Here is a 72,089-nt window from a genome sequence, read left to right as displayed (position 1 = left end):
AGTAATTCTTTTAGAAATAATAATTTAACTTACTGACAATCACAATGTTTGCCATAAAAATAATTTCATGGAGAACTATGTCTCAGTGATGCAGAAACATTCCTAGGTTCTGGAGTGACAATTGGCATATCTTTTTGTACAGTGGTGAATAAACTGACCAGTCAATTCTGCTAAACTACCAATCTAAATCCATTTTACACTTTAGTGAAGTGATGGATAAGGAAATTGACATCGACCAGTTACCCCACTGGAAGCTATTAGTCGGGAGCAGAGGCTGAGCCCAGATCTTGGGTCCTGGTCTTGAAGCCCTTGTTCATTTCATTGCCTCTGCCATGCTGATCACAGACTCTGCAGGTTGGACAAGTCAAAAGTGTGAGGTCCTGAGCCCTCAGTGCTGTGGCTTCCAGGCAGTGCATCACTAAGGCAGATGTTTAGCAGAATGTGTTACTACATATGTATATACGTTTAGCAGAATGTACTAATATATTCATATATATGTATACTGGGTATATGTATGAATGTAAATAGTATACATATGTAAATATATGTATTAGGATGATCTTACCAGGAAAAAATATTTACAGACCAGATCTTTTTAAAAGTCCATGATGAAATAGCTTTATTGAGTGTCAGGGGAAATGTCTCTTTATAATTCCTTTTTAAATAGAAAATATCAAGATGCACGAGTTGATTAGTAATACAGTGAAGCTCCCATGTACTTACTCCTCACCCACCTTCCACATTTCCCAACTCCTGCCCAGTTTTTTCTGCAGCCCAGCACGACTCTTGCCCTCCCAGGTCATGTGAAGCAGTGTCAGACATCATAACATTTCATTTAGAAATATTTAGTGGGAAGGGTTTTCAGGAACATGTATAAAGGACATATGTGGACAAAACCAAAGGCGGGTAGAACCAAGGGTGGGAAGTGGGGGTGGCTGGGGTGGGGTGGGAAGCAGTGGGGAGAAAACGCAGCAACTGTACTTGGACAACAATGAAAAATGTGACAAAAAACTGTGACAAAATAAAAATAATTTTACAACGAAAAATGAAAATATTTCAGCATGTACCTTTGAGGAAATGGACTCATTACAAAAACCCTATGAAACCATGATCACGCTTGTAAAAATTCACAAACATCTTTTCACGTGACCTAAGTCTCAGCTAGTGGTCACATTTCTTTTTACTGAGACCCAAATATGGCTCACACATTGTACTCATGTGATTTATCCCTTTTAATTTTCCATCTTTACTTTTTTCTTCTGAAGTAGTTTTTGTTGTTGTTGAAGAAGAAATGGGATCTTGCCCATACACTTTTCTACAGTTTGGATATTGCTAGTGTCACTTAAGGGGATTTCCTGTAAACTGGGAACTAGGTCTGAGACCTGAGCAGACCCAAGGTTGACTTTGCGGGCAATGCTGCTCTGTGGGTGGCATTAGGTACCTCCACTGGGAAGAAGAGAGTGTCCGGTTGTCTCTCTTTGTGATAAATGTGACCTGTTGTAGCATTCACTCCTTCTTCATTTAGTCAATACAAGACTTCTATAATAAGGAACTTCTCCTCACCAACTCCTGGGGTATGCTGAAGTGCAGCTCATACTCACAAGGCAGAATTCATGCTCCATTCTTTCTTTTTATTCCCCAGTTTTCCAAACACAGGTCCATTCCCCTGGTGTCCTCCTGTGGTGACCAATGAGGTTTTTCTAATTATCATTATGTAATCATGGATTTAAACCTATCTGATGGGTTTCTATCCATTTTCTTATTATCCTTTACTGCTGATTAAGTTGTCCCACCTTTGGTCACCGACCTCCTCTTCCAATGGGCTCCTGAGTGCCCTCAGCACATTCCTGTTGTCTTCGATAGTTGTGTCTGATAATTCCAATATCATATTATGCATCTTCTGCCCAGACTCAAGAGCAACCATTTCTCCTAAAAGTCCTCTTAGGGTTATAATGTTTTTAGAGAGTGAGATTTTAGGCATTAGAGAATTCTCTTTGCTCCTGGGTTCATAATTTTTGCTTTCTGTTCTTTCAGTGAACAGAGTTGGGTATATATTGTTTTCTATATTTCATATATTCTGTTATGAAATATATATATATACCTTCTATAACAGGAAATATAATAGAAAATTCAAAACACATAAGCAGAGAGAATCAAATAATGAATGTCTCATGTTTTCTTTCCCCCAGCTTCAATAAATATCAATATACACACAATTCATAGACATATATGTACATACACAAGTACATATAGATAAAAAACATGTATAAATCACATTAATTCAAATTAATACAACAATTCAATGTTGGTTTTTACTTCACCTGAAAATCACAATGGTCAATGATTCTTAAATACGTGCTTAATCCCAAGTCTCAGAATAATAAAAACAACATTATCACTAATAGTGTTTTTTCTTTTTTTTTTTTGGCATTTCTTTTGTCTTTTGGGTATACCTTAATAAAGATGTACAACAAAATGTTTTAACAATACCTGGATCCTTCTCTAGGCTTATGCCACCAACTGTATATAAATTTAGGTTCATTTGTTTCATTTTTTTTTTCACTTTTTAGGATTAATTTCTTTCACATTTAACTTTGTTGCATAAAATATTTCCATGATTTCCAAAATGAAGTCTACATGATATATTCAGAGCTCTACCATCCAGAGCCCTCCACGCCATTCAGTCCCTCTTCATAGATAGTTTATTTTATAATTTATATAACTAGTTTATTTTATAATTTATGTTTATATTGTTTGTTTTAAAGAGGAAATATACAATACTTTTCTATACACACATAGACATGCATTCATATCTCCCTTTCTTAGAGAGAAGGTGGTAAACTATACTTCTCTTTATCTTGTGTTTTTCACTCAACATTATACCGGGGAGGTAATTTGATCATTGGAAGTGGATGTATTTCCATTCATTTTTACAACTGCATGATACTTCATTGTGTCAAGGTCCCCTAGTTTATTCAACTAGTCCCTTATTAATTGCATTTGAGATTCTTTCAGTTGTTGCTCTTACTGATAATACTGCAATTATTATCTTTGTGACTGTGTCTTAGTGTTTCACCAATGTACTTCTAAGATAGATTCCTGGAAGTAGTACTTCTGAGTCAAAGGGCAACTGCATGTGAAATTTTGCTAGATATTTCCAAATTCCCCTCCACAGAGGCTGTACCACTTTCATTCCTTCCAGCAACGTGTGAGCACGCTCATTTCCCACAGTGTCGCCCACAGCGTTGGTCATCTAACTGTTGCGTTTTCACCTAACAGAGGAGGAACAGCATGTTGGAGTAGTTTTATTTTGTGTTTAGTTTGTCATTAGGAACATCGAGTACATTTCCTGATGTCGAAGAGCCCCTTGCATTTCTTTTTCCATGTGGTATTTGTTCCTATCTCTAGACCACTTCACAGTTGCTGCCTTTTTGTGCTCTGTTTTTAGAAGCTCTTTGTATAGTAGAGATATTGGTAGAAATAATATTTTACTGGTAAATAAGTGCAAAATGCTTTTTTAATGTCCTTTGCCTTCCCCCCCCCAAAAAAAATGTGTGCATGGACCTGTGAGTAAGTGTTTTCTTTTATTTTATATAACCCATATACTATTTTTTGCCTTATTGATTCTGGGCTACAAGTCTTAGGAAGGCTTTCTTTACTCCCTAGTATTCAAGGAGTTCACTTGTTTTTCTTTTCATGCTCTGTGATTTGATTGCATGGCATTTAAATCTCTATTCATTTGGAAGGTATTCTGGCATATGTTGTAAGAAATGGATCTAATTTAATCTTTCTTATAGGGCTATCTAGTTATCCCATTATTGTTTCTTAAATAGTCTATCTTTCCCCCTATGATTTGAAATGCTACATTAATGTACTATATTATATATACTTACTATATTTATTTACTATAAATTTTACACCTGGGTGGATTTGCATCCAGATTTTTTCATCCTGTCCCATTGCCATTACTGATATCAAAATGTTTTCATTATGAAGGCCTTATTTTATAGTAATATCTGGTATGCCCAGTCTCCTCCTCATTACTCTTCTTTTTCATGGTATTCCTGGTTACTCTTGCTTATTTGTTGTTCTTCCAAATGGTCTCTGGAAGCAACTTGTCTGTACTCAAGGAAAAACACTGACAATATTCTTGTTGTTAGTGACTTAAATTTATTTATGAGAGAAAACTGACAACTTTATTATGTTGAATTTTTATATTCAAGTACATGGTATACCTTTTCACTTATTCAAGTTTGTCCCTTTTAGAAATGTCATGTAATTTTTATGATATAGATCTTGGACCGTTATTGATAATTTTACACATAGGTTTTTAATTTTAATTTTTGCCATTGTGAGTGGGGTCTTGTCTTTTATTCTGTTTTTTTTTGTATTACATGCAGGCTATTGATTTTTATGTTAATTTTATAATCTGCTGAGTCTATTATTTTATAACCTAAGTCCTCTTATTGCTTGTAGCAGTGTTTAATTGATCCTTTTCATTTTTTTGTTATAATATATAGTCTTATTATTTATAACTAAGGTAACTTTTTAAATTCTAATGGCTTTCTCTTGCTTAATTGCATTGGCTAATACCTCCAACACAATGTTATATAGCGGAGCACATTGTCGTCTCTCTCTGTCTCTCTCTCTCCATTTCCATCTCCATCTCCATATCTGTCCCTATCTACACATCTTCCATTGTTTTGTAATTCAGTTATTTATATTTAAATATCTAATCTATTTGGAATTTATCCTGGCATATGATGTTTATCTTTTTTTAAAAAGCTATCCAATTTTACCAATATGGCAGGTTTTTAAATCTTTTTGCCACCTTAATGAAGTGAGAAAGGCATACTTACTCTAAGATCAAGGTGTGTCTGTGTTAGCACAGGGAGCCAGGGAGAGGAAGTTGGAGCATCCCCTCCGCCCCTCTTCCCATCTGCTCCAGCGTTCCAGCTCTTAGTGTCCTGGTTGCGACCTACACACTGGGGACTTACCTTTTCTGTGTCCATCATAAGTTCTCATTCTCTTTTATGTGTTGTTGCTGTCCTCAGGGCAGAAACACTGTCTCCTTTTGACCTCAAATGAGACATTGCTGGTGCTGCCACTGTCACCCCTTATTGATTAAGTGCTTATATCACTAATGTCTTGCTCAGTCCCTTGCTCCCACATTCTTCCTCTCTTCACATTTATAATTATTCTATTCCCTCCTGCAGGCTCAGTAGCTTTATAACTTGCCTTAATCCTTTTTTCAGAAAGATGTGGTTTATAAATTATAAACGGAAAAAAATGTAAATATAAAATGAATATCTTCTTCATTTTTAATTATGGGGAGATACAGTTTTATAATGAATGAATTTCTAGGCCAAAGGAAAAATATTTATTTTTTTTGTACTTGAATACCAAAAAACTTTCTGGTAATATTTCAAGTATATTAATATTTAAACAAATTACCCAAAGCTTCTTGTTAAAGTATATAGTACTGTTGTTGTGTCATTCACAACTTTCTAATTTGCTGAATTTCTATAATAGGTTATGAGCTATAGGAGAATTTAAGTTGCATTCTAAGGCTAAGAAATGTTTTTCAGTTTAATATAATGACTCTGTTACTTCTGAAACTGGACATGAGGCCAACAAGGGCACTCCTGAAGGCAGCTGGGGCACCCAAATTCTCCTGCTCATCTTTGCAGAGGGTCCTTGTGCTCACTGGCTCTCCTTAGCCCAGGGAGACATGACTCCTCAGGCTTTTTCCCAGGAGCTCTGTGGGGTTGTTTTGTGATGCTTACTGCTATGATCAGGGCAAAGGCCTGAGAGCTGAAGACCCCAGATTAGAATCCTGGATTAATTTTGTGTGTAGAAATCATTGTATTTATTTCCTGCAACTGTTGGAGGGGTGCATGGTTTCTTGTTGAAAAGCTTTGAATATCATGACTGACTCACAGTGGGGATTTAGTTAAGTGTTAACTCTACTGTCCATTTGGTTCCCAACTTCCCAATCTTCCCTATTCTCTAGCTTTTCTGTAAATTCAACAGGAGACACTGCCAACTCCATACCCCACCCCCAGCCCCCAAATGGAAAATCAGAAAACCTAACTCCTTGAGAGGCTTTCGACAGTTATCAATCAAGTGCCTCTCACTTGACCTTGCTCACGTGGATCTGCAAACCAGTTGATGGAGTAATTTCGTGCTGTACCATCTGAGAGGCTGAGCAACAGAGAGCTGGAAAGACCTTGGAGATCATAGAGTGTAACCCTCTCATTTTTTACATGAGGCCCAGAGAGGCCATATGGATGGCCCAAGGTCACAGAGTTAATTATGGCAGAACAGGGGCTGCTTTCCAGGTTTCTGCCTTCCTGGTGCAGTGCTACTCCACTACACAACACCGTCGTTTTCTCCTGATTTAGCAGTTCTCCCTCTGGGTAATAGAAGCCTGGAAGCAAATGTCTAAATGTGGTACATTATCTAAAATTAAATTTGCACAATCACAGTCCATTCAATTTGAGAGGCTCTGAACTTTAATTCATTGGAGTCATATGTTTGCAGACAGAATTTTAGCCAAAGTTAATTCTAAATTCAAAGGACAAGCTAGACATCTGGATGTGGCTTAGGATGTCCCTTTCTAAAAAGAATCCAGTGAACCAACACCACTCAGATGGTGTGGTGTCACCACTCTGATGACCAGCCAGTCAGACCTGGTGTGGTGTATCTGTTTCTTCCATGGAAGGTCTGGTGTCATTAGCATTATCATTAGCCTGATAAACCTAGGCCACCCCATGGGTGGTGGGGCTTTGTCATTCTTTGATGATAGACTTTAAGTACATATTAGCCATTCACAAAATTTTCGAATGAGGCATATGTCCTCCCAACTTTATACTGCCTTTTCCAGGAGCAAAGATTGTTAGCTTCCAGTATTTGAGAATACTTTGAAGGGTGGTGAACACACAATACAATGTACTGATGATGTATTATAAAACTGTGCACCTGAAACCTATACAGTTTTATTAACCAATGTCACTCCAATAAATTCAATTAAAAATTCTAATAAAAAGTATAATATGGAAAGTTGACTGGATACAAGGTAAATATAACAAACATAAACTTCTCTTTTTCCACTCTAGCGATTAGCATCTCAAATTGAAAACTGGAAAAATATTTAATTTACAGTTACAGAATTGTAAAGTCCTAGGATAATAATGATTGTAGTCACTGTAATGCTGTACACTATTGTAAGTGTTTGTTTGTATTAATTCTATAAATCCTCACAACACCTTCTTGAGACAGATTTTTTTAAAAGAAAAAAAGAAAATACTTTGATGCTTTTCTATGGCATTTACAAAGAAGTCAGTAGGTAATGTTTATTTTATATCTTGACATATATTTTTGTGTACTTTAACAGATTTTAATTTTGAAATATTTCTTTTCATAATTTCATATTAGGATCTTTTGAGGGAGTTCTCCAAAGCACTATAATATTATACATAGTGTTTTAATTTGGGGATAAATAATTTAAATTATTTTAATAAACCAAGAAGTCCCTTGTGATATTTTTAATCCAGATGAAATAGGAAAAAGTATGTGCTTCTAACAATTACCTTAAAAAGTGAGTTGAATCTCACAACCCCAATTCCCTATAAATTTTTATTAAAATCTGTGGGCTACATTTTCTAAGTGTGTGGATTATACTTTGAAAAAAAATTAAACAACATTTTATTACATTTTTAAGATTAAAAATGGTAGGAAGAAATAAGAAAACTTAGTAAGGAAAAGTACATTTTTTTGAAGATTAGCTTCAATACGCATCCAGAGAACAGTGTTGGTAGATTTAACATAAAAGGAACTGTTCATTGCAGAACACGAGTTTTTACACACATGTAAGTATCTTGCATCACACATAGTAAGCACTAAAAAGGTAGCCCAGACCTGGATTGAACTTCAATTTTGTTTGATTAGTAAAGCAGGAATATTGACCAATTTTAATAAAATGAACCACATGCAGATTTAAGTCTCTATAACTGGTAACTTCACACTGGTGTAACTGAAGGATAATTCATTTTAAAGAGTATGGTCACAGTCTGTGACAACTGCATAGAACAATGCTCAGAGCAGGGTTTTCAAGTGTTTAAAAAATGATTGAACCAAATTCCCCTTCCCTGTTTTTCTAACGTTATGGGAACTCCTGTGAGTGAACCTGAACTCTGTCTAGGGAAGCAAGACCATGGTCACAAAGAAAGCAGGAATCAGAATTGACATAACATGCAGACACTTATTTTGTAGAATTCCCAATTATCTCCAGCATATAGTTCAAATATCTCATTTATCTCTCTGGCACTGTCCTATGCAGAATTGATAATTCACTTGATTTAATCAGCATCCACTCAATGGCATTGACAAGGTATTCACAGGCAGATGTGAAGGTGTGAGGAAGGCTGAGAAATTTAAGAGAGTAAAAACCTGTGGGTGAAGACAGAGTTTGAGTAAGGTACTTACCTGGAGAGATGTAGAAAATTAGAAAGTGTGTTCTTGGCACAAAGAAAAGGCACCCTGGTGCGTGGGAAAAATCACAGAAAGAAAGAGAATGGATCTCTAAAGCAAGTAAAGGTAGAGCTGCTGTGCCCATTCTCTCAGAGGTTGATTGGGGCCAGTTGTGGATTGCAACCCTAAATGAGATAGACGGTGGGTGGAATATGAGCCTGGGAGAAGAGTGGCATTGGTTCCATGCAGTTTTTAGAAATTGCTCATCTCCTATTTTTGTCACTCTTGCTTTCAATGTAGCAACTGGTGGCTCACAGCAGTGCTGCTGAAAGGACGGTTTGTGAATCAGCAGCGTCAGAAACACCTGAAGCAGCTGTCAAACGGGAACATGCCCGGGTCCCACTCCAGATCCGACTCAGAATCTCAGATGGGCCATAGAATCTGCATTTTAATCAGATCTTCCCAAATAGACATAATGACTTTTCTTCTTTGCAGTACCTCCTAAGACTTATAAAGCAATTCTACTTTAGAAAGCATGTTTGCACATGTCATCTCATTTTATCCTTACAATAATCCTGTGGGAAATTTTATCTCGATTTTACAAATAAGTAAATTAAGACTAAAAAAATGTTAAGTAATTTCTCCAACAGCCCACATACAAGTTGTGGCTCTGGGGCTTGAAACTGGGTCTGTGAATTCCAAATTTAAAGTTATTTCTATCAGAGTGTGGTCACTTCCTCTATCTGCTTATCGTGAGATTAGGTTACATGTTAGCGGGTGATTGTGTGCGTCTTTGTCCCGGCCTTGGGGTTGGAGTTTACCATAATGCAGATAGAAGATACAGGAGGAAATAAACAGCCTTGGGAGCACAGGTCTTGGAAGTTCAAACCTATAAACCTTAAAGTGATGGGAAATATTACTCCTGTGAGGCTTATGGTGGTTCTTTGTTCCATCGAAGCAAATTACCCAGTGATATCAGGAACTGATGCAAATTCAGGCCGGTCATCCGTCAGCCTTCCAGAGACCACTACTCAATAACGTGAACTATCCGTTACCTTTATTCATCTTCTTTCTTGTTTCTGCTGCCCTCCTTTGGGCCATTTTGTGGTTTAGTTATACATTCCCCCCTCTCAGTGCTAAGAGAGGGGTGAGAAAGGAAATGATACTCAATGCATCTTGGTGCCTATTAGCAGCCTGGTGAAAGAAGCATTTGCAGTTATCACTCTGTATCAGGTTTGAGAATTATTTGTGTGTTTCAATTATCCACGTTGTCCACATCTCCTATTATCCCAACAGCATGGCATTGACATAGCCTCTCAGCGAGCATATTGCTACCTGTTCAGTGCAATTGGCTGTGGCAATTCATGGCTGTGTTAGACAAACACAGCATGAATGACCGCTAACTAACTCTTGGTTACTCAAGGGTTAATGATCCAATGTGTTTGACAAGAGCTTTCTTTCTTCCCCATCTCCCTCCTGTTCTCTAGCTTTAGGTCATTTGGTTGCTTAGTAGCATCTCCACCAAAGAGTATTTAAGTTAAAATAAATGCAAACTAATTTTTTTTTTACTATGGGAGTGGCTTTTGATGTCAGCTATAACTAGAGAAGAAAGCCAAATAATTTTTTTCTGTTTTTTTTTAATTTAAATTTCCAACCTCACCCCTTCCTCCATTAACACAGAAATATTAGAGTTAGCTATAGCTCTCATGAAAATATAGTATTCAAGTATTGTCATCTTCAAACAAATCTTTCACTGAGCTGCTAGGTAAATTGGACAAAAATGCTTCAATTCTTAGAAAAGGAGTACAATATAAATTTTGCTGATAGGCTAAAGGCTTTAGAAAAACAACTATAAATTGTCCAATAACTGTCCAAGCAATTTAGCATGGTGTGAAAGTCCGGAATTAGCACCTCACATGGATAAATTCGAATTTCATCTTTTCTTCTTTTCTCAGCCCACCCTCTGTTGGAGGGGCTAATGAACAGTGAAATGGCCCAAAGGTAGGCAGTAGCAGGGAAGAGAGAAAAGAGTGGTGATACCCTCCACACAAATGAGAATAGCCAAACATACGTTTCCTTCAGTGTCTCCAGACTCCAGAGAAACTTCTCTTTGTGTCAGTCTAGCCAGGGTTGAGAAGTTTACTAAAGACTCTGCCTGACTCACTCTATTGCCAATAGACTGGCTTCACCTCAGAGCAAGCACAACATATGACTGTCCCCTACATGTTTTTGGAGGCTAAAGTCAAGTGCCCAACCCCTTCTGAGGGACACCTCTGGGCTGGAACATTGGCCTCTATATCATGATGTAGAAACATAAATTACCATGGATTTAGCTGACAGGCAGAAGGAACCCACTTCCTAGAGGGTGGAGGGTGTCCCTCCATCTCTTTCTGAACATGGTCCCCTCTTTCTATGAACTGATCTGGAGACAGTCATAGGAATTGTGCTGGCTCTAAAAATCTGGGGAAGTGCTGAGAAAAATGGCAGAAACCAGATCTGGCTAATTTTCAAAGATGTGTATGGAATAAGAAAAAGGGCCAGCTGGAATGGAGTACTTGCTACATGGTAGAGTATTTTATTCAGGTCTAAAGGTCAGAAAGTGTTGCCGACTTAGCGATATTTTAGACTATGTCTCAGTCAACTAGAATTGCAGAACACTTTGAATTTTTGTACATTTAAAATTACTTGATTGGGTCATACTCTATACCTATTCAAGAATTCCCACTGTATTGTAAGTAGGAAACTATCATTACTTTCCAAAGGATAAAATTAATGATACATTAGAAAAATAAAACTCTATCACTGCATGACTTAGAATTAATTTCAGATTTGTTTGAGTACACACCTGTCTGAGAGAAAAAATATTTTTGTAAGATGATAAACTTAATTTTTTTAAGACTTTGAAGATAAGGCCATAGAAACATGTGTGTGTGTGTAAAATGAGTTCTATTTTCATCAATAATATATCTGTTTGCCCTCATTTTATTAATCTATAAAATGGATTAATAATTGCTGATATAGTTAAGAAGTCCTTGGCAGCAGCATAAACATTGTAATACTGGAGGTTTTGTGTCTCATGGGTGACTTGAGAGTGAATAATAATCAAAGCATTCAGCCCAGTGCAAGAAAAACAATATTGTGTGGACTTCACACTGCATGATTTTATTAAATCTAGGCTTTATGTCTTCATTTCAAGTAGATTCCCAAAGCCCAGGCAGCAAAATATTATGCTTCTCCTGAAAATAAAGTTAACAATATCTTGTGTGTGTGTGTGTGAGTACAATTTAATTTGCCATTGTTTTGCGGAAGAATTTGGTTGTAGTATATTTAGGGTGGGGGTCTGTTGTGTTTAAGATGTGCTGTCCGTCTTCCCCAGGCCCAGGTATTACAGCCTAAATAATGAAAATAACAATGCACCTGTGCTGAGACTCCAGCTAAAGTGTCTGAACAGTGGGGATCTGGACAGTCCATGGAAGGGACTGATGGCAGCCAAGGGCAGAATGGACGTTCCTTTCATATAAAAGACTATTGAGTTTGGAGTCATTTTCCTTGTGGTTTTCCTAAGGCTCCCAAGGAAAGAAAGTCCACACATTCCTGTCCCGTCGGACACGTCGTGAGATAAGGTAAAGGGTGATAAGGCTGCCTGACCTCTGTGCTTAACTCCTGGCAGGCGAAATTCTGTTCTTGTAACAGGAATTCCAGTTTACTCTTCGCATCACAGATGCAGACACATCAGATATTAAACCAGGGAGGATTACCCTCATGCTCTGCTTTGCAGGCTTCCTTTGAAGACCCCAGGGGATATAAAGGCATTGAGCTGTTTCCTTTGCTTTCCCTCTCAAGGCATCTGGCTAAGGCAGGTGGAGCGCATTCCACAGGCTCCCGTGTACTCCACTTTTCTCCTGCACTGGCTTTTCCCCTTCTCACTACTCTAGCCTTCTTGGCTTTCCCGAAATATCTTCATCCAGAACCAAACGTTATGTTTGTTTCTGGAATTTCCATCAGCATAAAGAAGAGAAAGAACAGACTCATGTCAGGGAAAACCAGAAAGTCTATGATCACACACATGTAGCAGTCCGTGGCGCCCCTCACCACACATCCTAGCTTTATGCAGCCAATGCTGCTAAAGACCTTCTTTTTCTGGAGAAGCATAATTTATTTAGCCATCCGCTGACATAAATCACATTTATCTCTCCCTAGAAGACATGCAACTTGCTTTTCAAGAATGTCATCAAGAGGAAAAAGAACTCAGGTAAAAAGTGGCAAAATACTTGCTAGCCTTACAAGTTCTGGTTGTCATCCTAACTCTCAAGCGGACACACAAAGCAGAGCCCTAGGCCGGTGCGTGGACATTCTCTTCAGAATGTTGTTTTCTTTGTGCCAGTCACCCAGGTGGATTCTCAGCCGACCTGTGGAAAGGGCATAAGGAGCATATTTTGTCTGTGGGTTGCAAGGGACAGGATGGCTGAGGGTCAAGTGTTTCCAGGATAAACTTACCCTGATACTCGTCTGTTGGCTCTCTATTCACTTCTGCAAGGTGTGCTCTGATTAGCACTCTCCCTCATTTCTCCCCACCTGTAGGCTTTTCCTCCTGTGGCTGCATCCTTCCGGTGACCCACGGTGACCAGGAGCAGTGGGAAGGGAGGCTGTGTGCTCTCTGAAGAGCTCATCGCCAGGCCCCTTCCCACCAACAGAGCAGCAGGAACACATGGGAGCAGAGGTGGGTACCGGGAAATAAGATTTTTCTTTTCTTTCCAATCAGTTTTTTTTCCTATTGATATGCTTCTAGCATACAAGAAGTTCTAGGTATGAGTATCAAACCCTGTCCATGAAAAATGGCATATTTTTCTCTACTGGAAACACGACTTATTTGGATTATTTGCCCCTTCGTAATAATCTTTTCAGAAAAAATATACAAGCCCAAGGTTTAAAACGATTAGAAGTTATAAAAGAATACACACTGAAAAGAACCCCAGTCCCAAACAACTCTTGTTCTCAACTTGGTTTATCCTTCTTTGTGCATACACTTATACTTAAGAAACTATGTGTGCGGATAAACTTACGAGACTTGTCTTTAGTCAGACAAATGGCATGGTTGGCAGAGTTGGTAGCCAGGGACACAGCCCGTTACTGTGGGCTCTCTGCAGAGAGCGGGACAGCCTTATGGACACGGGCACCGTGTGCCCTGGGCCTGTGCCCTCCTGGGGAGAGTCTGCTTTCATTGCTCTGGCTTTTAAAAACAAATTACTGTCTCTCTTTGTTTTTCTTTCTTTTTCCTCCTGTTCTTCCTCTCCTTTTTTCCCTTCCCCTTCCTCCTCCCCTTCCCTTTCCTCCTCCAATTGTTGTTATGGTTATTGATGTTGTTCTTTTTCTTTTTCTTCCTCTTCCTTTCTCTCTCTCTCTCTGTGTACATATTTTAATGAAAAATATGTAACTATATAGTTATATAGTTAGTAACAAAAATGAAAAATAAACTATATATGTAATTATACATAGTTACTGACAAAAATGAAATCCTACACATACACTATTCATCTTGCTTTTTTTCACCTAACAAAATAAACTTCAAGTTCACCTGATATCAATGTATGTAGAAATACCACATAAAAGAGACATGTTGTAAAAATATGTTTTTCAAATCATAAGAATAGGAAGGAAGGAAGGAAGGAAGGAAGGAAGGAAGGAAGGAAGGAAGGAAGGAAGGAAAGAAGGAGAAACTAAGCACCCACTAATTATGGTTGTTGCTATTTGTCAAAGCAGCTTTCTCTGTGAAACTGCATCTATCGTTTCTCTCTTGTAGACAAGGGGTACAGTGGCCATAGGGTCATCTTTGCTGTTTGCATGAAATCTAAATTTATGGCTTCCAAACCCAGTTTTGTGTGTCGCTTTCTGAATTGAGGACACGTGAAGTCCAGGGCATCTTCAGGCACCTTTTGGTAGGAGAGATGGAAACCGTTCTTCCCACTTGACTAAGAAGGCCACACGCCAGGGGTGTCTTGCTGCCCCGGCTGCCTCAGCAGCACCATGTCCTCACCTCTCTCCTGATGAGACAGGTACCACCCGTCAAGATGGGGGCATGGTGTATACATTGTTTCCCTCTCACCCTTGGTGCTGGAACTAGAATCTATCCATTTTCCCCTGTTCCAGCAAAACCAAATGGGAAACAAGAGCACATCATAAAAGTGTGGCTTGTTCTGATTTCCCTGCCTCTGAGTTTCATCGCAAGGAAAAAGAAGACAGTACAACACACCTTTGTCCTGAAGATGTTCGCAGAGCCTGGAAAAGGTGACCCACTGGGCCGGCTCTGTGCTCAGCATCCCAACTAGAGGATGCAGCTTTCACACGGAAAATGTGTGCTCATATCTAGAGCTGCAGCTGAGACTTTTAGGCTCCCAGACATTTCATCAAAGACCTTTTAGTACATCTGATAGTGACTGCAGGTAGTTCTTGGTCCTGGATCACTCTCTCCATCATGTTGAGTTCCCTCCCTCTCCCCTTGCCCCAACAGTGCGAAGTCAACCAATAGCCCCCAAAGCTGTTGGCAGGTCAGAGAGCATTGGGGACAGTGGAGGGATTGGGGCCCCATTTCCACCATTGGCGAATCTGGACACATTTAACTGAAGTGCTTCAGTATACTCACATGAAATTTAGGGTAGTCTTTGGAGTTGCTGTGATGATTAAATGAATGATAGGTGGAGCTGTCTACTGCTTAATAAATGTATTCGTTAAGTACTCTCAGTCTCTGAGAAGGAGGTAAATGTAAAATTATTATGGTTTATCCAAAGGAAATATTCTCAACATAGCTGCTACCCTCAGTTATTTCTGAGATTCTTCCAGTGCTCTGGAACACCAGATGCATTCCAGCTCTGGCCTGAGAATGTGAGTGCAGAGGGTAATAATGGGTCAGCACATTGGCTTTAGGGTCAGGCAGGGATGGGGTAGACCCCCCTGAGCTCCACCAGATGTGGCACCCAGGCGAGTTACTGTTCTTCCTCTGCCTCTGTATCCTCATCTGTAAACAGGGGGTGGCAGACGTCTCTGCTGTACAGAGTCAGTGGAAGGAGCTGATGTGTGTGAAATTGATATGTAGTGACTAGCATATAAGTGTTCAAAAAATGATAAGTATCAGCAGCTAATAGTTGTTGACTCACAGAATTTCAGAAGTTGAAGGATTCATAGAAATTACAGTAAACTGCACCCCCCCATGGGACCCACCCCTCATTTTGTAGATGAGAAACCAGGCCATAGAAAAATTAAGAGATTTGACAGATCTTATTAAACCAGTTACACGCAGAATCAGGACTGGAATTCAGGGGTCCTGACGCTCAGGTCTGGGCCTTTAACTCCCTGCGGTTTTCTTGCTGCATGGCCGGAAGTGGACGTTCCGCCCTGTTAAGGGAACCAGTAGCTCAGATTTGTTTGAAACCTTGGGCAACCGGTAGATTGCTTGAAAGTTGTAAGACTCAAGGCCAGGCATTGAATTCTGTTCTACATCCCAAGTTTTAGCTGATCTTTTCTTTTTTTAATAAAATCCATTTTCTTTTACATTGCAAGTCCCCATAAGTCCCTGTAAGCCTGTCTCTACGCTCCTCCTTGTCTCACAAAGCTGATCTGCCCACCCTGCCTACTGTCCTTATTTTTTTTTAACTACAGTCTGTAGTGAAAACCCTCTTCTCTAAAGTGAAATGAAGCAGCTGGCACCTTTAGGGCTCTCCTATTATCATTATTATCATTTAGCATTTGTAAGTGCTCACAGTATGCTAGACTCCATAACATACAGTAGTAAGGAACTTGCCATCTAAATTAGACACAGATAGATCCACATAAAAGAGAAAACCGGAGGCAGGGGGTGAGTGGGAAGTGGATGAGGCAGGGAAAAGTCAGGGTCGCTGCCGCAACACTGCAAACCCTTGCTGAGCCAATGGCTGTGGAAGACTTAGGAAGACATATCCAATTTTCAGCAAAGCGATATAAAATTGCCCCTAAAGGGATTATGTGAAATACCAGGGTTTTTTTTTTTTTTTTAATTTCTGCCAGAGAACTTTGAGAAAGCACCTTCTTGTGAACAGAATTGTTCTAAATCTGCTCTCTGCTGCCTCTCTCCCCAATTCCCCCGTGGCCCCCCGCCTGTGCACTTTTGGTTTGAACTCAGAGAGCGGCAGGGAGGCGGGGAATGCAGCACGGGGCAGCCGGGATGTCTAATTCCATGACAGACATGTGGCGACTCTGAAGGCCACCCCTGGAAGGATCTTTGATCTCTGGAGCCCCCTCTGCCTTCTATCTCCCCTCCACGGGGGTCAGAGCCCTGGTGCTCCCCAGCCCCCCCCCTTGCTACAGCCCCCTCCCCATATGTAGGCTTCCCTTTCTGCAAATCCAATTTGCCACCAAATCAAATTTGTTCTTGTGATTCATGCTTGTTTTTTAAAATTGTGACTTTTCCTCTAGGAATTGATTTTTGCCATATATATTTATCCCCTAGAACTTGAGGATGGAAAGTGATACTATCTATAGCTACAGGGAAATATTTAATCCTTGCATCGAATAAATCCATCATAGCTGGAGCAGAAAAAAAAATCGAACAGTTTAATGAACTAAGGTAAAAAGTAAATATTTTAAGAGGCAACATTTCCAATAAGCTCTTCATCGTGAAGATTGTTCGCGTGCTGCCCGGAGGGACCCTCCCACCCGTAGGGAGAAGCCCGGTGAGTCGCCCAGAGTTCCCGTGTTCTCGGTGTCAGTGGGCCGTTGGTGTTTTCCTTTAACACACAGCAAATAGAAACCAAGTGTCCCCTCCTGACAGGAGTAAGACACAAAAACAGCAAAAATGCATTTGTATCCTTCAAGGAACTCAAATCAAACCTAATTTTTAAAAAATTTTTCACTTGAAAAAAATAAGTAGCAGTCTCTTCCCAGGGCCACGTGAGTGACAAAAATGACAAATGACGCAGGAGGCCAGAGGCCAGAGGGAGGGCATCCTGCTGGCATCTGCAGCTGGCATTCGCCTCGCACCAGGGAAGTGGGAAAGGCACCGTGATTAGGCGAGAGGAAATGCCCTTTTACCTTCGTTTTTTCCTCCTGCTTTTGGTAGGTACATTGTCCTCTCAATTCTCATTTCTTTTTTACTCTAGGACCTAAAATGCTTTAACACTGGACTATTCCTTAAACATCTAAAAAAAGCGAACTCTAAATTACAAGTCCCTGAAAACCAGGTGTGGACCACTGCATTAGCTCAGGTCCACCGAGAAGGAGGCACCAAGTTGGGATGAGATGTGCAAATGTTCTGGGGAAGGAAGAGGGGGGTGCGTGGGTGGAGCTGGCAGACAGCAGTGGAAGGGAAGAGGTTTGGGTAGGAAAAGCTGCCAGCTGAACAGATTTTTAAGAAAGGTTCAGCCAGTTTACTGTGAAGTTCTCGAGCCAAAGTAGTCCATGAGAGGAGATTTGGAATGGGCCTGCCTAAGATCCCTGCCATACTCGGTCACTGACTGGGAGCAGCCAGTGAAGATGTGCTCCATGGCGGTGGGTCCAGAAGGAGGCAGCTCGGGCGCTCGCTCAATCACACTCCTGTGGCAGGAACTCCGAGACTCACATTTTGCTCCCCAGCACTGCCTCATCTACTTCATTCCAAAGACACAATCAAAAGAGAGCGGAGCAAGTGAGGTCTTCCCCTGCCCAGCATTTACCACCGTTTCATACTAACGGCTTTCGTTTATGCATGTGCCAGAAACTGAATATATTTACTTTGTGAAACACCACACCAATCTTATGAAGTCACCATTATTAACCTATTTTACAGGCAGAAAACCGAGTCTTAGGAAGTTTGCGGTCGGTCATACAGCCATTGTTGGTGGGGCCGGAATTTAAACCTAACTTCTGGTTCCAAAGCCACTACATATGTTCCCTCTGAAATCACTTCTTGACTGGAGCAATTTATAATTGAATTACCATTGATTTCTAACTTCCAAAGTTGTGTTGTTTGCTCATTGCACATGACTAGAGGTAAGACTTCTCAAAAAATCATGTAGGACTTTGTATGCACCCAAGATTTGCTTGGGAGCACACACACCCATCCTCACCATGGTCCCTCCATTTTTGGAAGAACCAAAGTGAAATCTCTACTGAGGCTCTGGGGTGCAGCAACTCCTAATGGAATGTCCTTCCTGCTTATGGGGAGACAATTTCTCCAAAGCTCACATATTCTCTAATAATTGAGATTTTCCAACTATGACCTGGCAGTAAAAACCCAGCTACTTGACACTTAGCCTGTTAAGAGACGAAAGCAGCAGGAAAAAAAAATCTTGCAAAGCTCCCCAAGGCCAGTATTAATAAATGATATCAGGTATGCCCACAAACCTGTGAGATACATTAAAAGCTAATTCTTACAAAAAACGTAAAAGTCCAAACTGATGCTGTTCTAATTTTACAAAAAAAATTAAAATAACAAGTTTCTAAAAACCATGTTAGCTCAATTACAAAAGAAAAGTACGATGAAATTTGAATATTAACATGTAGAAATCTGTCATAGCTGATGGAAAGTGGGGCTCTGATACTATGAGGTTTTCTCTTGAAAAGCCTGAAAGGACGCTGTCAAATTTGACAGGCCTAAAATGCAACACCCACACACACCCCTGCCTGCCAATATTACATTTTCTATTTTAGAATGGCCTCTTGATAGATGTTTTCCCCTTTCTGTCTTTGGAAATTATTGCAAGTGAAAAATAAATAAATAAATAAATATAAAACCAGAAAGCTTTCCAGCTTTGATTCCCTACTAGTTTATGAGAATAGGTTTGGCAAGAAGCGTGGCACCCATCAACACAAAGAAATCCGAGTAACCTGTTTGGTTTTGTGCATAGCCAACCAAGGACAGGGATTTCAGTACCATCGCCCCCCTTGTTTTAGAGGGCTCCTAGCTTTCTACGGTTGGGGGGACATTCTCAAATTTAAACAAAATATTAATTTATACAACAAGCTTTATCTTTAGTTTGTCATCCTCCAGCTGTATCTTTTCAGAAATTCATGTATTTTCTCTACGTAGCAACTGTAATGTTAAGTAGAGTCATTCCCAGAGAGTATCAAAAATGTCCTAGCATAAGCCTGTCCTGTTCACACTGCAACATAATAATAGACAAAAACAGGAGTGGCTACCCTACGCTATTTTAGCCAGTAATTTTCCTCATGTAGAGCGCAAAAGAAAAAGCACTCATGTTATGGCAAAAATCTTTCATATCTTATGTTACATAGAAAGAACTGACCCATTTGTCCTCCTATTTTTTAAAAATATTTTATTTATTTATTTTTCGAGAGAGGGGAAGGGAAGGAGAAAGAGTGGGAGAGAAATATCAATGTATGGTTGCTTCTCATGCATCCCCTGCTGGGAACTGGCCTTCAACCCAGGCACGTGCCCAGACTGGGAATCGAACCATGATACTCTGGTTCACAGGCCCGTGCTCAATCCACTGAGCTACTCTAGCCAGGGCTGTCCTATATTTTAATCCCACCTCCCTGTATGACCAGGTAATCCCCACAGAGCATTGCTCAGACAGTTCAGCAATCATTCAGCACACTTGTGTTGACTGCTTGCCTGGGACATGCCCACTAAGGAGAGGAGCACTAGTGAGTGGGAGTTGCTGCCTTGCTCAGGAGTGTCTGTGTTTATCCATTGGTTTCAGGACAAAGTGCAAACAACCTCAGTATTGACGTCTCCCCGTGATCAACCCCAACATACCTTGGCAGTGTTTTCTGTCACTACTGGCCTCCTAGACTTGTGCTGTCCAATACTGTAGCCACATTTATATGTGACTAGAAAGCAATTGAAATGTGGCTGCTCCACGTAGTCATGCCTGGTAAGTGCAGCTATACACTGGGCTTTGAAGACTCAGTAACAAAGAAAAGAGAGAGCTGTAAAATACACCAATATTTTAAAATTGATTACACCTTGAAATGTTGGTATTTGGGATATATCAGGTTAAGGAAAAGTAAGTTATAAAATTAACTTCAAGTTTCTTTTTCAATATTGCTACTAGAAAATTTTAAATTGCACGCCTGGCTTTGGTTGTGTTTCTATCAGACAGTGCGGTTAGACTTTGCACTTTCTCCCCAAACTTTTCTCATTCCATTCTTTCCCCCTAATAGTCACCTGTGCTATCTTTACTTACTTAAATCGTATCCATTCTTCAAGTCTCTGCTCAAATTGTAAGTCCTCTCAGACAGTAGTGATAACATCCTCTTTTGAAAACTTCTTTTACCCTATGCATCTCATATAGCATTTGTCACCTTTTTTACACTATTTGTGTGTACATGGTAACACTATTCGACTCACCTCCCTAACTATATCGCAGCTCCCAGAGGGGCAGCACCATGTCTCCACCATCTTTGCTTTCCATGGTATCTAGCACAATGCCTTGCACAAAGAAGAGAGTCAACAAGTATTTAAGGAAATGATAAATGGATGGATGGATAAATACATGAATAAAACAAATGTATTAATAAAGACAGTATGGAATTAGCAAAAAAATAGACATGTAGATTTATGGAACAGAATGAAGAGACCACAAATAAACCACACAAATATAGTCAACTAAGTTTTTACAAAGGTGCAAAGGCAATTCAAGGTCTTTCCAGGACCATAGTCTTTCAGCATATGGTCCTGGACCAATTGAATGTCCACATGTAAAAAGAAGAAAAAAATAGCCCTGGCCGGTGTGGCTCAGTGGATTGAGCACCAGCCTGTGAAGTGAAGGGTTGCGGATTCAATTCTAAGTCAGTGAACGTGCCTGCACTGCAGACCAGGTCCCCAGTGCAGGGAGCACAAGAGACAACCACACGTTGATGTTTCTCTTCCTCTCTTTCTCTCTCACTTCATCTCTATCTATAAATAAATTAATTAATAAATAAGTACCTAGGCATTGACTTCATATCTTTCACAAAAATGAATTCAAAATTAATCATAAACATGAATAGAAAATGAAAAACTATAAAACTTCCAGAAGAAAAGAGGGAAAAATCTACCTGATTTTTAGGTTTGATGATAATTTTAGATATGCTATCAAAAGCATAATCCATGAAAGAAAATAATTGCTAAGTTGAACTTCATTAAAAAATGAGTTTATACTCTGTGAAAGACACCATAAAGAGAATAAAAAGACAGGTCATGGAATAGTAAAAAATATTTGCAAACCACATATCTGATGAACAGTTGTATCTAAAATATACAAAGAACCATTAAACAATAAGAAAATAAAAAGCTCAGTTAAATGATGGGCAAGAAATCTAAATGATGCCATACCAAGGATATACAGAGAGAAAATAAGCATATGAAAAGATGCTCAGTAGGTGAATGCAAATAAAAACAACAATGATGTCTTTCTCCTTATGCAAAAATAACTGACAATGATCGCAGATCTAAATATACAGTGTTCATAGCAGCATTATTGACAATAGCCTGAGATGGAAAGAACCCGGTGTCTTTCGACAGATGAATAAATAAACAAAATGTGGCATATACATACGATGAAATATCATTCAGTTTTAAAAAGGAAGGAACTTCTGACACATGCCACAATATGGAAGAAACTTGAAGATGTTTTACAAAGTGAAATAAGCCATTCCCACAAGGACAAATGCTGTATCATCCCACTTATGTGAATTCATAGAGACAGAAGAATGGTATTTTCCAGGGGTTGGGGGAAGGGGTAAAAAGAGTTATTGTTAATAAATACAGGGTTTCAGTTTTACAAGATGAAAGTTCTGGAAATGGATGTTGGTGATGCTTGCAAAACAACGTGAATGTACTTAATGTCACTGAATTAAAAATGGTAAGAGGGTAAATTTTATGTTATGTATGTTTTATGATTAAAACTTTTTAAAAAGCTACCTACTATATGATTTCATTTATATGACATTCAGGAAAAGGCAAAACAATAGAGATGGTTAACACACCAGTGGTTTCCAGGAGTCCCAGCAAGAGGATTTTATTAGAAGCATAATGGATATTTTAGGTATTAAAACTCTTGGGTATAATACTGCAGTAGTGGATCCATGGACAATGCATTTGTCAAAACATATAGAATTTGACAACAGAAAGAGTGAACCTTAATGTATGCACATTTAAAAACATCATGTAAAAGGGCAGGTGGGGTGTCCCAGGATGGAATGCAGATGAGGAACCTGTGTTATAAATGTATGGGCAGCCTCCCTGAGGGAGGCGGAGAGAAGGTGCCGGCCTCACAGCTCTGGCCATGAGTGGAGTCCATGAGACTAAAGGCCAAAGGAGCTGGACGTAAGCGCTGTACTCTCATCGATAAAATCACTTTCCATGAGGAAATCGGTGAATAATTCTGATGGCACTGTATGTGCCGGCGAGAGTTGACCAATTAAATACATGGACAGTGATTGGTGAGATATAGGTTTTTACTGCTGGAGTGTGAATAGATGGGTAAGGCAGGGAAAAGAATGATCCTCTGATAATGGTTTAGAGTTGGGGAGGTCAGTGTGTACTTAGGTTGAGCTTGAATATACACCCCGATGGCTACACAAAAGTATTTAGATGTTTGTGCACGTGTGCAGGTTAGTGTACGCACATGCTTCTTCGCTCTGTCGGGGGAGAGGGCCTAGAAGCGATGATGCTCTGGCAGCCACCAGCATACTTTGTGCAGACTTTGGTTTCTAGGAACTTGTTCCAGTAAAAGGAATCAGAGTTCCTCGATGTTAGAACTGAGAGCAGAACGTACATGAGACCGGAGGACTGTGTAGTGTCAGAAAGTAAGAATGTGCTCAAGGGGGGAAAACCCACAATGATAGAAACATGTCAAAGGGACACAGGAGCCAACTGTGAAGAAGCCAAAATTGGAACAATCTGAGCAGTGAAATATTGGGTTATAAAGTCATATTGGATTATAACCCAAGACATAAAATAAATATCATGACTTCACACTGATGTTAATAAATGAATGAATGAACGAATAAATAAATAAATAAATAAATAAATGGGTCAGAATAGACACGTTTCCATTGTAGTGGTTCCAAATATTTGTGTAGCTACTCGGCCTTCAAGAAAATGGAACCCAAGTACCCACTCCTTAAATATGAGCTGAATATTGTGACTTCTTTTGAATAATGACAGTATGGAAAGGGAGAAAAGTGAGCAAGTTTATACTGGAGAAACCTGACAAATACTACCTTAGCCAAGTGATCAGAATTAATATCAACCTGCTAATAAGGCTGATGTTCTGGTAATTTTATGCACCTGTGATATGATGCAATCAGAATGAAATTTTAACTTTGTGGCCTTTCTCCCCAGAACCCTGAAAGAAAATCAGATAAACTTAACTTGAGGGACATTCTATAAAATATCTGACTAGTAGTCCTCAGAATTGTCAAGGTCATCAAAAACAAGAAAAGGCTGAGAAACTCACAGAAAAGAGGACTTAAGGAGACATGGCAACTCAATGTAATATGATTTCCTGGGTGATTTTACTGGAGTAGAAAAGGGACATTAGGTAAAACCAAGAAAATCAGAATAAAATACAGACTTTAGTTAACAATAATGCATACATATAAATTAATTAATTAAGTGTAAGCTGTTTATTGCAGGGAAAATTGGCTTTGACCAGTGCAGCTCAGTTGGTTGGGCATTGTCTCACAAAGCAAAATGTCACTGCTTCAATTCCTCACCAGGGCACATGCCTGGGTTGCAGGTTTGGTCTCTGGTCCATGCACATGCAAGAAGCAACTAATTGATGTTTCTCTCCTTCTCTTTCTCCCTCCCTTCCCCCTCTCTAAAAACTAACTAAATAAATCTTAAAAAATAAAAACAGGAAAAATTAGAGTATAATGTGACATATAATGGAACTCTTTCTACTACCTTCATAATTCTCCCTTAAATACAAAATTATTCTAAAATTAAATGTAATGTCTATTATAATAAGAAAAATGGGTTATGGATGCCTTCTAGGCTTTCTAAGAGACTAGCAAACGTTGAGTTTTCAGCGGCATGTGAAGCAATTGAATCTTTCAGGTCCCCCGTGTCACTGCTCTTTGTTTTGGAAAAAATGGTTCACTAATTACCACATTTATGTTCCCAGCTCTGAGCCAATCTAGCTCTACTTCTATCTCTGCCATCAAGCAGAGTTAAAACTCAATCATCACCATTTTCTGTTTTATCAATATTTTTCCTCCTACTCTTTCTCACACCCTGCACTTTTCTCGTTTTTCTTAACACTCTAATCCTTCAGCTTCTCAGAATGATGCTTATTACTTGCTCCACTTTGGTAAATGACTGAGCAATACCTAAAATACCCGGAGAAAATATTTAACCCCAAATCCACACACCGTGCAAACTTATCAGCTTCAAGAATGAAGGGCTTGCCAGCATAACTCAGATCTCAAATACCTGAAAAACATCAGTAAGATTTTCTTTCACAATATGTCCATTTACCACATTCTTAAGGAAAGACCTGAGTTAAATTTTACAAACTAAAGCTAAAATAATAGCAAACAAAATCATTTAATGATTGAGAAAACTAGTTAGAAATGTGCCTTATGGAATATAAAAACATATTACATGAAGAAAGATGTAATTGGTTGAATACTTGGGAATAAGTAGACCCAGAGAACATTATTAAAACCAGTTACACTTCTAATTTTTACCTGCAGCCAGTTAAGCCAGAGGTTACCTCTGAAATGTCAAACAGCCAACATAAAGGAATTTATTGCAAGAGATGTAAATCCCAATTCCGGCTAATAAAACAAACTTTACAGAGGACTCCTGGACTTTTATAACGATGGAATACAACCCGAGGCAGTATAAATTCATAATCTCTTAGGACAAATAGCCTTTAAAATTTCAACCCAGTATCCAATTCACCATTGAAATGAGTGGAATTTTCTGCAGCAGTCACATGGCATAGTCATTGTATAGCATGAAACCTTTCATTGGCATGATCTCAGGTCTGCCTGCCATTTACTCTAATTTTGCAGGGTTGGTAATAACATCATTGAAACACATAAATTCTTGTATAGTTAGTGCTTCAACTGAGATAGGCTTTAGATAATACCAATCTTTTAGCGATCTGTTATCATGGTCTAGCTGTGTGTATACTACATTGCTTTGATATTACACAAAAGGGACCTACCTATAATACTCTAATTGTCATCGTCACTGAAAAAATATCTTTAAATAAAGGCCTATAAAAATCCAATTAGATTGTGCATGGAGTACCATTAGGTTGAAATGCTGCAATAGTAAAAGTCAAGATTAACCTAATCTTTTAAAAAGATTATATTATAGGCAAAGCCACCCTGGCATACGGAGGGCTTGGAGTTAATTCTGTGCCCTGAAAAAAATTGGGAAAAGGCAAATGTAAGTTGTCTTGAAAGCCCCTAGGGTGTCCTGGAGTCTGGTTACCATTTTCCACTCCCTGGGGTTGATCACTGCAGCACAAAGGCCCCAGGACAGAGCACAGTGCCCCACCCGACCATCTTGGTGGTCTGAGCAGCTGAGTGAAGCCTCCCCCTTCCCCCAGGCTTTTGAAGCAGTGACTGGAAAGTATATTGTCTCCACGCCTTCCAAGGGAGTTTTCTGTCTCAGAGTGTTTTAAACACTCCCACAAACAAAAGTGATCAGGTTTATGGGGGTACACTATCACCTTAGATTTTGGTGACATTGGGAAGAAAAAGAAGAGATGGAAAAATAAACCATGCAGGTACTTTTCATAGTTTCACAAGATTCTTCATCAGGAGAGAGAGTTTTAGTCAGCTAAATTCAAATTCCCATCTACTCTCTCCTGTTCTCTGTCTCGAATCAGAGAATTCAAGCAGTGGAGGACACGTGATCACCTCAAGAAGCATCTGTCCAGGATAGTTCTAATCGCTAGAAATATCTACCTAGTATTGGGCTACATTCTGTCCCCAGTGACTCGTATCTTGGGTTCTTGAGAACTGTAGAAAATTTGTCTCCACATTCAGCTTTTTGAAAACATTCATGCTAATGATCATCACAATCAAACCCATGGTCATTTCCAGGGCATCCACTGGGTGACAGCACACCAGATAGTTTATGTTTGTACGTGGGTAGAGAGAATGTCCTGCACCCAAACCCCTCACGAGAAGAGCTACAAATATATTTGCAAGAACAATGTGATAGCACTTCGGGTGGGAGAGTGAGGGACAGAATTCTGTGATTGCACAGTCCACTCTTGGGACAGAAATATGTTTGTTTGCTATGGGATTCTGCAACATGAATGGATCTTTGTTTTGCTGAATATCATAACAAGTTTGGTTTTTTGAACTAACTATAGAAACTGGGAGAGGATAAGTGTTTTCATAGAAAAATGGAAAGGAATTTGAAGACCCCAAATCCTGGAGGGATAGAGAAACTAATGAGTCTGGATGGGGGAAAGGAGCCCCCTCCACTCACACATTCCCACTACCCACCCCCCGACTATTGACACAGTGGTAAAAACTTGGCTGAGAATAGCAGTGTAGAGGGGAGGCATTAGGTATTTTCTCTCCAGGAGGTTTGCAGTGCCAATCTCCCCATTCATCTACTGGATACAATCTTCAGTGAAATCTCAAAGAAGAGCGGATGGCATGCACATTCAGTGGGTTCTGAACCAGACCCAGGATAAACTGACACAGGGGCCAGCAGAGAGGGTAATCTTAGTCGCAACATTATGCAGAAGATGTTATTGCTGTACTCTCAGTGAGGACTCTGGACATCAGAGAGATTACGTGACTTGCCCAAGGTTATCAGTGGGACTGAGGTTGTCTGATTCTTTTCACTTACACAGCAACTCATTACGTGTCCTCTACATTTTCCCTCTAGGGTTCACATTTCTATTTTCCTCAACTTTCCCCATGAAATGCTTTCCTGATCTTTTCCTATCCTTACTTTCTCTGCATAATATCTAGTAATGAAACTATCCAGTTTGCCCACCCCTGGTGAAATTAATACAGCAATACATATACATCTATTGATGCAACCCAAGATCTTTTGCGACATGTTTTGCAACTGTTTTGCATAAATTAAAAGAGGTTTTTTTCCCATCCTTATTTATGTTCAACTGAAATTTTATAACCTATTAGATTTTTCTGGCTACAAAAATAAAGCAGATTTATTGTAGAAAAGTAGAAACTATGGAAAATATAAAAATAAGAAAATATCTTTAGCTTCAACAATTGTGGATAACAATTATTAGTGTTTGGGGACATATTCTTTTAGTCTTTTGTATGCATGTATGTACAGTTTTTATAGTTACTAGTTTGAATCTAAATACCAGACCTAGCATTTATCATGTTTAAGTTTTATTTGATGACTTAGACATCTTAGTACAATTCATCCAAATAAGTTCGAATTCTCATGATTTTGTTTATTTTATTAGCTGCCTGTAGTAGAAATCTATAGCACTGGCCCTTCAGCATCCTTTCTACAGAAGTTGCTTCTCCCTTGTCATTATATGATCACATCACTTTGCAGTTCTCGTCTGACTCAGCTTATGCGTCTGACGTAACTGATTCAGGAGCTGTCAGGAGCCTTTTTTTCTCCATCATGTGAAAGAACACATATACACATTTCCTCATTGGATTCTAATAACAATCCTTTGCGGTACATATTATTATTATTTCCATTTTTGGTTGAGGAAACTGAGGCACAGAGAAGTGATTTACCTAATGTTATATCCAGTGAAGTTTTACATCAGAGTCCATGCTGATAACCACTGTGCTTTATAGCCCTTCTAGAAGTTGAGTTCTTAGTTGTTTTGAGGCTCTGCTATTTGTCTAAAGCATTTATGAGATTAATTCTTGTTTCACTTATTTGATTTTGAGTTGCTTTATTTGCCACCAAAAGAATCCAGTTAATAAATTCCTCTTAGCTTCGTGTTGATAGGAATCTGAAAAGCATAACTTCATCTGAGCCATTATTAACACAGTTAAGTGGGATTTAAGTCCAAAGTCATAAAAAGCCGATTCCATATTTCTCTGTTGTCTACAAGGTTATCATAGAAAATATTCATCAAATGCCTTGTTGAAATCTATGTGTATTGTCATTATCATATTCTCCTGGTGCATAAATCTGATAATGATCCTAACAAGAGAAAAATAAAGTTCACATGACCTGACTTGTTCTTTAAGAATGCACCTTAGACATATTTCTAGACATTGAACTCCCCACTCAGTAGTATCAATAGTGCCTACTTATTGCCTCTTCCTAAAAATACAAACATTTACCTGTCTTCAATTTTCTGGCACTTCTCCCATTGTCTCCAATTTCTCAGAGCAATTTGTAAGATCACATCTTCAATGTATTTTAGCAAGTTGTGATAAATCTGAGTGTGTAGAAGGTGATAATCATCTCTAACTCCTGACTTGCTGAGCGTCTGCTGACTTTCTTTTTTGAAGGAGAGATGCATTTTCCTTGGTGAATAATAATACAGGACATAATGAAAGTTCAGGAGCTGTCTCCCATCATCTGCCAGCTTTATACCACCTTCTGCATGTAGCGGACCAAGACCTGCCATGTTTTTCTTGAGCTTTAAAGGACTTGTTTGTGTCTTTAGTTTGATTTGTGAAACTCAGCTCAGTCTGGATTTCAGCCTTCCTCAGAAAATTTCCACAACCTGAGCCACTTTGCTTTAAATATCAATCCTTTGTTCTTTTCATGTTTTATACATATCTTTCTATAAAATAGTTGATCTCCTTCGAGAGTTGCTATAAAATCACATCATAATTTTGCCAGATAAAATACACAATGTCCAGTTAAATTTGAATTTTAGGTAAATAACAAATAATTTTTAGTATAAATATGCCCAATGCAATATTTAGAGCATACTTATATACCCACCCACCCCCGAAATGCATTGTTTTCCTCTTTAATTTCCTATGCATTGAAATTCATATTTAATTGAGCATTCTGTAATTTATTTGCTCAATCTGGCAACCCAGCATGTTGATTCTGTTTTGCCTAGTTTGCTTTGATTGAGATAGTTCAACTTTTCTTATGCAATTGATTGTAATAATATGTCAAAATTTTACCTTTGAAAATTCCCGTTCTTCCTGAATTGGGTTTATGTTTTGCTTTCTAGTGTTTAAGGTACATTATTGTATTAGTCTGCTCATGGTGCTCTAACAAAACCCCAGACTCAGTGGCTTGAAAGACAGACATTTATTTTCCCACAGTGTGGACACTGGAAGTCCAGGATCAAGGTGCTGATTGCAAATTCGGTTTCTGATAAGAACTCTCTCTCTGGCTAGTAGACGGCCACCTGTTCCCTGTGCCCTTACCTGTCCTTTCTTTTACACTTCAAGGAGAGAGAGATCTCCTTATATGGCCGCCTGTCCTATTGGATTAGTGATCCACCCCTATAACCTCATTTAACCTTCATTTCTTTCTAAAGACTCTCTCCAAATACAGTGACTTTGGGCGTTATGGCTTCAATATGTGAGTTGGGGGATGGGTAGACACATTCAGTCCATAGCAATGATCTACTTTCATATTGTTCCCATTTTAGTTTTATAAATTCTCAGGTGCCTGTCTTTCCTCACACAGAATTTTCTTCCCCACCCCTTCCCTGGCTCACAGGGAAGAATAAACATGGCCCGGGGAAGCCAAGGGTGCAGTTCCAGTCAAAAGCCAAAGCCGGGGAACCAGACAGCCAGGAGTGTGGGTACCTGTCTGGGTCTAAAGACCTGAGGCCCAAGATGCTGAGGGCCAAGGATGGGAAAAGAAGGATGTCCCTGGTGTAAAGGATAGAACAAAATGATCTTTCCTCTGCCTTTTTGTCCTATTTAGGACCTCAGTGGATTGGATGATGCCTACCCACACTGGTGAGTATAGTCTACTGATCTGAGTGCTAATTTATTCCAGAAACACCCTCACAAACACCCTCAAAGATAATGTTTTACTTGCTATTTGGGCATCCCTTAAGCCAGTCGAGTTGACATAAAAATAATCCTCACAGATAGTGTCTTAGTTTGGGTTCCCCCAAAGACAGATCCTAGTCCCGCCTTAGATGTTAATGCAGGGAGTTCATTTAGGAAGTGATCCCAGGACATGCAATGATGAAGTAATAACACAAGGAAGGGAGAAAAGCCAGTAAAGGTTACAGAAGAAACAGGTTCCTACTGTGGGCAGCTGGGAATCAGTCCCACTGGAAACTCTCCAAGGGACCGTGTGAAATTGGTCTCAGAATTGCCCCACTGGAGAGCAGGGAGGCTGGGACATTTAACCACTGCCTCCCATCCTCCTCGATTTAGGGTAGCCCTCAGGGCATTAGCTTCTTCCGAGACCCCAAGGCTCCAGAAAGCCCAAGGCATAGCCAGCCTCTGCCCCGGCTGCCAGAGCGCTTCCTGAGAACACCATTTCCCAACTGAGGGTGGCTTTTCTGTGCTGGGGTAGGAAGCACACCAGGAGCTGATTCCCTTAGCTGAAGTAAAAGTAGAATTGGGACAACCAGATAGGGGGTTGGGGAAGCATCAACAGCCTCTGCTACAAGTAGGTTTAATATTATTTTCATATTTCAGAAAAGGAAGACATTTATTTATATGTCAGTATCTATACCAAGCTGGAGCAAACAACCAACATAGTTCTTTCTTCCTGGAACTTACTTTCTAACAGTTTAGAGAGGTTGAACTATTAATCTCAGGCCAATAAGTAATGAGTGATAGAGGTGAAATTCAGATGCAGGTCACTCTGTTTCCATTTCACCATTCAACGACCTTTCTATTAGCTTTTATTTATGGTTAGGTTTTTGGAGTTATAAGGACACTAGAGATCACCAAATAAGCTATCTGAATTTATAAGTTAAGAATTGAGTCCAAAAGAATTTATGTGCCTGTAGCAAGATCACTGGACAAATGTGAGGCATTGACCTCCATTCTAGTATCAAGGTCAAGTGTAACTTCTTATAACATCCCCTAGAAACTTTTCTTTTTTAAAAATATTTTATTTATTTATTTTTAGAGAGAGGGGAAGGGAAGGAGAAGGAGAGAGAGAAATGTGTGGTTGCCTCTCAAGTGGCCCCCACTGAAGACCTGGCCTACAACCCAGGCATGTGCCCTGACTGGGAATCGAACTGGTGACCCTTTGGTTCACAGCTCGAGAAACTCTTCTTATAATTTCCATTTTAACAACTTTAAGGAGGTTAAATTATTTACAATAAACTACATATATCTAAAGTGTATAATTTGATATGTTTTAACATAATTGTACATCCATAATAAAGATAATGAATAATAGGTAATTAATATATTCATAAGTCCCCAAAATTTCCTTCTTAGCCCCTCCCCTCCCATCTTGTGCTGCCTCCCTTGATATCCAACCACCAGCAATCTGCTCTCTGTCGCCAGAGACAAGTTTTATTTCCCAGAACTTTAAATAAATAAAGTCATATAGTATACTCTAATGTAAGACTTTAGTCAGTATAATTTTAAAAATATTATTCATGTATATCAATAGGCCATTCATTTTCAGTGCTAAGTGGTAATATATCCGCATATATATGTGGATGAATCAGAGTTTAGTTTTTCTAATTCGTTCACCAGGTAGGGTTATTTCCAGTTGCTTGCTATTATAAAAGCTGTTATGAACATTGAAATGCAGAAGAACAGCTGGGTGATATAGCAAGTGTATGTTTAACCTTGAAGACACCGCCACGCTGTTTTCCAAAGCGACTGTGCGGTTGCGCGTCCCCACCAGCCACGCAGAGGAATTCCATCCAGGCTTTATCCACCCCCATCTCTGCTTGGTGGGTCAGTCTTTCGGTTTAAGCTCTTTTAATATGTGTGTACTGATCTCGTTTTGATTTCAATTTACTGTTCCCTAAAAATTAAAAATGTTGAAAATCTTTTTATTTTATTGCTTTTGTATATTATCCATGTTAAATAATCTATTCAATTTTTTTCCCACTTTAAAAATTGAGAATCAAAAAATTCATAACTGGCACAATAGTTTTGCTATTTTTTTATTCATCCTTTCTCATCTTGTTCATTTGTACTCTTTTTTTCTGGCTTTATTTGCAATAACTGAATTTTTTAAAATTCTGTTTTATCTTCTCTGTTGGCTTATTAGCTACAACTCTATTTTATTATTTTAGTTATTGCTTCTGAGTTTATCACATCTATCATCTTCTTTTAAGTGACATTCCACCACTTCATATATAAAAACCATACAATAGTATACTTCTGATTCTCCCCTCATCACATTTATGCTATTGATGTTGTACATTTGACAGTAAGTATATTATAAAACCCACTAGTTATGTGTTTACCACGTGGTTACCATTTGCAGTGTTCTTCATTCCTCTTTATAGATTTATATTTCTATATATCAAAGTTTTATTTTAAGAGACTTTAAAAAATATTTCTCATAATGTAGGTATGCTGGTGATGAACTCTTACTTCTGTATTTCTGAAAATGTCATTATAGTATTTTTGTTTTTAGAAGATATTTCTGCCAGGTAGAGAATTCTAGGTTAACAGTATCTTCTCTCAGACATTAAAAGTGTTGCTCCAATCTAAGGACATATTACATTCTCACTTATATCATTTCTAAAGCAAAATCAGTTTCCATCCATGTTTGTTCCTCTGTATGATTTTTAATTTATTACCAAATTTGAGAATTTGATTATGATATACTTTGGTGTGTTTTACTTAGTGTTTGTGTGTGTGTGTATATGTGCTTAGGAGTCACTGAGACTCTTGGATCTGTGGATAGAAGGGTTTCATAAAATTTGGAAAACTTCCGGTAGTTATATCTTCAAATATTTTCCTGTGGTCCCCACTTTCTCCTCTCCTCTGGAGACTCCAGTACATACACAGAAGCCCATTACAAGTTTTCTCACACTCAGTGATACTTTTATTCATTTAAAAAAGTGTTCTTTCTGCCTGCTTTAATTACTGTATCATTACATCTGCTAATCTTTTCTTCTCTGACATCTTCTGCAAATCCCACCTACCATAGTTTTTAAGCTCACACTTTATAGTATTCACCTTTTGAAGTCTGAGTTGAGTCTCTTTTATATCTTCCATGTCTCCACTTAACTTTCTGATCATATAAAGTACAAATTTAGTAACTGTTTTAATATTCCTGTCTGCAAGTTCTAGTATCTGTATCAATTCTGAGTCGGTTTTGTTTGACTGATTAATTTCCTTTTTATAGCTTGTATTTTCCTGCTTCCTTTTGCATGCTTGGCACTTTTTCTTACTTGATTCTACACATTGATTCTACACATTCTACAAGATTTGCCTTGTTTGGTGCTAGGTATTTTTGTATGTCTAAAATATTCTCAAGGTTTGTTCTGGAATGCAGCTAAATTTTTTGTAAAACGTTTGATCCCGTCAGATCTTCCTTTTAAGGTTTTATGAGCAGGGACTGGAGCAGTGCTCAGTCTAGAGCTAATGTTCCTCATTACTGAGGCAAGACCCTGTGTGTACTCAGTACAGTATCCTATGGCTCTTGAGGTTTCCCAGTCTGGCCAGTGGGAACAAGTTCTAGGAGAAGGAAACCTGCCAAAAAAATGGAATTATCTTCTGGAGGACAGGCCCTTGTAGTATAGGCTTCCTCCACTAGGTGAGTGTTCTAGGAACCCGTTTGTATCAATGCACCAGCTGGTGTTGTTGTGAGAGGCTGCATTCAGCTTCAGTGAATTTTTTTGAAGACTCTTTCAATGTGTTTGCCCATTTCATGATGAGTGATTTATGAGCGCACTTGCCCACACTGCATGGATACACAGTACCTGTTAAAGTAAACCACACCTCTCTCCCCTTCTTCCACACTGTTATTTCTGCTTCTAGGATTCTTTTTTGGGGTCTCGCATTTTTTAAGTAGTTTACCCAACAAATACTTTAAATTAAAAAAAATGCCCCTGGCCTAAAAATTCATATGCCCGTTGTCATTTTTATTTGATGGTAAATGGCTGAAATACATGCCCTAGAGAGATCTAGTCTTTTTGGCAGCACCGGCCTTAGACAAAGTTGTTAAGTAAGTGAAGTGTATCTTCAGGGAGCTCCCCCTATTCAAGAGCCCTGGAATTCTACCCCCTAATACCAGAGCAAGTAATGTTTTATATTTTTTTAACATTTAGTTGTCAATGATTGATAACTTAAATTTTTACTCTTCTTCAAATATTTGCAATTTCATACAAAGCAAAGCACTAAGGCACATAGAGAAAACTGGTTCTCATTTCTTTGATTGGAAATGTCTGCTTACCGCACTGTGTTCAGAAGGCGACTTGGCAGAAAAGAACAGTGATTGATTAGTGATGTCTGCACATACAAACACAGCAGATGAGGGCGTTGTCATCCATTCCCTAATCTAAAAGTGTTCGTTCCATTGGAAAATTTCCAAACACTAGAAATCAAGTGTAAAAAAGACTTTTGGAGACAACTAAAAGTCACTAATGACCTTAAAATCATCCCAGATATGGTTGTTATATGACATCACATAAAAGGCTGACACTGCTTTTTTAAAGTCTATCAAGAATCTAGTGAAATATCATAAATAGAATATAATGCCATAGAGGATTTTAAAATACAACTCCTTTAGTGTGTGTGTGGCCTGAGAGAATATTTCCCACTTTACCATTTAACCATCTTCTTTAGGGCGCATGTGGTAACCCATGCAAAGTAAGTATTCTCAGAACTACTAAAGCATTTTTTCATATAATACAGTTTTAATGAAATGAACGATCCTCTAAAGCCCCAAATGTTTCACCTATTTATTTCCAAGCTATTTGATGCCTATAGAAAATAACAAGGGCCTTCTAAATTAGAAAATAATTCATTTATTTCTATTTGTGTTCTTGTAATATGCAATTATTAAATACATATTGTTTTCTATGGTACAGAATCATAGAAAAAAGTAAATACTCTAGACTGATCTTTTAAGATGATTCTTATAAAGGTCAAGTTCAAAAAGGCAATTAGCAGAGTGCTTACAATATACCTGACTTTTTTTGCATACCTGACTGTCTCATTAATCTTTACCAAGACCACTAGGGGTAATAGTAGTATCATCCTCTTTATATGTCATCTGAATGTCTCAATATCCCACTAGCCTGTAGGTGTGAATGAGATCATAGTGGAATTAGTGATAATAACGTCTACAGGTTGTTGGTTTGGAGACCTTGGCTACATTACTGAGGTCCTCAGTGCTCTTGGCCCCTGGTCTGGTGGCATGTCTCTGTGGTCATAATTAGTCCATTCATATTCTCCTGCTTTGGGATTCAAGAGGTACCCTTTGCTGGCTGATCACCTGGGGAATGTCCCTTGCCAGTATCCCTTCTTGGGGACATGGTTTCTCTACCTAAAGTGACATTCCCAGTGTTCGACTGTTATATACCCCCATGTTGCTATACAGTATCAGGTTGCCTTCAGTCTTCTTCTCTGCTGAAGATCCATTTCACCATTTCAACTCTCCATTGACATTTGGTGCTCCAGGCTCTGAACTGCACTGCTTGTTCTTCAAGTGTGGAAAGAAAAAAAAATCCCTTTTGAAAACACCTCCCTCAGCATCCACTGGTAACCTTGACTGAAGAAAATAACTTACTCTAGTTCTCAGTCTTCCAATATTCTGTTTTTCAGGCATAAAACTTCTTCACAGGCCACCTTTCCCTCAAGCAAATTAACTTACGCAAACGAAGATCCGGAGCTGAGGGAACTGCCAGACAAATCCATGCGTCACTCACGTCACTCACTGATGCTGAATCCCCATTGAAGTTTGGCTACCACACGCAGACGCTGATAGTAGAGGAAGCTGACTATCCAGGGTGAGACTGCTGGCCTGAAATCATACTATCAGTAAGCGATGTCCTGCAGAGTCAACCTGGAGACCTCTCCCCACAACCAGCCCATGCCGAATCCCTGCAGGACGCCGCCTTCTCTCTCACTACGTAGGGTGGCCGTAGGGTGGGAGGGTCCTTTCCTGATTCCTCCATATTCACACAACCCCAAATTTTATGTGAGGTAATAGCAATTCTAATACTCTCTCCTTCACTCTTGTCATTGCATACCATCCTAAGTGCCAATATTAGGCTTCGTGGCGCTTTATGCAACGTGCGCCACAGCAAGGTCTTCTCTGCCGCGTTAAGGATGAATGGTAACCTTCCAATAGATTTGCCGCTTTTGCGATTTTAGAGGTTTCAACCTTCGTATTATTTAACTATGTTACCTCGTGTAAATATGGCAACTGGGGTCGTGTCATTGTTTCGCAGTAAGGTACTGCACGATTATCAGATTTCTAAAAGCTCTGTAGAAGCAAACAAGGTGGGGTAGGAGGAGGGGCCTCTTCTCTGCAAACCAAATGCCCACGCAGGGAGGGCGGTCCACCTCCACCGAGCGCCTTTCTTCCCGAGACGCACGCAGGTCTCTTCTCCCTGAGAACTGTGATGAGTCTGTGTGCCGTGTAGGCCCATTGGATATTAGCAGCCAGTGAGCTTGATTTCTGCATTTAACAGAGAGGGAGGGAGAGAGAGGAAAATAAGGCAGAGAGAATGTCTTATATCCCAAAATAAAAATTACCTGATTCAATAGGGTTGGAAAAAAATCCACACATGACATTTTTAAAAGCTGCATAGTGTGTCTGTCAGGAGTTTGATCATTTTAAAGATATCTTGATGGAACAATATGAATGTACCCTTCAAGGTAATAATTAGTTCCCTAGAGAGAGCACTCATTAAAAAAATTATGTTACCAAAGAGGAAAGAAAATACTAAAAAGCTAGGAAATCACCACTTAAGCTAGCTGACAGTTAAGTCTTTTAGAAGCTTAGAGAGGAAAGTGAGGGTTTCAAGTGTAGGTCAGTGATTAAGAATTCAATCTTCTAGATAAGAGTTGAATAGCAATTTATTACCCAAGTAAAGCCCCACTGCATTGTGTCCCAGGGGCTCCCGTATGTGGCCTCTGGCTCGGACAGGGACATCTGTTCCTCCAACTTGTGGAGAAGCCACCTAGCACTAACCAGGACCCAAAATGCCTGCCGAGGTCCTAGATTGTCACACGAATGTGGAACTACAAGTAAGTCTCAGGGACCATTGGTCAACTTTCTTTTCCTTCCTCCTTCCCTCCTACACTCTTCTATCATGTGGCTTGATACAATAAGAAATTCTGAGGTTCCTGCTGATACGCTTATAATGTGTGGTTGTTTTTTGCAGGGGACAGTTTGCAGGACACCTAGAGACATCCTTCCTCTTTCTTACCCAGATAATGTCTCTGTGTCTGACGATTCAGAGTAACAGTGACATAGTTATTTCCTTTGCAGTTTTACTTTATGCAGAGTTAAGAAAAGCAAATCTTGTCTTGGTTTTAAAAATGTCAATGGCTCTGTAATTTTGCAGGTGGTGCCTGCTTTCTATGCCTGCACCAAACTATTGTTGGACCAGGTCAGGCCTTTTTCACTTCTCATTCTTCCAACATCTATCTATCTATCTATCTATCTATCTATCATCTATCTATCTATCTATCTATCTATCTATATCTATTTATTTATCTTAAAGATTAAGTAAAATTTTTTGTTATGCCACAATTGCACTCAGTAGTTTCTCACGGAAACATCCATCAGTTAACTCCTTGTCTAACTGGGAGCACAAGAACTATAATTAGTGGCTAAGTAATGAAATTAGGAAGATTATGGGAGACCCTTATTTTTCTAATTCTTTTTTTATTTTCCAATTAAAGTAGACACAATATTATATTAATTTCAGCTATATAACATAGCGATTAGATATTTATATAACTTACAAAGTGATCACCTCTTTCCCATTCTCACCCATACGACTGGCTCTGTCTCCTCTAGGCCTGGTGGAGGAAGTCACAGCTCTTGTCGAAACATCAGGATTTATAACAAGAGGGCAGATAAAGATGCTGCCTGTGCAAAAGGCTGAGGATTTGCTCTCCTCCTTAGAAGGATGGAAGGAGATTTGAATCAGTAATAAAATGGATAAACAAACATTAGAGCTAGGATACGTCTTCAATTCCTATAGTTTATTCCAATGAAGTTTTTCTTTAAATACAATTTTTGTCACCCCCTTTATGTCTTGGTTTCTGCTTTTATCTTGAGGTGATTGTATTTACTGCCTCTTAGTTTTCAAAAGTCATTTTAAACCCTAGGTTCAAAGCAGCAAGAACCTAGATCTCAGACTCATACCCTCTCTTCCTCTTGCAGTCATCCCCGTGGTTGTAGGGAAAGCTGATGCCAGTTTGGGCTGCTCAGCCGGTTCCTCCCATTCGGCCAGCCCAGGCCTCCTGCCTGCCCCTTTCAATTCTTACTCAATCAGCAATAACTTGGTATGTCGATTCATTGAAACTGCTATGTCAAATAAGATAACTTCAATTGCAAATAGTGATCACTAATACAATGTTTTGAAAAATAATAAAATATGCCCTGGCTGGTGTGGCTCAGTGAGCTGAATGCTGCTGGCCTGTGAATCAAAAGGTCAATGGCTCCGTTCCCCATCAGGGCACCTGCCTGGGTTGTGGACCATGTTCCCAGTTAGAGGCATCCAATCAATGTTTCTCTTTCCCTTTCTCCTTCCTTTTCCCTCTATAAATAAATAAGATAAAAAAAATTTTTTTAATTTATTTAAGCAATAATAAAATTTATTATCTCCCATGACGAGAGGTTCAGAAAGAGTTTCAATGGCTGCCATACATAGAGGCTCAAAATATTTACTAGTGATATAGGTTCCTCTCTCTGATAAAGCTCTTCTGTCTGAGCCGCAAATCTGGTGTCACCCTGAGAAGCACCAGCATCTTTCAGTATCTTCCTATGAGTGAGGCAAGCTCTCCTGTAGGCCCACAGCGGATTTTACCTCCTGTCTCCAGGTAAGACATAGATTACAGCTCACCCTCAAATCTGCAATGCAGATAGTGTTACATGGAGACCCTTGGCCTACACACAATGTATCTCTGAGGAGGGGACACCGGCCCTGAGACATCAGATTTCTGTTAGCAAGAATGAGATGGCAAATGGACGGAGGAAGGGCAACAAACCGTGTCTGCTACCCATGTACACTGTAAAAGAAATCAAACCACACAAAATCAGAAATAGAATTCTCTCATCTATCACCTGTGGTTTCTCTCCCAGAGGTAGCCAAGTTAGCTAGCAGTTTCTAATATAGTTATCCTTTCATTTAAAAATCCTAATTTTTAATCACCATTCATATGTTACAGCCATTAAGTATGTATGGCAGGTCCTCAGATAACATTCATTCAGTGTAGTTTTGTTACAATGTTCATGAGATGGTTTAAGAACTTAACTCTTATTTATATTAATTATCCTATGATAAAATTGGTTTTGTTATGTCACTTTGCTTAGAGTTACAGAACCTATTGACGATGTTAAGTGTGGACTTAACTGTGTATGTAATAAATGAAACCGTACTGTACAGACTTACATATCTCTGAGATCTCCCATACCAATCCAAACAGATCTGCAATGTATTAGAATATTTCATCATTTGATTGAATCCTAACTTAGCCAGTCCTGTACTAATGGACATAGAGATTATTTACATTTTTTGTTGTTAAAGTTTTTAATATTAGAGATGATACTTTTAAAAAATCTTGTTGTAAAATTAACCAGTTATATTTTGAGACTATATTCATAGTTTAAATTTCTTATGGTGAAACTGATTATTTAAATTATATATATATATATATATATATATATATATATATATATATATAATTATTCTTCAAAAAGACACTACACTCAGGCCAACAGTGTAGGATGGCATTTATTTGCCACATCCTCACCAGCCCTGGACATGGTCTTATTGTTTAATTTTTCTCAGCAGATTAGATGAAAATGATATTTCACTCAGTTGTGCTCATTTTTAGTTTCAAATCTGCTCATGGCACTGCCCTGTGTAGAATTCTTTGACGACCTTCTTCTCTTCCTAGCACTGAAGTTTGCTGTTTTTACGTGGCCTGTGTGCAGCAGCGTCATCTGGCCCCTGCTTATCACTCCAGGGTCATTCCATGCTGCCTTCGTACATTCTGGACACACTGGCCTCCTCCAGGTAAGTGGGATGCCATGGTTCTTTGACCCCTAGGACCTTGACTTTTGCTCATAGTCTTCTCTGTGCCTCAAACACTAACCTTTTCCTTCCACCCCCGCCCCCACACCTACAGTGTAGCCTGCCTTACTTCGACTCATTCTTTGTATTTCACCTTAAATGTTACCTCTTTAGAGAAAATTCTTAATTACACATGAATAAAATGACACCTCTTTTACAATTTGTCAGTGGGCTACAGCTAACATCTATTTTATATGGTCATCTCCTACTACAGTGTAGTTAGTCTGTTGGTGCTCTGACTGTTCTCTGTCCATAGTCATATGTGGATTATTACTCAGTCAAGTTAAGTTCTCGTGGTTAATACGCTTTCGTTGTACCTAATAGTGGATATCATTGTGGTGCAATGTTTGTGCGACTATCTTTTTCAGTCTTGGTCTCCCTTATGAGACCCTACTCTCCAGAGCGCACATCTGTCCTGTGGGTGGCTGTATTCTCGGTACGTAGACCAGTGGCAGGCATGCCATGTTCCTGAAACATGGAGCATCAAGTGAGAGCAGTGGGCAGAGATGGGGTGAGGATTGAAGGAAGCTGAAAAGACTTTGAAAAGTCCTGCTAGAATCCATATATAAATGCTGTAGAAGTTTTTCTATCAAAAAATAACCTTGAACCTTTAATATGAGCCTGAACCTTAACTGAGGGCATTTGGGCTTACATAGTGACCTTGAATGCAGAGTAGTCCAAACACAAAGTTACTAGGAGAAGACAGCATCTGCTACATGTTAACTGTAACCCACTAACAAGTTGGAAAAGAGGTGTAATTTTATTATTATATCATTCAAGTTAACTTCCAGGAGTTCAGCTCTACTGCAAGATGAAACAGAAACTTAATTTTGCCTAACTTGGGATTCTTAACTCCTTTTTAGAGTTTGCTAATCTCTAAGGGGCTTATGTAATTGGACTTATGTGTTCCTCAAGAGATCTGTCCTCTTTCTTATTTGATTAGGTGGCTATTGCACCAAGTGGTCATCGCTATAACATCCCCATTATTGCCTGCAGCTCCTTTTCCACCTGGGAAGCTTCTACCACAGATTTCTTGCTTAATGGGAGAGCATAGGTATCTCTTCAGCACTCCTTATGCCCCCACCAACTTGTGGGTGGCAGACGGCCACTCCCTCTCCAGAGTATTACTGTGCATAAAAATATGGAGGCTCACCAGGAAGGAGAGTGCAGAGTTGCTCTGCTCTCGTGGCCCCCACACTTGCCAAACCCCTATCCCTGTCATTTGCTGAACTCTCTCCTCTCCTCTGCCCCCTCCAGCTTTCCTCTTTACATCAGACTGAAGGGAGTCTTTGTCTAAACCCAAGGGAAAATACGTGTTTCTCCGAATCTGATGCTTTATCTCTGTCCCAAACCTCTAAATTCTCCAAGAGTTTAAACTCTCAGAATAATGATGATGATGATAATAATAATACTAACTTTTTAAAAAGCCAGAGACTCACAGGCTTCTTTCTGCTTTACACACTGTCATAGCCCTCCTCTAAGATCATGAACCCAGACCAGCAGCCTGCTGGACGGTGGTGGGAGAGCAACCTGGGGAGAGAAAGTGGGAAATTTGAAGGAAAGCAAAATAAGGGCTACTCTTTCAAAAATAATATCCTGTCACTCATTTCCAGTAGGGGGCAATTAGCACACTGAATGCAACACAGAGTTTGAGAAGATGAGCATTCTCAAAGATCTCCAGATTTCTTTCCCTTAGTGAAGAGCAACAACAACAAAGGCACTTTTCATTTTAGACTAATGAAGATGGAAGCCAGACCGATGTAGATAGAAAGGTTGAAGAGATTATTCTTTTATAAGAATAATCCTAAATCTCTTTTATTGTAATCTATTCTATTTGATATCAGTTCATTGAAAAAAACAGTACTAAACAATAAATGTCTTTTTGCTTGTTTCTGCTCATTTTTTAAAATAAATTTATTGGGGTGGCATTGGCTAATAAAATTAGATGGGTTTCAGGTGTACAATCCCTACATCACCTGTACATTGTATTGTGTGTTCAAACCCCAAGTCAAGTCTGCTTCCATCACCATCTATCTCCCTTTTACCTGATTCTACTTTTCCCCTCCCCCTTCCTCTCTAGTAATCCCTGTACCATTGTCAATCCATAAGGGTTGTTGTTGTTTTGTTTGTTTGTTTGCGGGATTTTCCTGGCTGCATTTCCTCACCATTTTCACTCATCCCTTCTGACTCCCTCCTCTCTGAGAGCTGTAAGTCTGTTTTGTGCATGATTGAGTCTGTTTCCATTTTGTTTATTAATTAGATACAACATGGAAGTGAAATATTATGGTATTTTCTTTCTCTGACTAGATTATTTCACAAAGCATAATACTCTCCAAGTTTTTTCCATACTATCCCAAAGGTAAGATTCATTTCTCTTTTTTACAGCCAAGTAGTATTCCATAGTGCAAATATAACACTGCTTTTTTATCCACTCATCTATTGAGGGACATGGGTTGCTTTCACATCTTGGCTATTGTAAATACCTCCACAATGAACATAGGGGTGCATACATTCCTTCAAATTAGTTTTTGGGGTTTTCAAATATATTTCCAGAAATGGAATTTCTGTGTCATAAAGCATTTCCATTTTTAATTTTTTGCGGTGACTCCAAAGTGCTTTCCACAGTGGCTTCACCAATCTGCATTCCTACCAACAGCACACAGGGGTTCTCTTTTTTCTACATCCTTGCCAACACTTGTTTGTTGTTTTATTGATGATAGCCATTCTGACAGGTGTGAAGTGATTTCCCATTGTGGTTTTAATTTGCATTTCTCTGATGATTAGTGACATTGAGCACCTTTTCATATGTCTATTGGCCATCTGTATGTTCTTTTTGGGAGTGTCCATTTAGGTTCTTTGTCCATTTTTAATTAGATTTTTTGGGGGTGTCAAGTTTAATAAGTTCTTTATAAATTTTGGATATTAACTCCATATTGGATATATCATTGGTGGATACGTTTTTTCATTTAGTATGGTTTTCTTTGCTGTGTAAAAACTTTTTTGTTTCATATAGTCCTATTTGTTTATTTTTTATTTTCCCCCTTGCCTGGGAGATATATCAGGAAAAAATATTGCTATGAGAAATATCTGAGATTTTATTGCCTATGTTTTCTTCTAGGATCTTTATGGTTTTGAGTCTAATGTGTAAGTCTTTAATCCATTTTGAGTTTATTCTTGTGTATGGTTTAAGGTGGTCTAGTTTCAATTTTTTTCACATATCCAGTTTTTCAACAATTTATCAAATAGACTATCTTTACTCCATTGTATGTTCTTACCTCTTTTGTCAAATATTAATTTATAGTAATGGTGTGGGTTTTTCTATGAGTTCTCTGTTCTGTCTCATTGATCTATATGTTAGTTTTTATGTGAATACCATGCTGTTTTGATTACAGTGGACTTGTAGTATAGTTTCATATCAGGTAGTGTTATTCCTCTAAGTTTGTTCTTCTTTCTTAAGATTACTGTGGTTATTCATGGTCTTTTGTGGTTCCATATGAATATTTGAAATATTTGTTCTTGTTCTGTGAAATATAGCATTGGTATCTTGATAGGAATTGCATTGAATTTATAGATTACTTTAGGTAGAATGGACATTTTAATAATGTTAATTCTTCCAATTCATGAACACAGTATAGGCTTCCAATTATTTGTATCATCTTCAAATCTTTTCTTCTGTGTTTTATAGTTTTCTGAGTATAGGTCTTTTATATTCTTGGTTAAATTTACTCCTAAGTATTTAATTTTTTTTGATGCAATTGTAAATGAAGCTGTTTTCTTAGTTTTACTTTTTGATAGTTTATTATTGGTATATAAAAATGCAACTGATTTCTGGTCCTGACCTGTGTGGCTCAGTTGGTTGGGGCATCTTCCCATACACTAAAACATTGAGAGCTCCATTCTTGATCAGAGCACACACATAGGTTGTGGGTTCGTTCAATCACCTATAAGGGTGTATATGGGAGGAAACCAATAGATGTTTCTTTCTCACATCAATGTTTCTCTCTCTCCCTGATTTCTGGATTTTTTTTTATTCTGTTACTTTACTGAATTCATTTATCAGTTTTAGTAGTTTTTTTTGTGGAATCTTTAGGGTTCTTTATATTCAGTGTCATCTGCAAATAAAGAAATTATACTTCTTCCTTTCCAGTCTGGATGCCTTTTATTTCTTCTTCTTGTCTGATTGCTGTGGCTAGGACTTCCAGCACTATGTTAAATAAGAGCGGTGAAAGTGGACATCCCAGTCTTGTTCCCAGTCTTAGGGGAAACACTTCTAGTTTTTGCCAATTGAGTATGATGTTGGCTGTGGGTTTGTCATATGTGGCCTTTATTACATTGAGTATTTTTTCTCTATTCCCACTTGGCTAAGAGTTTTTATCATAAATGGATGATGGATTTGATCAAATGGTTTTTCTGTCTGTACCTATTCATATGATCACATGATTTTTATCCTTCACTGTGTTTATGCAGTATATCACATTTATTGATTTGCAGATATTCTATTTACCTTTATCCCACTAATAAATTCTACTTATCATGGTGTATGATCATTTTAATGTATTTCTAGGTCCAGTTTACTAATATTTTATTGAGGATTTAGCATCAATATTAATTGAGGATATTGGTCTATATTTGCTTTCTTTGTAGTGTCTTTGTCTGGTTTTGAAATTAAGATATAATGGCTAGCCTCATTAAATGAGCTTGGGAATCAGTCCTCCTCTTTAACTTTTTGGAATAGTTTGAGAAAGATACGTGTTCTTTGAATGTTTGGTAAAATTTTCCTGTAAAGTCATTCAGTCCAGGTCTTTTGTTGGGAGTTTTTGGATTACTGCTTCAATTTTATTAGTTGCAATCTGTCTATTCAGATTCTCTGATTTTTTTGATTCAGTTTTAGAAGGCTGTATGTTTCTAGAAATATATCATTTCATCCAGATTGTCCAATTCGTTGGCATGTAGTTGTTCATATTTTCTTATAATCCTTGTGTCTCTGTGGAGTCAGTTGTTATTTCTCCTCTTTCATTTCTGATTTTATTTATTTGGGTTGTCTTTCTTTTTTTCTTCTTAAGTCTGGTTACAGATTTGTTGATCTTGTTTATCATTTCAAAGAACCAGCTCTTGGTTTCATTGCGGTTTTTTCTTTTTTGTATTTTTTATATTCTATTTCCTTTTTCTCTGTTCTGATGTCAGTTATTTCCTTCACTCTCCCCGTTTTGGGCTTTTTTAAGTTACTTTAGTTGTTCTTTTTCTAGTTACTTTATGTGTAAATATGAATTGCTTATTTGAGGTTTTTCTTGTTTCTTGAGGTAGGCCCGTAATGCTGTGAATTTTCCTTTTAAGACAGCTTTCACTGTGTCCCATAGCTTTTACCTGGTTGTGTGTTCATTTTCATTTGTTTCAAGGTATATTTCAATTTCGTCCTTAAACTCATTGTCAATCTATCCATTGTTTAGTAACATGTTATTTAACCTCCATGTCTTTGTGTGTTTTCTAGGAGGATTTTTTGTGATTGATTTTGGTTCGATAGTGTTGTGGTCAGAGAAGATGCTTGAAATGATTTCAGACTTCTTAAATTTACTGAAACTTGTTCTATGTCCTGACAGTCTATCCTAGAAAACATACCACATGCAATTGAAAAGAATGTATGTTCTACTACTTCGGGGTAAAATGCTCAGAAGATATCCATTAAATTAGTCTGATCTAGTGTCATTTAGAACCACTCTTTTCTTGTTGATTTTCTGTGTGAAACATCTACCCATTGATGTCAATGGGGTGTTAAAGTCTCCTACTATGAACGTATTACTGTCAATCTCTCCCTTTATGTCCACCAAGATTTGCTTGATATATTTAGGCGCTGTGAAATTAGATACATAAATGTTTACAAGGGTCATATTATCTTGTTGAATTGTTCCCTTATCTCTATGTAGTATCCTTCTTCATCTCTTACTATAGCCTTTGTTTTAAAGTCATTTGGTCAAAAGTAAGTATTGCTACTCCAACTTTTTTCCCATTTTTATTGGTCTGAAATATCATTTTCCATCCCTTTTCTTTTAGTCTGTGTATCTTTCATTCTCCATTGGGTGTCTTGTAAAAGCAACATACATATGGGTTTGTTTTCTTATCCATTCAGCTTCCCTCTGTCTTTTGCTTGGATTGTTTAAGCCATTTACATTTAAAGTGATTATTTATTGGTACATATTAATTGCCATTTTGTTCTTTTAACTCTGTGTCTCTGTTTTTTTTCCTTCTACTTCTTTTTAAATAAGACCCTTTAACTTTTTTTGTAATACTAGTTTGGTGGTAACAAACTCTTTTAGGTTTTTTTTTGTCTGAGAAGCTCTATATTTCTCTTTCAATTTTATTTTTATTTATTCATTCAGTTATTTACTTTTGTTTGCAAACCCCACTTGGGAAAGAATGCACTAAATTCACCACATTTCCTTTTTTTAAGCAAAGAACAAAGACTCGCTTTATCAGCTTTACTTTTTTAAACATACGCCTAACATTACATATTTAAACAGTTGTCAAAGCCTACTAAGTTTCTAGCATTCATGTACAACTAGAAGACACCCTCAGTTTATATTAAACCAGAAATACAGTACCATGGGTGCATTAACATCTTTCACTGCTAAATACTGCAAAGAATTGCAGCTACTTTTGTGGAAGATTCGTCATGGCAATGTCAGCTTCACAGCAGGCTAACACTGCTCGGCTCATGTTTCAAACTCCATGGAAGGCAGGTTCATGCTGGTGTTAGTGTACGGAAGTCACGGCCACCTTGGATTGTGTTTAATAAAAAGCAAAGTGCATATAGAGATTTGCAGCAATTTTAAAGACAAAAATATGGTCCTATCATATGGTCCCTACAATAAACTCAAAAGTCTATGAGAAACAGGCTCCGATGAGCTATCTATAAATACATTAGAGTAGGCACAGTTCTACTGAAATTTGAGTTCCTTTGAAAACTTCAAAAAAATAAATGTTGCTGTTAATGCTCAAATGATGTCTGTTGCAGTTAACAGTTCTTTTACATCAGTATTTTGAATTACTTGGCATCCGAGAGCACCTGCGGCCCCTTACCATTTATCGTTCAGGACTTTAACTGGTAGTCTGCCTTAACTTCTACTCTTTTTTGAGCATTATTGACAATTCTCTTTGTAGTGATTTTTCTGCCATTAACTATTTTGGTAGAAGTTGATGCAGATTCAAAGTTGCCCATTCCACTACCACCAAATATCCTGGAGAGAATGAAGTGAGGCCCCCATGACCCAATGGCCTGAAGGAAGTAAAGCCTGCATCAAAAGAAGAAATCCCCCTCTGAAAGATGGAAATCCACTGCAGGCAGAGAAGAAGAAGAAGCCAGTGCCATGGCTTCTGCTCCCATGGGGGTCCCTCCAGGTCCTACAGAAGTCATCTGATGGGTCTTCAAAGGAATCGAATGAAAACCGCTCCCTTTCACCAAAATCTTGCCTGAACATGTCTTCTGGATTCCAGAATGTGAAGCCAACTCACTAAACTGGATGTCAAAATGACTTCTATCTCCACCTCCACCATTTAATTCTTCTTTGCTGTATTTCTCATAGATTTCTCATTTGTTAGCATCTGACATCACCTCAAATGCCTTTGCTACTTGTTTGAATTTCCTCTCTACTTCTTTGTTCTCAGGATTTCTATCTGGATGCCACTTCAAGGCCAGATTCCCATGTGCCTTTTTAAAATCCTCAGCAGACACATGTCTCTGAAGGCCTAGAATGTGATAATGAACCACCATGTTTTAATAGGCTGTTGGAATGAGTCCAAGGATGTGGAGCTGGCAGCAGGAAGGTGCAGTGGGGCGGCACCCCTCTGCTAGACTCCTGCCGGTGACAGTGGGACTCCTTGCACTTTCCTTTCTCCTTTCTTTCTCTTTCAATTTTAAGTGATAGCTCTGCTAAGAAAAGTAGCCTTGGTTGTAGGTCCTTCCTTTTACCACTTTTAACATTTCTTGCCCATCCCTTCTGGCCTGAAGTGTTTCTGTTGAGAAACCAGGTAACGACATTCTAATGGAAGTTCCCTTGTAAATAATCAACTCTCATTCCTTTGCAGCTTTTAAGATTCACTCTTTGTCTTGAGCTTTGCCATTTTTATTATGATGTGTCTTGGTGTGGGCCTCTTCTGGTTCATCTTGTTTGGGATTCTGCAATTCCTGGACTGTGTCATTTCCCTTCACCTGGCTCAGAAGGTTTTCAGTCATTATTTCTTCAAATAGGTTTTCTATCCTTTGCTGCTACCTTCTCCTTCTGGTACCCCTATGATGTAGATGGTGGTTTGATTCATAGTATCCCAAATGTTACCTTAATGATCCTAAATTTTTTAAATTCTTTTTTTCTGCTGCTCTGATTTCTGTGTTTTTTTCTCCTTTGTCTTTCAAATTGCTGATTTGATCCTCTGCTTTATCCAACCTGTTCATTCTTTCTAGTGTAGTCTTCACTTTAGATATTCTATTCTTCATTTTAAGTATATTTTATTGATTATGCTATTACAGTTGTCCCAATCTTTTTCTCCCGTTTATCCCCCTCCTCCCTGTACCCCTCACCCTCCAGCATTCCCCCCTTAGTTCATGTCCATGGGCCATACACATGTCCATGGGACGTCGTACATATAAGTTCTTTGGCTTCTCCATTTCCTATACTATTCTAAACCTCTCCCTGTCTATGTTGCACCCACTATTTCTGTTCTAGTTGTTTGCTTAGTTCATTTTTGTTTTTGTTTTTTAGGTTCAGTTGTTGATAGTTGTGAGTTTGTTGTCATTTTACTGTTTACAGTTTCTGATCTATGCCTTTGATAAGTCCCTTTAACATTTCATATAATAAAGGCTTGGTGATGATGAACTCCTTTAACTCAACCTTATCTGGGAAGCACTTTATCTGCACTTCAGTTCTAAATGATAATATTTCTAGAACAAGTAAGTAATCTTAGATGTAGGTACTTGCCTTTCATGACTTCAAATGTTTCTTTCCAGCCCCTTCTTGCCTGTTAGATTTCTTTTGAGAAATCAGCTGATAGTCTTGGGGGAACTCCTTTGTAGGTAACTGTCTCCTTTCCTTTTGCTGCTTTTAAGATACTCTCCTTACCTTTAATCTTGGTGTCACTTAATGATGATGTGTCTTGGTGTGTTCCTTCTTGAGTGCAATTTCTTTGGGACTCTCTGGGCTTCCTGGACTTCCTAGAAGTCTATTTCCTTCACTAGATTGAGTAAGTTTTCCTTCATTATGTTTTCAAATAAGTTTTCAATTTCTTTCTCTTCCTCTTCTTCTGGCATCCCTATAATTTGAATGTTGGAGTGTTTGAAGTTTCCCAGAGGTTCCTAAGGCCCCCGATCATTGATTTGAATTCTTGTTTTTTCATTCTGTTCTAGCTGGATGTTTATTCCTTACTTTTGTTCCAAATTATTGATTTGAGTCCTTGTTTTCTTCCCTTCACTGTTGGTTCCCTGTATATTTTCCTTTATTTCACTTTGATCAGCCTTCATTTTTTCCTTCATTTTGTGACCAAGCTCAGTCAATTCTTTATGCATCCTGATGACCAGTGTTTTGAAGTCTGCATCAGATAGGTCATCTATCTCCTCGTTGCTTAGTTCTTTTTCTGGAGTTTTGGTATGTTCTTTCATTTGGGCCATATTTCTTTGTCTCAATGTTCCTGTTAAGTTGTAAGGGTCTGAGCCTTAGGTATCTGGCAGGGCAGAGCAACACTCTTTGCTGCGTCATGGAATTGTCTGTGGGCAAGGGGGTCAGAGAGCTGCTTGCTCCGCTGTCCTACCACTTTCTGTCACTTCCCTTGCTTCCCACAAGCAGATTGTGCCCTTTCAGGCACTGATTTGCAGATGGGTAGATTTGCGTGTTTTAATACCCTGTAGGCTTCTCCAACAGACTCATGTAAAACTGGAGATTTTTTCCCCAACACAACCCTCACAGATTTTTTATAGGCAGGGGCTTTGAGTCTTTCCATTCCCACACTGAAACACTGGGTTCCATGGTCTATCTTGTTCCCCTGTTGCTCCTTCTGGCTTATCTGTGTGAATGTGGGACCTCTAACAGGCCACCTTGCCTTGCGGCGAGTCCTCTCCACCCCCACTGCTCCTCTCCACCCCTCCTACCCATCTGGATGAATGTTTCTTTAACTCCTTGGTTGTTGGACTTCCATGCAAATAATTTTGTGTCAGTTCTGGTTATTCTTTCTTTTTAAATTGGTTGTTATCCTCATTTTGGTTGTGTAAGGAAGCAAAGCATGTCTACCTATGCCTCCATCGTGGCCAGAACCTCCATATTCTTAATTTATGACTTTTTTAATGGTTTCTCTTTTCATGTTGTTATTATTCTCACTAAGTTTTCTATAGTTCTAAGTTTCTTGAGCATCCTTATAAACCATTTTTTAAAATTCTATGTTTGGTAAAATGTTTTCCTCCATTTCATTCAGTTTTGTTTTGTTTTGTTTTTTTTAGAGATTTCTTCTGATCTTTAACTTGGTACATGTTTATTTGTTTTCCCATTTTCAAACCATATTGAAGGAAAAAATGAGGATGAAAATACTATGTGGTGAAAAAGTGCAAATTATTCAATATAATATAAAATATGATTATCTAACCATGGTGCTATACATTTGAAATGAATACAAAATTATACTGAATATAAATTGTAATTTAAAAAATTAGAAATATTTTTAAAGGCAAAATGAAAAATTTATTGTGTAATTTTTTAAAGTGCCATTAATTGACCCTGTGACATTATTTTTCTTCTGAAGCCACAAAGATATCTCATACAGAGAAACATTTAATAAGGTTTTTTAAACATCCTTCATCACACAGCCATGAAATCTTTGAAATTTGTGTTTTCTAAAATGCATACCAAGTATGAATACCATTTTAATGTGAATTTAGCAAACATTTATTAAGCTTCTACTATATGCTGTACATAATACTTTCATATTATTATCTCACTTAATCTCCACAATAATCCAGTAGAGAAGATATTATCATTCCCTCTTTTCAGGGAGACACAGAGTCTTACAAAGATTAAGTAATTTGCCTAAGTCACACAGCTAGAAGTTTTCTATCTTCAATTCCAGTGTATAGTCCACTATATAGCTCATATAATATCAGTAATTTGGTGATCTGTGAAAGCAGGATTTTAGGTGAGTGTGTAAAAAATTGAATGTGGGGAAAGAATAAATGAAGATTGCTTGATAGAGACTTTTGACAGTTAAAGCAGAAAGAGAATTTGAGTTCAGCTCCAGAGAAATGGGGACCTGTAGGAATGAGACCCATTCATCTGAAAAGGAAATAAAAAGAAAGATGAATGTTGAGCCAGAGAAAGCGTTGGAGAAAAGAAATGTGGAAGCTCATCCAGGTTGCAATATTTAAGTTTGGTTGGTTGTTTTTATTTGTTGATTTTTAGTGAAGGTAAAATTGTTTTCCAAGTTGGGTATAGCTCCTCGAGAGAATGGGAAAGGCTCAGAAATCACAACTGTAGATGTGTGCCAGAAATCCACTGTGGTACTTAAGTGATGACTGAGCACCAGGGACAGGTTGGTTGAAGTTTCAGGAATCACCTGTTTACCTGCTCTCCTCCATGAGCATGCACAGGCCTAGTTTCCAGCCCATGAGGATAGGTACATTATTAATCATTCTATTTAAATTACAACAGGGTGTTATGGTTCATTTTATGTGTCAACTTGACTGGCTAAGGGATGCCAAGATAGCTGAAACATTATTTCTGAGTGTACCTGTGAAGATGTTTCTGGAAGAGATTAGCATTTGACTCAGTGGACTAAGTAGAGTGATATACCTTCGCCAATGTATGTGGGCATCATCCAATCCACTGGGGTCCCAAATGGAACAAAAAGGCCAGGGAATTGTGAGTCCTTCCTAGTTCTTCTTGAGCAGTGTTGGCTACCTTTTTCTGTCCTCCACTGTTGGAGCTTCCAATTCCCTGGCTTTCAAACTTGAATTGAATTATACCACAGGCTTTCCTGGTTGTCCAGGTTGCAGAAAGCAGATTATGATACCTTTTGGCCTCCAGAACTGCATGAGTCAATTCCTATAATAAAGCTCTTCTTTTTATATATCTATATATTCCATTGGTTCTCTTTCTCTGGAGAACCTTCACTAATACAAAGCAATGAAGTTGGTTGACACTGATTTTACATATTTGCTTGGCTATTTTCACTCCTCCATTAAAAATGAGATCAGGACACCTCACCTGCAAATGAGGTTAATTCACTTTAACCTATAGACATAGGAACAAGGGAAGCTCTGAACTAATGATTGTTATCATCACCCACATGTGTGAATCTACAAACCCAAGGCCCAGGCTCACAGCCCAACCTAAGATGTGATTAGCGAAGTGTGAGAGGTCAGGCTTTACTGGGAGGGAGAGTGAAGTGGATTAAACAACCTCATCTTTATGAGAGTGTACTTATGAAATACACCTGGAAATTTCCTGAAGCCTTTGGTCAGTCACTGTTTGGACCTAGTACACAGGTGCTTTGGCATGTGTACTCAATAAACCTTTATTGTATAAAGGAGAGTGACCGTTTTCGCAGTATTTGATGTGACTACTTAGTTTCAAGAAGAGTAATAAGTGCTGGGAGAAAGTAGAAATAAGCATCTTCCCTACTTTAGAATAGCCCAATGTCATGTAGGAGATAATATATAATAGAAATATCTGTAAAATGTCACATACCTGGTGGGAGGAGGAGACAGTTGATTTTAGGGGAGGCTTGAAGATAGACCAGAAGTTCAATGAAGAAGCAGAAGTAGAAGGAACATCTGTAGTCATGGCGAGGAGTTAATGGAGTATTTAAGGAATGCACACTTTTATTTTCTTAGGTGGGAAGAATGAAAACCAAATGCTTCTTGATCACCTACAATTCATATAGAATGACACTGGGAGACTTTCACAGTGTCATCTCACTATTCATAACAACCCCATAAATCCATCTTAAAGATGTAGAGACTCTAAATGTTCAAAATCTATGGGAAGTCAGAGAAGCCAAGACTTGGGACAGAAGACTTTATTAGCTTCTCTGGAAGGAAAGCTAAGAAACACGTGTAAATTTTTTTATCTTTCTGTACTTTCATTTTTTTTATCTGACCATTGAGAAGACAAAATATACCTCAAAGTATTGTTGTGACATTAGCTGTTTCGTGAAGCTTCTAGGCCCTTACCTGGTGTCATGTCCCTGCTCCTTCTCTGCTCGTTCTATTATTATTATTATTAACTTGCATAGGGTCATGCAATCAGGGTTAGTGCTGTGATTTAGACCAAAGCCTCTTTCAACTTGAAAAGTCCTGCCAGTCTAATGCCCATGCTTGTTGCAGTTCCAGTCTTCAGCTGTCTGTCCAAAGAGTGAAAGGCCCCATTCTTGAATGTTATACTTGCTAAGGACCTCAACCCCAGATTGGGGGCAGCATAATTTACTAGGAAAAAAGTAAGTTTGTAAAGGGACAGATCTACAGCTATATCTCCATTTGATTGTCTACAAGTTGTATGACTTTGGGCAAGTTGTTGAACCTCCTCAGTCTTTTTTTTTATCTGCAAATGACATACAGCCCCATAGAGTTGGGGTGAGGACACCTGAGGTCATGTCCATGAAGAATCTGGCTCAGCAAGTGATAGGTTCCTCTTGTCTTTGTCAGGTTCTTACAAAATTTTCTGCTCTGGCCTCTTCTGAACCCTCCCTACAAACAGTGGAGTGCACTCTGATGGAATATTCCAAATCTATCACAGCCAGAAATGACTCTAAATTGTTAGGAGGGTGGTTACATTTTCATTGGGGTAGAATTCTTTGTGTATGTGTCTCAAGGTAGTTGAAGAAACAAAGAGGAACATCCTTCATCCTTGCTTATCCCTACTGTCAATATTTTCTAAGATTCAAAAAGGGCTCAGGAAGTTTCTAGGGAATTGACTTTCCTAGACATTATACTAGTGGGATCATTTCTAAGGGACAGATTAGAAGTAGGATTTGGGCTACATGGTAAGTGCCATACGCGTTACACCCAGTTAGGTGTTAGTCATGCCTAGAAGTAGATTTTCCAGGGACTCTAAAGGTCGGTTACTCTGGTGCCTTCCAGCCTAACTTTAACTCCAGACAAGCAGCATATGTACTGCTCTTTAGGTTAAAAAGGTTGGAAATGATTTAGCACTTGTTGTCCGTTGGACAATTAATATATGCCAATGTCATTAGTCCTGTGAAAGCACATAGGAAGTGTGGCAAGGCTTTGCCCCATAAAGAGAAATGAAAGTGTTCCTGACTATGTTTCAGAGTGTGCCAAATGCTATGAGGGAATATCAAAAAGGGCCACGTACCACAGAATTTGGATCACTTGGAGTTCTTTAACTTTCCTTCCTTTTCAAGTGAAAATCACCATGTGCGACATGTCACTTTAGGTTGTTATGTTCAAATACAAAATCTGATTTTTGATTTTTTATTCTCAGATAAAAAGAACACATTATAAAATATCCTTACTAATAAGAAATATACATAATAACAATAAAATATGTTTTTTCATTGAGAAGGACATTTTAGAAAAATGCAAATCTCAGAAATATTGTCTATGGAGTAGATCATTCCCGGCTCCGATATGACTTGTTGAATGAAGGAGATACCTGTGACAAGCACACATTGTATCCTTGATTTTAAAAAATGAACATGGACATGCTGGTTCATGTGGCTCAGTGGATTGACCTCTGGCGTGTGAAGCAAAAGGTTGCTAGTTCAATTCCCAGTCAGGGCACATACCTGGGTTGCAGGCCATGTCCCAGTTTGGGGGCGTGAGAGAGGTAACCAATCTTGCCAATCCATGTTTCTCTCACACATCAATGTTTCTCTTCCTCTCTGTTTCCCTCCCTTCCCCTCTCTCTAAAAATTAATAAATATCTTTTAAAAAATCAACATGGAAATCGGGCTGCTAAGATAATTTAATTCCTATTAAGCAATGGAAAAATATATACTTTATTCTTCTTGTGTTTTATGTCTTATGATACAAATGCTGTATATAATTTCCTGAATAATGTTTACCTACACACCTGCCTATATGATAATTGTGATAAATTCCTAGACTGATCCCTAAGGCGATGGAGGGCAAGTTGCAATGTGAGTGCACACTGACGGCTCATCTGCATGGGCCAGGCTCCATCTTCTGCTTGGATGTCATCATCCTGTGACTATGAAAGCATAAAACTGGGGACTGTTCAGCGGGTCACTGTCTCTACAACTTGCTCGAACAGAAATAAAACAGCTTCTCATGCTCATTGATCTTGGACTTTTGGCCATTTTTATGCTCTGTTGACCTGGATCTCAGTGAGGATGTATTTTGTAAAGGGAGCTGAAAGTTTTCTTTCTCAGTAGATAAGACATTTCACATTTTGGCTGCATGCAAAACATTTTTTTTTCAAATGCATTCTCCCCGTGACTCTAAAAGAATAGTTGATCTTTAAGTAACACATGTGATATTAGTTTTTCCACTTTAAAATAATCACAGTATTGCAGACATTTTAATAGCTGTAGAGGTTGCTATGTATTAACATGATTCATGGTCTTTGACAGCACTGTGTCTGAAAATCCCCCAGGAATGCCAAATACAAAACTCCACACACGTTCAAATTTTACTGCCTGCAGCTAAAAGAAGGGAAAGAACTCAAAACTGTTGAAACCCTTCAACTTTAAAAGCATTAATAGATGGTCCCAGGGGATTAAATCTAAATCTTAATGTGTAAAAATCAAGTTAATAACCAGAGAGATTAATATGGCTGCATTTGATTATTGTGATAATGCAAACAATTAGTGCTGCTAAAGTGAGATGTATTAGCCTCCTCTTGGCCCTCACATCAGCAAGGCACTGGAAACAAATGGAAATAAAACATTTTACTGGAAGGTTTTCTGTTGGCTTTTTTTTTCCCTCTGACTCATTTTTGAAATTTTATTTCAGATTAGAATCATCATATCTTTTCATCCTGAAACTACAATTCCTGTTAAACTGATGGCAATGATCAAACATCAGCAATTTTATGGCAAAAACTTATTCATGTATATTTCCTTAATATCGGTCACTTTATCAATCTTCATGATCAGTGAAAACAGAGGGCTGGGTGGTGGCGGGTTGAGGCGAGAAAGAAAACAAAGGAAAGGCGAATGTACCGTGTGAAGTGTGTAGCACACGAGGTATCTACCTTTTAGTTGTAACTTCTTAAGGTTTTTCAGGTGATAATCATCACCTTTATGATATTTCAGCTCCATGTGGCATTTTTCTAGGTGGTGGTTTCTGGAGAAAGGGGGATACCAGACGGACCTGCCTGAGAGTACAGCATGTTTCCTTATTGGACAAGTTCCTACCATTTCCTAAGTCTGGTTCTGGACAGAAAAATGGGCCAGGGTTGGTGGGCAGTGGGAAGGACACCACCACAGAACAAGGAGTCCACTTAAAAGGAGTAAGTCTGGCCATGGGAATAAACGGATCAGATAGGGATCTGCAAAGAGTTAACTGGTACAAGAAAGGCATCTGCCTTTCTCATGAAATTGACATAAAAAAAAATAAAGCCTTATATTTGAAAGCCAGGTATAAAACCTCTGGAAGCCTCCACAATCAGCAGGCATTGGAGTAAGCAAAAGTCCATCTGACACAGACTCCAAATTTTTTTAGAGCCTCAGAATTTTAAAGTGATATTATTTTGCTCTTAAAAGGCGAAATCCAGGCAAAATGAATGAAGAGTTAATACGATGTATTTTGAAGGACACGAAAACAAAGGAAGCTTAAAGAATGGACATTCTAGTGATTTATTTGTGGGGGGGGCTCAGACATGTTCTGGCCTATGTCACTTGAAACCTTTTATTTTTCTTCTCAGCTCGGATCTGTGTTGTGCATCAAATGGGTGTCCCATTCGTTATTTTTGTTTAAGCAGTGTCTGCAGGGAATTCCAAGGGACCATTTAATAAACTGCAGCAACAATGGAATATTTGTTCACTTTTCAGGGTATCTGAGAGAAGTGTTTAGAGGCAGGGAGCGGTTAGCTGTCAGTGGCTGCTGTTCCCTGGGCCTGGCTGCCTCGTGACAGTTACTAATATCAGCAGATTTAATGTGTTTAGTCTAGTTGTAAGGTTTGTGATGTGTTTTTGATTTCCTGCTTCAGAAATGCATTTTGGCTAGAAAACAGTGAGGCATACAATTCTTTCTCCTACCATACTACAGTCAGGAAATTGTTACCTTTGTACCCAATTTATACTACATAATAAGTTACCTACATGCAGTCTAAGATTCTTACTTCTTGGTTATTCAATCAGTGTGTGAACAAGAGCAAAGGTAATGACTGCTGAGGCACGTGCTTTTGGTAAGAGGCTGGTCCGCACACCTAGGCTGTGGGAGGATTCACAAAGTGCATTTTTGTTTCCTTTCTCATGGATGCTTCTGTTTGTCTGTATTCTCTGGGGACTGCGAAATTGCCTCATCGCCTTTTAAAATCTTCAGCATTCTCTCTTGCTTTAGAATCAATTTGGAAAAGAATTTACAAACCACCTGCAAAACCTGAACAGAGCACTTTTCATGTTTCTCTGTAGAGCAGTGAGGTATATGCATTTTTCTTTCCCTTGCAATCCTTAGAAACATTTTGTCCCTTTTCTTGGTGTAAATTTAAAGACAACAAAAGGGGGGGAACCTCACAGAGAGCTTTTGTCCTCTTCGGAGCTTCTAGTTTTGCCTTAACGTTGGCTTACTTTTCTGTTTTGGGCTTTGTGATAAGCAGTCAAGTTCTATTTTAAACATGGGGTTTTACTTTTGGTGTGTTATGTGAGGAAAGCTTGCGGTAAAAGACTGGAGTTACTATTATTTTGTAGCTTAGAAATCAGATTTATTTTCACTAAATATAGTTTAAAAACCATACCTTGCTGATTATACTTATTCTTAATCGGGTGCTGGAAAACATGAAGATAGATATTTAAAAATCCTTTTGCCAGGCCATATTTACATTTTTACGTTTTTAAAGTTTGTTTTGGTCTCAAAAGGGTTTGATTAATATACGTAGGTCCCCTTTTCACAAATCAGTACATTAGCTGAAATTGCAGAAAATAGGTTGAAAAAGTAGTAAATGCATATTGGAAGTAAAGCTTGCTTGCTCCACACAAGAATGTCTCTTTAACATTAGTTAATGAACATAGCAAAAAGGAATTTATACAGATACAAAATAATTACATCTCTTTACAACAAAGACAAATAGCTGTTTTTAAACTTAAGCACTGTAAGAAAATCTTAAAGAAAATATGAGAAAATGGGGAGAAACTGACAAAATCACTGCAACTCAGAGACAACTGCTATCCCATTTTAGGCACGTTCTTTGTCCAAGGGCAACAGATTAGACGTTACATATTAGAAACATACTCTATATTTTGCTATTTCAGAGTTCAGAAAGGAGAGATTTTGTTTCTTTAAAACAGAGGTCTTAACCTCAGGCATGCCCTGAGGGGCGCTGGGGCCACAGCCAGGTCCCTCTCCCCGGGGCCAGACCGCAGCTGCTGGGCTGCACCCACCTTCTCCGGCACAGGAGGATTTCCCGCTGTTTTTCCTGGAGTGACCTAGAAGCAGGAAGGTTAATGATTCCAAAGAAGGACTTTCCCCTCAGGGAAAATTTAATCTTGTGACCTTTTTCTCTATCTGTCTATTTCTTTTAAGTCATAGGCTCCCTTCATTTAACTAACATCAAGCTGTTTTATTTTCTTCCAAAACATGGCTGAAGTGACTGCTTTGCTTCCATTTAACCCTTGAACTGGATGCAATTTAAAATGAAACTTTGGTGCAGAGTAGGGCTTAAGGTTCTTTTTTCCAATCTCTATTTTTCTCTCTCTCAAAAAAAAGTCATCAGTCCTCACAAACACTGTGATAGGAAAGTCCAAAAGTTGCTATTTGCATTATTCTTAAAATATTCTTCGCTATTGGCTGCACACAGAGGCAAAGTTTCAAGATAATAAAGCACTGTTTCATTAATTGATCAATTTTTTAAAAGTATTTTTGGAGGGGTGTGTGTGTAAGAGAGAGACTGTTGGATTCATTGGTGTGCTCAGAATGCTAAGATCATTGATAAAGAAATTTAGTAAGAAATATTTAAATGATGACAAAGATCTCTTTAGAGAGAATTTAAGATTATGAAAAAAATATCAGCTTTACCTAGCCAGTTTCATTTTTCTCCCTACCTGAAATATGCAGACATAAGTGGATCAAGTTCAGTGTCAGAATACAGTAAAATAAAACTATAATTATTTTATTATTCTCATGGGTTTAGACGCGGGTGCAATGAGTTCTTGAGGGTAAAGTGAAAACAGAAACTGCCTTGTGCTCAACGTTGTTAGTTTTTTAGAAACAACTTTTTACTCTGCAACAGACGCAGGGCATTTTCAACATGATCGTGTTACTCAATTTTACTGCCAACATAAATTAAAATGAATATTTCTTAATTTCTAGCATTATAATGCTCCATTTTGGAAACACAGTAAATCCAGAATATTGTAATTTCTGCAAACACATAACACAGCCTATGCATAGATTCTCTAGTATTTAATATGCAATATTGCCCTGAGAATTCTATATTTTCCTCTGTGGGATAATTGCCATTCAAAGGCAGCTGAAGGCAGAACAAACTACCAAAGGAAGCTCCAGCCACTCAGCTAGTCCATTTCTGTAGGCTTAGACCATCAGTAAGCATGGACTGAGAAAGTCCTGTGTTCTCAGCACTCTGCATAGATATTAGTGAGGACCAGCCTTTGCCTTCAGGCTGTCATGAAATTGAGAAAACTATTATTATCTTGGGAGAATGAAAGACCAGTTACATGTGAATTGTTGTAGTACTGACTCTGAGTAGACACTAGGAGAATACAACAATAGCAAATAAACAATGTTGTTTCACATGTTGCTTTTCCATAGAACATTGTAATTTCTGCAGTTTACTTGGGGCTTCAATTTCTTGAGAGTAATGGTGTCTTTCCCATTCCTCACAGGGTTGTTGGGGGAAATTTGATAATATGAAAATATTGTACACCAGGCAATGTGCCAACAGCTTTATAGGTAAGGAACCGAAAGCCCAGAGAAGTTGTAAAATTTGCCTAGGGTGAGATATGTACTTCAGTGGGAAGGCTGAGATTGGTTTACCTTCTTCTATCAGTGTTCAATATCTGACATTGTACAAATTAGCGAGTTCGAGACAAGCTCCCTGTCTCTTCAGCAGCACTTCTCCTACCTTTGCTCCACCCTGATTTGGTGGACAACATTCCCATTCCCCGAGCTACCCAAGCCAGAGATCTGGGAGCCATCGTTTCTTCCACCATTTCCCATCCAACCAATTCGACCAACCACCAAGGCTTGTATACAATCTCCAGGTTACCCAAGAATGACCTACAACTCAAATCCTTGTTGCCAGGGCCTGTAATTAGAATTCTGCCCCTCGCACCCCTGGCTCACTATAATCATCCCTAACCGCTCTCTTTGCCTTTCTCTTTTCCGCTTCCCTACACCCTAGGCGCACAGTGATCTTTCCAACACACAGATCTGATCCTATTATGTCTCTGCTTCCAGCCTCAGGGCTGAGGAAGCCTTACCACCTACTGTGCCTCCATTCACACATCTCTGTTCTCGCAGTTCCAGACTATTTGTTGTTCTCTGCTTGTTCACATTTCCACCCTTTGTATGTTGCGCCCCTTCTATTTGGAATGGCAGGCCTTCCACATTATCTTGCAGGTAAACTTTGGACCATTGTTTAAACCCGGGCTCTCTCTTAGGCAAGAAATCTCTGCTTTCCTATCTCTAAGTGGTGTTAGTCATTCCATTCTGTACGCTACATAAGGCTCCAGCCCATAGATCTCCTCTGCATTCGTCATACCTGTAGTGAAATTACTTATTTACATGCCTGCCTCCCCCAATAAACTATGAACTCCTTTAGGGAACAGATTTTTATTTCCTTGTGATTTTACACAGTGTCTGGCACATAATAAGTTCTCTATAAAACGTTTGTTGAATTCCAAGGAGTGGGTGGTCATCAGAGAGAGTGTTGCAGATCAATCAAGGAGGGGGGAGGCAGGGAAAAATACGATTCTGGAAAGCTTGGAGTCACTGATGACCTCCCAAGGGCAGAGTCCAAGGGAGGTAGTTGCAGGCACAAATAGAAATAGATCACCAGGATTTTCTGTAGGCTTGAGATCATGAAGATCTGAATTTTGAAATATTAAATTATTTTTAAGTGCTTAATTATTTTTATCTATAATGATATATTGGAACTCTTATTTAACAGACATACATTTTAATATATAATCTGGGAATATAAGTTTCAGAAGCTTATTTGTGAAAAGTTTAATTGCTTTTAAAATTTTTTTGAGTGAGAGCACTGCAGTTTCAAAGAGGCCCTCTAATTCTACTGTTTCCAGGTTGATAAAGAAAACTCTCCTTTACCCTGTCTCTCAATCTCTCTCTCTCTCCGTATACATAAACATTTATCTCACAATCTTGTAAAATGTTATTATGTGACTTGTTGCCCACCATTCAAACCATCTTAGGCTGAAGAATACAAATACTTTTAACCCTTGGCAGAAACACGGGGCAAAGCCTTGTAATTGTGCAGGCTGGCCCTGCCTGAGGGAGCCTGCCAGGGAGGTGAGAGCTGGGTCAAATTCAGCCCACTCGTCTCTCCGAGGAAGGCGTGAGGCGGCTGAAAGGCCCTGTCCCCCAAAGATGACCCCTCCACCTAATTCACACCAAGGCACTATTTGGGCTACCATTGCCCTGCAGAAACTCTTTCATCATTATTTTATTTTATTTACCTTTCCCCTGACTTGCTTTGTTAGGTTTTTATTAAAGTGGAGCCACCAGAATTACAGTAATATTTCAGCAGTAGACGCTCAATGACTTTATACAAGAGTTTGCTGATGTTTTCTAGTATTTTGTTGACTTCTTAGATAAAGCCACATAAAACATACTTGTGTCTCACTAACCACATTTCAAGTGCTCGATTACCACATGCAGCTACTGGCTACCGATTGTGCAGCGTAGAGAACATTCCCGCTACTGCAGGAAGTTCGACTGGACACTGCTATTCCAGAGGGAGGATACCAATAATAATAGTAAACCACCAAGTAAATGAACGAGATAATTTCAGAGGGTGGTTGTATCAGATGAGGAGGACAGACGTGATGGAGTTGGGAATAAGTGCAGAGGGCACTGAATGCTGGCAAGGAGCAGCCAAGCAGGGTTCTGGGGGCCGATCCTTCTAGGAAGAGAGTACGGGAAGTGCAAAGGCCCTGAAGTCAGAAGGAGCTCGGTGAGTTTGAGAAAGAGAAAGGTCAGTGTAGCATGGGCTCAGTGAGACAGGAGAGGTGAGTAGAAAAACAGGAAGTCACAGAGGCACACGGGCCATATACGCTGTGGTAAGGGGCCTGGGTTTTGGTCTAATTGCAATGGAAAAGCACTGGAGAATTTTTAACAAGGAGTGACACAACCCGGTTTTTGTTTTTAAAAGACTGTTCTGGCTACTTGAAACGGATTTATAAAGTGAAGTTCCAGGAATCAAGAGAGAGTATAATAAATATAAAGATGTTACTATGGTAAGACAATCCATGCATATATTTTAAGATGTGTATTAATTAGTGCCATATTTATATGCTACCCCCAAACTATTTCTAAAAACTAAGACTCTGTGTGGACCTTTATAGAAAGATGAATACAAATTCTGAGGAGGAAAGCAGGGCTAAAGCTAATGAGGAGTGGGTATGGAGATCTCCTTACAGGAGACCCTTTCTGTCACGCCCCCTATGTGGGACAGCAGAGTAGCCAGAAGGGACAGCAGAGTAGCCAGAAGGTAGTCAGGATGCTGGCAAGCGATGAAGGTCGGCACATAGGGGCCTTCAGCACAGGCAGAAAGGCAGGATCATTCTGGAAGGGTCTGAGAACATTCTGAATGTGGCATTGGCAAAGCAACCAGGGAGCAAAATTATAAGCCATCATAGAAAGAGAGAACCAAAGTCACAGGTGTGGAAAAACACAGGTAATAGGAAAATTAATATTTGAAAAAGGAAAGGCAAGAAAGGGAAACTTGTTGGAATATGTATTAATTCCCTAGGTCTGCAGAGATTTCAAAGTTAAAAATAAAAAAGTTAACAAAGGAAAAATGCATGCCAGGTTAAGTTTCTGACGTGAAGACCAAATGGCCGATGTGGCTCAGTTAGTGGGCGGATCATCCAGTAGTAACTGAGGGATTGCAGGTTCCATTTCCGGTGGGGGTGCATAGCTGGGTTTCCCATAGAATCCTTGGTCTGGACAAGGTCGACTCCTCATCCAGGTGCATAGGGGAGGCAGTTGATTGATGTTTCTTTCTCCCTTTGTCTCTCTCTAGAAGCAATGAAAGGAAAAAAATGTCCGTGGGTGAGGATTAAACAGAAAGGATCTAAGGGCTATTTGTAAAAAGACCAAATGATTCACCAACAATATGGAAACATCAACAATGCCTCCTGTTGGAGATGATTCTTCTGATAACTAATTCCATGATTTGTAGTAAATCCCTTAGTATCTGAGATTTTGTTTCTGGGTCAGTAGATGAGAGGTATAAGTTTAGTTCTTATGCTTTTTAGATTGCTCTCAGGTCTAAAATGATAGACAGTTTATTGAAATTCCAGGAATTCAGGGTATGTGTGAGTGTGAGCACATGTGTGTGTGTGTGTGAGAAATGAGCCACTTTTTCTGGAAGAACAAAATGGAAAGTAGGCAAAGAAACAGAAAAGAACTTGTGACTGAACTTTGTGTTAGTAGCTTTCATTAAGTCAAAGGCAATAAACATTTATTTGGAAAAAGTAGCTAAAGATATTTCTATAGCTAAGGAGATAATTTATCATTATGTGTATTGAAACATATTAGAAATGAGAGAAAGAACACAATGAAATAACCAATTTTCCTGGAAACCCTGCAGATTCGGACTCTGGCCACTCATTGACTGTGTATATTAATCTAGCAAATTTAAATTTGGAAAGGCTCATGAATAGGGGCTTCAAGTGTAGAAATTTGAAGCAAAATGATAAAAATGGTAGGCGGATTTCTTCCTTCTTAGAAATCATGCACTTTTGTTCCACTAGTGACTCTGCTGTGTTCCTTCCGGGCCGCTACAGCCCTGCACCAGGGAACGAGCAGAACACGGGCTAGATTTCAGACTCCACTCATCCCCTTCCGAAAAACCCACAAAACCCATGGCTTTACTCAGCTGTGTGCCCGAAATAGCTTTCCTCATTTCCGTCTGGCAAAACCCTGTTTATCCATCAGGACCCAGGTTGAATGTTAGCTTTTCTGTGAAGCCTGCTTCTGTCTTCCCAAGCAGGAGCCACCTCTTCGTTTGTTATGCTCGCAAGCATTTTGATTATCCTTTTAGGATCGCGCTTATGTGTTTTTCTTTGTTTTTTGTTGTTGTTGTTTTAGTAGTTTTTTTGTCTTTGCTGGATCTTGAGCTCTTGAAGGCAGAATTCTGGTTTATTCTTTTTTGGTCTCCTTAGCACCTGATGCAGTTCTAGTCAGAGAATAAATACATAAGAAATGTAAGTTGAATTAATGATGCATGGTTAAAAATGATAGTTGACCTGAAGCAAAATAGGCAGATAAAGAGAGCGAAACAGTCTTCCAGAGTCCTTCAACTAAGATAGAGGTGTGAATGTGAGGCTGAATATGAGAGAAGATGCAGAAAAAAGCTTTTATTTTAGTTTTACTTTTTAATTTTAAACAACAAGGCACTTGCCTTGAAGGGAAACTATCTAGGATTCATTTCTTTTAGTGTAATTTATCCCTTTTTAAAGATGGATTGCCATACATGTAATAGCTATGTACAAAAAAGCTATAAAATTGTCCTTGTTTTTACAATGATAGATAGAAAACATTAAAATCCTCCAATCAAAGTATGTAAGGGTTTTTATGTTGTTCTTTTTCTTTTTTTTTTGGTTAAACAGTGAGAACAAAATAACACTGGAAAATGGAAAAGTAAGAGCTGAATGAGCACACCACACATGGAGAAAGGGTATTTTCAGAGAACCAGCATTTCCCCCATCCTGTCTCTATGTGATGCTGACCAAAACATACCAGTGGACATTTAGTTAGAACCAATGCAAATGCTTGTGCCCATATGTCGGTACAATAAAGGAATGGGGGAGGGGAAATGAAAGTTTAGAGGAAACTGTACTGTAGTAGTTAAGATATGGTGGAACCAAACTGCAGTTTTCTAACTGAGAATGTCTTCTTGGTCTGGAGGACCAGAGTCTGAAGTAGCAGGTTCCCTTTTTGGTGGACACCTCCTGTCTGCCGCTGGAACACGTCAACTGTATCTTTATCCTCCATGTCCAACTGTGCAGGTGTGTCTGTCATTGATTGGCCGCCTGTCAAATCGGAATCTGATCTGCCTCATTAACAAACCCTGTTGTTCACAATAGGCTTTCATTAGTTTACTAAGTGGTGTATGCCTCTTAATCTTAAACGGCGCCACCGAATCATCCTGCCCCACCACCTCTAAATTAATATGGTCATTGTTCTGAGTCTTGGCCCTTTCCTTGGGGCTTTCGCCATGGCAAGCACCAGCGTCTCCTCAGTTGCCACTTCGCAAAAGAGGCACCAGGTCCACACTGAATGAGCCAAGAAAGAACCTTTATAACAGATGTTTTTTAAAAATATATTTCATTTATTTATTTTTGGACAGAGGGGAAGGAAGGGAGAAAAACATCAATGTGTGGTTAGTTGCCTCTCGTTTGCCCCCTCCTGGGGACCTGGCCTGCAACCCAGGTATGTGCGCTGACTGGGAATGGAACTGGTGACGTTTGGTTCATGGGCCAGCACTCAGTCCACTGAGCCACACCAGCCAGGGCGAGAAAGAACCTTAAAAGTATTTGGGCGTAAAGAATGAAGAAGGCCAAAAGAGAGAGAATGTGAAAAGGGAAAGAAATAGAGAAAGTCAGGAACTTGAAAGATAAAGACATTTGAACACAAGCAAACATGGGGGTAGAGAAAGGAGCTCAAGAAAAATCCAGGAAAACAAGTGAAGAGGGACATTCCGCCTCCACCAGAAGGCTGGAGAAATTTGGAAACAAGGAAGCAGGAAGACCCAACAAAATTGCAAGTGATAATATAAAGAAAAAGAATCCAGATTATGAGAATTAGGATTAGTGGGTGGGTTTTTGGGGGGCTGAAAATAAGTAATTAGCAAATATAGGTAAGAGCAGAGAAGATTAATATTTATAATAATTAGTTCCACAGCAAGGGGGTACCATTATGAAACTTTGTGGGAGAAAAGCTCAAATTACATGTGAAACACATGTGTGGTGAAAGGGAAAATGTCATTCATTGACTTTCCAGGGGGTACTAGGCCCAGCGCTGGGTGCTTTGTAAGTTTCTTTCTTTGGACTAAAAATGCTAATCTTGGCCTTTTCATAACTGAGAAAAGAAAACACATAAACATGCTCTTTTACTTCTTTACGCCGCACCTGAGTAGAAAATGGACTATAATAGATGGCACGTGGGTGGCAAGAAAGGAATAGCGGTTAATATTTATGCTTGGGCTATTATTTTAAAGAGTTTGTACTAAAAAAGGAATCCATTAGGTGAGAAAGTTTCAAAAAAAAGAAAAACAAAATTACCTAAAAGAAAATACTAGAGCTCCTCCTGAGGAAAGAGCCACTCCTCTAAAGGGTTGGTTTCCTACCGAAGTTGGAAAGACTCCATGCACAGCTGACAGCACCACCACTTGTCAGTTTTGGCTCCCCAGCATTTGATTCCTTTCCCCTTGGGAAATATCACTTGGGTGATTTCTGAGGGAGGCATGACCTCACCTCAATCTACCAAAAGGTGGACAGACAGTCCTGGCCTCTGTACCCTGGCAGGGGGCACAGACATATGACTTCAACTCAGCCAGCTGATGACTCCACTCTGAACTTCAGGCCTTAGGGAAAGAATGTAAAACTCCAGGATGGCCAGAGATCACACACAGGGGCAGCGAAGTCTAGCAGTGCTCAAAGTATGTCTTGATCAATGTCCCTGAGGTAGAGGCTTGACTGAATTTTGACATGTTTTAGCCACTCTTGGTGCTTGTGCCTTCTCTGAACATTCTTCTGTACCCTTCCTTGAGTCTGTGAGCTCCTTGTCACCCTTTCAGTAGGTTGCTTTCCTGATTACCTAAATCAGTTACCAACAAACCTGCTATAGATTGAGTCCTTACATCCCCCTAAAGTTTGTGTGTTAAATCCTAACCCCCATATTTAGAGGTAGGACCTTTGGGAGGTTATTATGTCATAATGGTAGATCTCTCATGAATGGGACTAGTGCCCTTGTAAAAAAGGCCCCAGAGAAGTACTCTGCTCCTTTTACCATGTAAGAAGGCAAGAAGGTGACCAAATAAACTATGAAGGAGGCCCCCACCAGACATCAAATCTGCCAGGGCCTTGGTCTTGACCTCCCAGCCTCTGGGAACTGTAAAAAATAAATTTTGGTTCTTTGTAAGTTGCCGGTCTATGGCATTCTGTTGTAGAAGCCTGAACAGTCTCAGACAAAATTCAACTGATATACCAACTCATTAGCAGTGGTGATTAAAGAAGTTTTAGGGAATTGGAAAATGCTCATTAGATCATTTATGCAATACATATTTTTTAGCCAATATTATGGCTCAGGCATTATGCTAGATCCTGAGGAAATAGAGCTGACTCTTTCCTTAGAACACCGTCACTACCTATACAGGCTAATGAAAAGAGTCCGATATATATAAACCAAACTTCTAACACGTATGGATTATTTATCTATCAATGTGTAACAAATTACCCCCAAACTAAGTGACATAAATAGCAAACATTTGTTATTTCACAGATTTTGTGGGTCAGGATTTGGGGAGCAGCCTACCTGGGTCTTCTGGGTATGGGTTTCTCACGATTGCGATGAGACTGTCAGCAGGGCTGGGACATCTCATCTGAAGGCTTAATTGGAAAAGGAGCCATTTCCAAGCTCATTCAGATGGTTGTGGGTGGGGTTCAGTTTCCTGTGGGCTGTTGAGCTGAGGCCCCCACTTTCTGGCTGACTGTGGGTCGGAGGCCTCCCCCCACTCCCTTGTTACCTGAGCCTCTGCATACAGCAGCTCACCAAAGGGCAGGTGGTTTCTCTTGAGTGAGCAAGCAAGAAAAGCCAGAGAAAGAGTAGAACTTCTGTTATCCAAACTCAGAAGTAACATCCCATCCCTTTGGCCCTATTGTATTTGTTTTGAGCAATTTACTGTGTGCAGTCCACACTCAGGGAAGGACACAACAGCATAATAACAGGAGATGGGATCTTTGGGAGCCCCCCTGGAAGCTGCCCATGGCACCACAATAAATGCACACAGTCTCTGTGGGAACTTTAGGCTCATGACAGCTGAGGGTGGGGAGCCAGGTAAGGGTAGAAAGCAGAAAAAAGGGGGAAAGAATCAAGGAAAGCTTTTAGAAAAAAAAGTAAAACTTTAACGGTGCCCATGTTACTTCCTATGGGAGCTCCTACCAGAATTTGCATCTTCAGATTGCAGGCAGTATGCGTTAGTAGCTGACATAACACTCAGCCTCTAACAAGCAGGACAAAGGGGAAGGGCACTTACTACATTCACCCGAAGGGAGATAGGTAGAGTTTCTGGGCAACACCCAGAGGGCAGCATTCCACATCACAGGGCATGCTTTAACGTTAAACCATGAAAAAGGTAGGGTTTAACATCCAATGCATGAAATGGAGACTCAGAAATGTGATCGGAGAAAATGGCCAATTTGAAGACAGGTAAAAAATCATTAAAGAAGAACGATAAGATTGATGGTAGAGGCATGCTTCTGTACCAGCAAAATAAATCCATTTGGAAAACTATGCAGTGAATTGAAAGCCAGTCCACACATCTAGTCAATAAGAAGAAGGATATAATCGCACAGAACTTGGTTCATGTGCAGTTAATGCCTCGCAGGAGAAGGTAGATTGTGACTTCCAACTGTAATGAATATTCGTAGACAGAGCACAGAGTCATTAGAAAATCAGTGCAGAAGCATGCTGGTGAGACAGGAGGGGGAAAATAGATAAATTAGAGAAGGGGGCCCATTTAAAATCCTAAGGATATGTTTGAAAGGAAGAATCATGAAAGAAGAAAGTTAAGAGAGACCAGAGGAGGACAGGGAGAAAATAAAAACTTGGGAAATGTGGGGGTAGGGTGGGGACCCCATGGAACTGATTCTGTGTCATCCAACACTTTTAATTCCATTTTTATACATATTATACCTGACATCCTCTGTTGAGACTGTTTTTTTATTGCCTTATGGAAAAGCAAGGCCAACATGATTAAAAGGTAATGTATTCTCTTCCCAGGGAAGGGGAGCTGGGAATGATGAACCCAAGGCTTTTCTTCAGAGTGACATTTTTATGTTACAATTTTAATAAAAAAGAAAGAAAGAAGTGGAAGAAGATTGGGGAAAACATTTTAGGTTTTATCTTCCTCACTTTGAATGATAGTGGGAGGGGTCAGTTCCCTTGAAAGGGAAAAGAAAAAGCTATGCCTTAGACCAGGACAAGGTGGAAAAAACAAAAGAGCCACAGAAAATGTATCACATGGAGCATAGATAAAGAGGTGGCATTTAAATACCCTCAATAAATAGTACTATATAGGTAGCTTAAGAAAGGACTGGTTGCGTACTGTAAAGTGCACATTATAGGAAAAGTAAAGTAAAAACGGATATATTTTGCAAATATCTGAAGTTTCTAGGGTTTGTGCTGGCCTGAAAATAACAGTCAAAAAGAACGATGAGTATGGAAACACATTGGCCAAGGGAAATAAGAACATCTTCTTCTTTTTAAAAGAGGGGACAAACTATGAATAAGGTCCAAAGAACTACACAGAAAAAGTTTCCAAACTCTGATGGAAACTGTAAGGTAGAGTTTTTCCTTTAAAAGAACATTGACTCCCACCTGTTGTGTACTGAGCCCGTGAGAGCCCCAGTGTTGTGCATCGATAACACTGGTGGGCGTATCTACGCGGCGTCAGAAGTGAGACGGAGAATCTCTCTTTCTCTGTTTTGGATCAGCAGCCACTTACTTCTCCATCTATTTTTTTGACCAACCTGATGAATTTCTTTGGAAATTACCAAGTAGGGAGTTGTGACTACGAACACTGGAAGGACCTCACATAGTCCTGCACATAAAACCAGGAATAAACGGTGTTTTAAAAAACTTATATTCAAACAAGCAAGCAGAAAAAAAACCACAAAAAACAAAGACACTGAAATAGAGAACAAGGGGATAGTGACCAGAGGGGAGAAGGAAGGGAAGTTAAGGGGAAAAAGGGGAAGGGATTTGGAGGAACAAATAGGAAGGACACAGGGACTAGAACTAAGGGGGGTGGAAATGGGAGGGAGGTGGGGAGCAAGGGGCGGGGGTGGCTGGGATGGGAGAAATAGACAAAAAAACTGTACTTGAAAAATAACTAAATAAAATTTAAAAAAAACTTATATTCAAAGAAATTCACTTACTTTTAAATTTGGAAAATTTTATCTTTATGAGAATGAAGGTATCAAAACTGAAAATAGTAACATGGGCATGTAGGGAGACAAGAATGGAATATCTGTAGTTACTAAGTTGAAATGGCCTTGTCTCATCATAAGTCTCTACTAGCTGATATCTCCGCATGTCTTAATTACAATGGTAATGCACATTCATAATAATTCAAAGGTACCAGAAATATATGAAGTACCTTCTGAATCATCAAAGATAGGTTAAATTCACACAGGTAAGTGAAATCCTAGTATTCTAACTCTTTGAAAAGTGTTATTCCACACAGTACAACCTGCAGAGTGGCAAATAGTTTACTCTATTTAACTATGAACAATTTTCAAACATGTGAGAAAAATTCCTACGCTTAAAAATTCTTTTTTCAATAGTGCCTCTAGTGTACAATACGTCTCCCTCAAGTATAACATAAAAGTTTAGAATATGAGCATCCCACCTCTTCTAAACACCCAGCTGTGTTGCATTTTCATAGAAATCTGAAGAAAAAAAGTCTCAAAAATTATTTGAGGTCAAACGAGTTCTCTGAAAATAAGGTGCAAGAAAGACATGATATAGATAATCATTTCTTTTAATCAAGAAGAATTTTATTCATCTATTGTTCCTGCTACCACTATATCACAGCAGAAAGTTGTCTAACATAATTTTAAAAGTTAACTCCTGAGTAGCTGGTGCTCCGGTGGTTACAGTTTTCCTTTGCTATGAGTAGCTTCTAACTTTAATGTTTGATTTGTATCCTTTCTATTCACCGTACTTACCACTTGTCCTTAAAGGGTGTCTTTTAATTATCTTCAGGTTTTAATGACCAATATTTTGGGTTTTTTGAACAGTAGTGTTAACCAGATATTTCTGCATTTTAATAATTACGTTAAACTATGCCAATTAAAGAAATTTATTTTTGCTTATTTTTACAAAAACTTAAGTATAAAGTTTTGAGATATAAGGTTATATGTTCTATTTTAAATGTATAAATTAAATTTACC

The 72,089-nt window shown here is 38.9% G+C and overlaps 2 pseudogenes; both read right to left on the bottom strand.

The window, feature by feature from the left end:
• Window positions 1-47,580: 47,580 nt before the first annotated feature.
• LOC119041002 (dnaJ homolog subfamily B member 6-like) lies at window positions 47,581-48,306 on the bottom strand (annotated as a pseudogene).
• A 17,454-nt stretch (window positions 48,307-65,760) lies between these two features.
• Window positions 65,761-68,515, bottom strand: LOC119041001 (small ubiquitin-related modifier 2-like; annotated as a pseudogene).
• Between the last annotated feature and the right edge of the window lie 3,574 nt (window positions 68,516-72,089).

This window comes from Artibeus jamaicensis, unplaced genomic scaffold, assembly GCF_021234435.1.
Source record: "Artibeus jamaicensis isolate MK-2021 breed Jamaican fruit bat unplaced genomic scaffold, CSHL_Jam_final contig_354, whole genome shotgun sequence".
NCBI classification, from domain to species: domain Eukaryota; kingdom Metazoa; phylum Chordata; class Mammalia; order Chiroptera; family Phyllostomidae; genus Artibeus; species Artibeus jamaicensis.
The sequence above is the reverse complement of the archived record's forward strand: the minus strand, read 5'-3'. Positions and strand labels throughout refer to the sequence as shown.